The 60,948-nt window shown below is 42.1% G+C and overlaps 2 protein-coding genes across 4 annotated transcripts; one reads left to right on the forward strand and one right to left on the reverse strand.

Moving 5' to 3' along the window:
* Positions 1-13,341: 13,341 nt before the first annotated feature.
* On the reverse strand, positions 13,342-30,403 carry FAM133B (family with sequence similarity 133 member B). The gene is made up of 11 exons (XM_070729890.1): positions 30,293-30,403; positions 26,317-26,414; positions 25,417-25,495; positions 24,829-24,903; positions 24,630-24,662; positions 24,337-24,405; positions 22,528-22,623; positions 21,518-21,565; positions 18,053-18,148; positions 17,643-17,687; positions 13,342-15,180 (listed from the first exon to the last, which is right to left on the reverse strand). Exons 1-11 carry the CDS (start codon positions 30,314-30,316, stop codon positions 15,085-15,087), a joined length of 759 nt encoding a protein of 252 aa, XP_070585991.1. The 5' UTR covers positions 30,317-30,403; the 3' UTR covers positions 13,342-15,084.
* A 2,661-nt stretch (positions 30,404-33,064) lies between these two features.
* On the forward strand, positions 33,065-60,355 carry LOC139153051 (uncharacterized). 3 transcript variants are annotated; one of them, XM_070726575.1, is made up of 10 exons: positions 33,065-33,292; positions 42,120-42,359; positions 42,596-42,733; positions 43,474-43,611; positions 43,653-43,854; positions 43,896-44,340; positions 44,382-44,583; positions 47,920-49,737; positions 53,242-53,282; positions 60,018-60,355. In XM_070726575.1, exons 8-10 carry the CDS (start codon positions 48,724-48,726, stop codon positions 60,100-60,102), a joined length of 1,140 nt encoding a protein of 379 aa, XP_070582676.1. In that variant the 5' UTR covers positions 33,065-33,292; positions 42,120-42,359; positions 42,596-42,733; positions 43,474-43,611; positions 43,653-43,854; positions 43,896-44,340; positions 44,382-44,583; positions 47,920-48,723; the 3' UTR covers positions 60,103-60,355. The 3 variants fall into 3 exon arrangements, 2 of the variants coding, with proteins under 2 accessions (XP_070582676.1, XP_070582677.1); XR_011556752.1 differs by lacking the exon at positions 60,018-60,355; XM_070726576.1 differs by lacking the exon at positions 44,382-44,583.
* Positions 60,356-60,948: the final 593 nt, after the last annotated feature.

The raw sequence follows: 60,948 nt of genomic DNA on the forward strand, positions 1-60,948 counted from the left end.
CCCCTCCCTCCCATCATGTTCAGGAATGTCATATACTCAGATTTACAAGGATTTTTACATTTCTGAGAACATGTGTTTCCACGCAAAAATTGTCTCCATTATCGCCATAAATGAATGTTTATTTCTTTCAAATAAATGGTTATTGGAAAACCATAAAAACAATTGCAAATCATACAAAAAAATCTATTAGTAACCCAAAGACATTTGTATTTCCTTTCAGCAGTGCTACATTAATTGAGAATAACTTTTTGATGGAGGCTCAAGAATATAAAGAGGTTTACGACTTTAGGCTTCATTGTCTTTCAGGTAGGCATCCTGGGAATATATCTGAGCACAGAAAATTAAAAGAAATCACTACAATTATTTAATGGAAAACTATCACAAATTTGTAGCCTGTCACCTAGAGACAGCAAGAAATCTCTGCATTTGATCCACTAAAAGGCACCGCTTATGAATCTAAACATGACTAAATAATGGCAAGGTCTTTATTACCAGTCAATATCCGTTTTTCCCTCTACAGAAACTATCAACATACTTTTGCTGGTAAATATTTTCAAGCACTCTTTATGTGAAAACAGTCTGTCTTAAGATTTTTTTCTCCCTTACAAATAATCCTCGAGATCCGACTGATCATTTATGGATCACTCAAATTTTATTAATCAAATTATTATTTATTAATCAAATTTGTATGCCGCCCCTCTCCGTAGACTCGGGGTGGCTAACAACAGTAATAAAACAATATAAACAAATCTAATATTTAAGTTAATTTAAAAAGAAACCCCAATTTGAGAAACCAATCATACATACAGACATACCATGCATAATTTTTTTATAAGCCTAGGGGGAAGGGAATATCTCAATTCCCCCATGCCTGATGACAGAGGTGGGTTTTAAGGAGCTTACAAAAGGCAAGGAGGGTGGGGGCAACTCTGATATCAGGGGGGAGTTGGTTCCAGGTGGCCAGGGCCGCCACAGAGAAGGCTCTTCCCCTGGGTCCCACCAAATGGCATTGTTTAGTCAACGGGACCCGGAGAAGGCCAACTCTGTGGGACCTAACCGGTCACTGGGATTCGTGTTGCAGAAGGCGGTCCCGGAGGTATTCTGGTCCGATGCCATGGAGGGCTTTATAGGTCATAACCAACCAATTTGCAACAATCTATGTACAATCATGATTCAAAGATAGAATTTCACAAAAGTATCCATCATTCGCACTTACGGATGGCTTCATAACTTTCCAGAGATGCTAAAGCATGCCCACCTATCTCTCCCCCCAACCCCATCCTTCCACTGCTGGATCCCTGGGAGATTGGGACTGCTTTGCCCACTGTCCAGCCCTCACATGGTCTTGTTTACCTTCTGGAGATCTGCAGAATTCAGTTCTTACTAGGCAACTGGAAGCAGCCATTTGCAAACTGATCTCGGCAAAGCAGAGTTTCCCCTACCTTCCTTTTTTTATGGTCTCTTTAACTCAAAATAGGATAATGAGTCACAGTTCTCAGTTTCTATATTTCCCTGGTTTAAAAAAAAAGTTTTAAAAAGAAGAGGGAGAAGCAAGAGCAGTGAAATGGAGAACAGAAAACGAAGTGTTAAGTATTAAAAGGGCAATGTATCCACTTCATGCATGACCTGAGACAATATTTTGAGGACCCCCTAGTGCAGTGATGTCGAACCTATGTGTTCTGTCTGGGTCACTCCAGAAGCCAATACCAACCCAAAAAGAGAATCCAGACACACTGGTAAAAGGCAAAGGCAGTTTATATAATTCAAGGAAAACACAGGTAACAGAAAATGTCCTTACAAACAGGAAAAACGCTGGAACTTCAAATATATACACGAAGGGAATAGTCCATGAAGCAATACCAGATTCTTGCTGCCAAGACGAAGCTGTAGATAGCAAACAGACGCCTCCCACGAGTCTTCCAGACTGCGAGGCCACAAGCCAAGATCAGAGACGCTGGGAATCAAAACAGGTCACCGCAACTCCAATTGATAACACTCCACATGGCTTCAAGGCCTTGCCTGCCTTTTAAACCCTGCTGATGAGGACCACACCCAAACCCAGCTGTTTCTAATTCAATGGTGAAAATATTTCTTTAACTGCTCCTTTCGTTGCTCTGAACGTCTCTGTCTCATGTCAATGACAGCTTGTGCGTCATCACCTAATGACTCCAAGCTACTGGCTGGGGAGAGCCCCCCCCCGGGGGTCTCATGCTGTTCTCCTTCATCCCATTCCTGACTCTCCTCTCCCCATCTGACTGTTCAGCCCCCCTCCTCTGCGCTGTCATCCTCCTCTGGGCATGGAGCCAGCAGAGACACAGCTGGTCCCTGAGCAGCCTCAGGCTGAATCACAACACTATGGCATGGGTGCCACAGGTGGTACGTGGAGCCCTACCTGCTGGCACGCAGGCTGATGCTCTAGCTCGGCTCCAACATGCATGTATGTGCTGGCCAGCTGATTTTTGGCTCACACAGAGGCTCAGGGAGGATGTTTTTGGCTTCCAGAGAGCCTCCGGGAGGCGGAGGATGGCGTTTTTACCCTCCCCCAGCTCCAGGGAGGTCTTTGGAGCCTAGAGGGGGTAAAACACGAGAAACAGGCTGTTTCCGGCCTCCCCAGTCATTGAATTAAGGGTGTGGACACTCACTCATGTGCGATAGCGCGCACACACACTCTTTTGGCACTCAAGGAAAAAAAGGTTCACCATCACTGCCCTGGTGGATCAATGTACTACCACTCAAATTAAAGTCATCAGGCAAGGAAAGTGACCCATGATGGAGTAGGTTCAAAAATTTTGAAGTCAAGCTGATCGACTGGGGGACTAACCATAGTTGATTCCCAATTACTTCAAAGAAGGGCTGAGCTGAGAGCTGTACTACACCTGCCTGTCGTAAGGAGCACATAGAAACCTTCAGGAGTGGCATATCCTGGCCAGTGAGTTTGAGATCAATCTGACCATGTCCCACAAATATACATGAGGGGAACCTTTATACCCCAAAGAAAAGGGAAACCTCAAAAGCGAGAAAAAGAGGACCAAGTCCCTAATAGCACCCCAGCCTCAGATAAAGATCCACCGAATGCTACCATTGCAGCAAAGAGGACTACTAGGCTGCTGAGTGGCTTGTTCCTTGACCACCAGCAGTCCTGCACAAAATATCAAGGTAAAAGCCCCTCTAAACATCAAGAAAGGGCACAAAGGCTGGGAGGTCATAGAGTTCACCCCATCCTCCAGTGATCCCAAAGAAATTCTAACAAAGAGAACTGATACCATCCTCAAGAGTGATGGTAGGGGAGAAGAGGAGGCCATGCTATTATCCCAATGATGGTCAGTGTTGTGGTTGGCTCTGGCCCAGCTCCTGCCCCAAGGACTGTGGATGTGGGGGAGACATCCACATGCTGCAGGTCTGTTTTGCCCCCGGTGGAGTCTGCTGATGAAGGCTCCTCTGACCAAGAAGATATGAGTGACAGGGAGGAGGAGAGTGTGGCAGACAGCTCAGAAGGAGATCAATTATCTAACTCCTCCTTGGATTCGGAACTTGAGTTAATGATACAGCCACGCATGCGGAGAGTGATGCATAGGCAACAACTGAGAGATTATTATCAAAGAAAATGAGGCCACCTGTGGTTGTGTGGGGCAGTGGTAATTAGTGAGGCTGCTATAAATAGTGGCCTGTGGGTTTGGCCATTGTGGAGGATTATCTGATTGCTGTGTTTCATGTTTGCTTTGCTGACTTTGATCTTTGTGTGCTGATTTTTCCCCGCTTTGAAACTAAACCAGAGCAAAGTGTGTTTCACTTTGTGAAAGAAGAAGGACTGTGAATTACCTCACAGCTGCAAGCTAAGTATCACAGAACTGATAAGGGACTTGTACACATTACCAATTTGTTTGGAGACGAGTGCTCTTTGCTATACAAAAAGAGTGCTTCGTTTATTTGTATTTTTCATTATAAAGAACATTGTTTTGAATTTTCAAACGTGTGTGTGTCTGAAATTGTATCTGTGCATTTTTGGGAGGATTCTACCAGGGAGCTCGACAGAACAGTCAGGAGGGAAATAATAGTGGCATTTCCCAACACAAGGGTTTGCTGCCTGCCTTGTTGGACTTGTTGGATGCCTGGTCAGCCCTGATGTGGTGGAGAAACTGGGGATGAGGCTTAGGGAACTAAGATACCCATAGCATTCTCCCACCTGGATGGAACTTTGGTAGGGGGAAGTCCATGGAGCTAAAGATAGGGACTCACCTATCAAACCATAAACGTCTTCATAAGACCAGTGAATCCTTCACTTGATTGACAGTGAAACCACTTAAAAGTACAGTGGAACCTCGACATATGAGCAGCTCTACTTACGAGCTACTCGAGATAAGAGCTGGGAGGGGAGCGACATTTTTGTTCGCCTCCCGAGCTCACATTCGGGATACGAGCGCCAAGGAGCTGTCTCCTGAAGCCGAACACTAACTTCCGCTTTCGGCTTCAGGAGACAGCTCCTTGGCGCTCGTATCCCGCGTGTTTTAAAAGGTTGCAGCCGGCCTGGGGGGCTCGGGGGGGTGCTGGCAAGCCCCCCAGGCCGGCTGCAACCTTTTAAAACACGCGCGCCGCTTCGCAGCTCTCTGCTGAATCCGAACGCGGAAGTTAGCGTTCCGGCTTCAGAAGACAGCTGCGAAGTGGCGCGCGTGTTTTAAAACGTCAGAGCCGGCCTGGGGGGCTCGGGGGGAAGCCCCTGAGCCCCCCAGGCCGGCTCTGACGTTTTAAAACACGCACACCGCTTTGCAGCTGTCTCTGAACGCTAACTTCCGCGTTCGGCGGCAGCGGGTTTTTTTGTTGTTGCACGGATTAATTGACTTTACATTGTTTCCTATGGGAAACAATGTTTCGTCATACGAGCGTTCTGACTTACGAGCCTCCTTCCAGAACCAATTAGTCTCGTAAGTCGGGGTTCTACTGTATGCAGAACTCTCTCAAGAGAAACAGCAAAGAAAGTAAAGCCAAGTTGCCACACACCATCTAGTAAGAAAGTGAAAGTGGAAGACGTGGTAACAGCTAATGAGCATTGGGGGCTGGTTTCACTGATTTAAAAAGAATACTGTGGATTGAAAGAAGTTTTTATTGATAAGGAGTCTGATGTCTTCCCTTCTCATTGCCCCACAGTCTATGCCAGTGATGGCAAACCCTTTTTTTCCTTGGGTGCCAAAAGAGCATGCACATTCGCTATCGCGCTTGCGTGAGTGCCCATACTCATAATTCAATGCCTGGGAAGGATGAAACCACTTTCCACCACCACCCGGAGGCCCTCTGGAGGCCGGAAACGGCTTGTTTCCCAACTTCTGGTGGGCCCAGTAGACTTGTTTCACCCTCCCCAGGCCCCAAAGGCTTCCCTAGAACTGGGGGAGGGTAAAAACACCCTCCCTTGTCCCCCCCCGGAGGCTCTCTGGAAGTCAAAAACGCCCTCCCCCATCCCCTCCCGGAGCCTTTGTGAGAGCCAAAAATCAGCTGACCGGCACACATATCCACCCGTGCCAAAAGTTCGCCATCACTGGTTTATGCCATTAAAATAATATTGTGTTCCCTCCCCAAAACACAACCTACCCCCAAAATAAGCCCTTGCCTGATTTTTTTCATGCCACTTGCAATTTAAGTCCTACCCTCATAGTAGGTCCCAGTTAAAGACATCAGCCAGGAGTGGGGGTGGACATGACCAGCTGATGTTGCTCACATTGAGGGGCATTGGGGGGGGAGGAAGATTTCTTCACCCTCTTTACAATCTGTCACCGGCCTGCCTGAGCTAGGCTCTGACCACTGCCACCCTGCTGCTCTCCATATGTGCCGACTTAACCCGCAGCAGGCAGGAGCCACATGAGAAGTGTCCCAGCAGAAGCAGGGCCAGCAGGCAGGGCAGTCGGAGGTTGGGATATGCCGAGAGACTTGGCCCAAGCTGCAGGCAAGCAGATGTAGGCCCCCATGCTTGCAGCCTCCTGTACTGGAAATCAAAAGAAAATAAGACCGGGTCTTATTTTCAGGGAAACAAGGGATACCTGGGGCTAAGTTACCAAAACCCAAGCTTTACTCAATGACAACCTGGGAGTTAGAGAAACTTCAAGTTTTTATCGATACAAATTGGGCTAGCTATTCAACCAGTGAAGTCACGCATGGCAACCCTGTGCTCTTCAGAGAAAAGGAAATTAGCTCCAAGATAATGCATAGATTATCGCAGCTGAATGCAATTTGCATGGAGAATGTATATCCCCTGCTATGTATGAAAGGCATGTTGGACCACCTAGCTAAAAGAAAAATCTTCACAAAATTAGACCTGAGGGAAGCCCACTACCAGGTGCAAATTTAAAAAGGAAGTGAATGGAAGACTGCTTTCAATTTTTTACTTGGCTGCTTCCAGTTCCAGGTCCTCTCCTTTGGCTTGCAGGCATCCATCACAGTCTTCATGCAACTGATAAATGAGGTCTTATATAAAAATTATAATAAAGGGGTTTTGGTGTACTTGGATGAAACTTTAATTTGTACGAGACCATGGAAAAACACTTAAAGCTAGTGGGAGCAGTGCTTGGAAAGCTTCATGGAGCGCAACTGTATGAGAAGCTTTTTAGGTGCAAGTTCCACAAAACTAAAGTGGATTACCTGGGGTACCAAATCTCTCATGAAGGGATGGTAATAGATCCAGGAAAGTTGCAAGCTGTCCTCAAATGGGAGGTGCCTCATATATGGAAGCAGCTGCAAAGCTTCCTGAGATTCACAAACTTTTACAGGCAATTCAAGTCAGCCTTTGCCCCAATTGCTCTACCCATTTTTAAATCTCTTAAAAACAAAAGGGAAAGCCAAATCCAAGTCAAGCCAGTCATTGGAGAATGGAATGTCAAGCAACCTTTGCCGAATCCGTGCTCAAGCACCCTGACCAGACATTTCTCCTCTAGGTAGACACCAGTGATGAGAAGGACCAACAGGGAGCATTACAGCTTTATGCCTACATCTCCCAAAAACTCTCCGATGCAGAGCACCATTGAGTGGTATGAGAGAAGGTGTACACTGTGCAGTGGACACTTTACTTGGAGGCAATTTTTAGAGGGCAGCAAGAGCAAGACTCTATTTGATGTTTGGACTGATCACAAAAGTTTGGAAGCACTTAAGATCCTTGCAGAAATTATCCCCCATGAATGTGCAGAACTAACAAAAATGACCTATGAACTGCAAGACAGAGACACATCAGACTTCTACCCAGCCTGAGATCGTTGGTATAATTGGCTGAAACATTACAAATATTCCAAATAAAAATTAATTAAAACTGACAAGTTTTCTTTCATGTTTCTTAGAAATATTCCAAAAGAGACAAATCTGAAATATTATATACAAGAGAAACTGCGAACCTATCGATAGATGGCTATCCAAAAACTTTTAGGAACATTATAAACTAAAACGGCTAGAAATAATCTGAACTAAATCTTTAAAGTTGCAACTTAGCGGTCAACAATATAGTTGACAAATCAATAGTAAAGATCTTTGGATGGTATCATTACAATTCTATAGAGTTTAAATTTGACTATATAAGTTCCAAATATACGCAAAATAAGAACGAAAATGTAAATTATGTTAATCTCAACTTATATATGTTATCCCTACTTAGTGAAAAATTAATATATATCAACTCGATATATCCATGAAAATCACTTTTTATAGTCATAGCATTAAGTTTTTACTTTTGTGATGTGTACCACCTAGTTTACATTTTGGAAATGCTCATTTAAATGTTTTCTTATGTCTTATGTTATGTTTGTTTGTTTTCTTCTTTATCATCAATAAAATTTTCTATTAAAAAAAAAGAAATTATCCCCAAACAAGTGAGATAGGCACAATATTTTAACCACTTCAATTTTACTCTCTACTATTTCCCTGGGAGAATTTCATAGCCAATGCTTTATCCAGAATGCCCCAATGCAATAGCACTAGAGAAGTAATAAATTTTATCATCCCATCTACTGAATAGCAGCTCTTACCCTCAGAAGTGCAAAATGTCTGATGGATTAACCTAAACGCTGAAGAACGCTCAAGCAAGTGAAATGGTTCAACTTCCACGAAGGAAAGCTCTCCTTGAAAGATAACTTGGCATAGATGGGAACCAGATTTTATGTGCCTTCTAGTAAACAGACCTTGGACCTACAACAGAACCATTATTTGAAAATAGCTGATGGATGATCTCTGGCAGGCCCAGGACAGGGACTTGTCCTCTGTCCTGGTGCTTCTTGACCTCTCAGTGGCTTTCAATACCATCGACCATGGTATCCTTCTGTGCCAGCTGGAGGGGTTGGGGGTGGGAGGCACTGTTCTTCAGTGGTTCTCCTCCTACCTCTCCGGTTGGTCACAGTCGGTGTTAGTGGGGGGTCAGAGGTCGACCTCTAGGTCTCTACCTTGTGGGGTGCCTCAGGGGTTGGTCCTCTCCCCCCTGCTATTTAATATCTACATGAAACCACTGGGTGAGATCATCCAAGGGCATGGGGTGAGGTATCATCAATATGCCGATGATACCCAGTTATACATCTCCACCCCATGTCCAGTCAACGAGGCAGTGGAAGTGATGTGCTGGTGCCTGGAGGCTGTTGGGGCCTGGATGGGTGTCAATAAACTCAAACTCAACCCAGACAAGACGGAGTGTCTGTGGGTCTTGCCTCCCAAGGACAATTCCATCTGTCCGTCCATTACCCTGGGGGGAGAATCATTGACCCCCTCAGAGAGGGTTCGCAACTTGGGCGTCCTCCTCGATCCACAGCTCACATTAGAGAAACATCTTTCAGCTGTGGCGAGGGGGGCGTTCGCCCAGGTTCGCCTGGTGCACCAGTTGCGACCCTATTTGGACCAGGAGTCAGTGCTCACAGTCACTCATGCCCTCATCACCTCGAGTCTCGACTACTGTAACGCTCTCTACATGGGGCTACCTTTGAAAAGTGTTCAGAAACTTCAGATCGTGCAGAATGCAGCTGCAAGAGCAATCATGGGCTTCCCCAAATATGCCCATGTTACACCAACACTCCGCAGTCTGCATTGGTTGCCGATCACTTTCCGGTCACAATTCCAAGTGTTGGTTATGACCTATAAAGCCCTTCATGGCACCAGACCAGATTATCTCAGGGACCGCCTTCTGCTGCACGAATCCCAGCGACCAGTTAGGTCCCACAGAATGGGTCTTCTCTGGGTCCCGTCAACTAAACAATGTCGCTTGGCGGGACCCAGGGGAAGAGCCTTCTCTGTGGCAGCCCCGGCCCTCTGGAACCAACTCCCCCCAGAGATTAGAATTGCCCCCACCCTCCTTGCCTTTCGTAAGCTGCTTAAAACCCACCTCTGCCGCCAGGCATGGGGAATTAAAAGACTTTTTCCCCCTAGGCCTTTACAATTTTATGCATGGTATGTCTGTATGTATGTTTGGTTTTTATAATAATGGGTTTTTAACTGTTTTTAGCATTATTATTATATGCTGTTTTATTATTGCTGTTAGCCGCCCCGAGTCTCCGGAGAGGGGCGGCATACAAATCCAATAAATAAATAAATAAATAAATGGTGGTGATTACCCTGCCAGAGCAATGTTGTTGGGTCTGACCAAGTGGTCAGATACAGCCAGGATGAGTCACCTGTCCCTGGGTGAGGGAGTCCCCCTGCCAAGGAATGGGCCACTGACAACCTCTTCAAGTTGGCAAACCAACTTGTCTGGGCCAACAGAATTCCTCTACTCATTCCTTCAAGATCTTCTAAAGAACCCTGCTGAGAATGGGAAGAAGAGGGAGCCTTGGGCAAATAGTCCCTGGGAATGTGCCCCCTCCCCTCAAGTAGGCTGGCATCGGTAGTGACGATGTGATGTGGTTCTCAAAAGAGAGAAGGCAGGATATCTCCACCAATTAAGAGATCTGCAGACAGCCGGGGGGACCAGAATCCGGCAGGGGAGTTGCTGCATCCAGACTTCTGGAAGGCCAAAAGAAGCTATTGTAGCTCCCTAGAATGTAGGCATGCCCATGGGGTGATGGATATCACAGAGATCATCTTCCTAATAGGGTGGACAGTAGGGAAATCAGGACTCTATACTGGAGCTGAACAAAGTGGGCAAGCTCACCGAGGCTGTCCTGAGTTTCCTGGGACAAGGAGACCCTACATTCTAGGGAATCTATGACAGCACTCAGGTGGAGGAAGAAGATAGAAGCCTCAAGATGGCTCTTAGAAAGATTATCTGAGAAGCCATAGTGAAGCAGGGTAGACATAATGAGACTGAGCTGATTCATGGCCAATTGATGAGAACCCTAACAGTGAGGGTTCTTAAGTGAGCCGTCAGGACTTTCGTGAATATGAGGGGCTGAGGAAAGGCTGAAGGGGAGGGCTTAGTACTGAAGGTGTATAGCAGAACCGGGGGTATTGCCTGTGAACACAATAGATGGGAATATACAGGTAGGCTTCAGTGAGATCTATAGAAGCCATATAATCCCCTTAGCATATGCACCCCAGAATGGAGAGGAGGATATGCATCTTGAACTTCCAGAACTTCAAAATAGTAGTTCATATGTTTTAAGTTCAGGATTGCCCTCCATTCCCCTGAGGTTTGGGGGGGGGGGGGGCTACAAACAATATGGAGTAGAACACCAGCCCAATGTGGTCCTGGGGTACCTGCTAGAAGGCTCTAATATCCAACAGGTGTTTGAAAGCCTCATCCATAAGAGTTCTTTTAGCTGAATTTTGGGATACCGGGCAATTAAGAAAAAACCTTGGGGGAAATAGAAACTCCAGAAATGGTCCCTTGGACACTGTTTCCTTGACCAACCTGTCCTGGGTAAGGACTCCCACCAAGAGGCATAGAGAGACAGGCAGTCCCTGATGGAGGGATAAGATGGAGATTAATCTGGGGCGTCACAACCTCCTTTCTGGGAGAAGGAAGGAACAATCTTCTTTCAGTCCTGGATTCTACCAAGATGGGGTTCAGGATTTTGCCGAACAAGGATTGTCCCTTAAAGGGGATGGGCGTCAGTTGCCAGTTATGGTGTGCATCAATCTGCCACTGTCAGAGCCACTACGAAACTATCACCGCAATAGCTTTGACCTGCAGGGTGATGTCAGCTGAGAACTGAGTAGCCACTACCAGCTTGGTGATCTTGCTGGGGTCCCATGTCTGTTGAAGAAGTATGCTCTTGAAGCTGTCGGAGCCAGATGAGGGAGGACCTGTTGAAAAATGAGGCCAGTGATACTGCTCTGAAAGCTCAGGCAACCACCTGGTGCACCTTTTGTAGAGCCTGCACCGAATGCCTCTCCTCTGGTCGAAGAAGCTCCTCCAAGTCTCTCAGCATGGTGTTGGGGGAATAGAGGGCGGCCACTGGGAGATCTACGGAGGGTACGAGAGTACCTACGACAGGGGAGGAGTCACATTGAAAAACCGGTGGTCTGAAACGCAGGTGGAGAGGTCCAAGACCAGAGAGGACCACTGGCCTAGGACCATGTCTACAAACAATTGAGATGTGGGGACTGATTCATTTCCAGGGCCTATGTGATGAACAGAGGGTCCAAGGAGCCAGTGGAAGGGGCTGGTGCAATGTCTAACCTTGCCACAATCTTGGCTTTATACAAGAGAGAAATAATGCTGGGTTGAAAAAGGTAGAATAGCAGGGCTCCTGTGGGGTGAACCCTTCATCCTCCAACAAATTAATGTCAGTGAGACACCTTGTCTAACCAATCTGACAGCCCATCTCCTGACAAGCCCTGAGAATAGAAAATCGGGCTCTCTTTTGAAGGCCTGCTTGGGCACTCGACTTGCACGGAATGAGTGCGGGAGCTATTTTTAACAGTCTATAGATAAAACTCTCAGTGTCTATTCACCCCACATCCCTCATTCTGATGGGAGAGATGGAATAAGGGGAGTTGGGTTGTTTGTATATGATCAAGGGGACACAATCTGAAGTAAGTTGGGGGAAAGATCAAAAGCAATATGAGAAAATATTATTTTACTGAAAGAGTAGTAGATCCTTGGAACAAACTTCCAGCAGACGTGGTAGATAAATCCACAGTAACTGAATTTAAACATGCCTGGGATAAACATATATCCATCCTAAGATAAAATATAGAAAATAGTATAAGGGCAGACTAGATGGACCATGAGGTCTTTTTCTGCCGTCAGACTTCTATGTTTCTATGTCCCCTGTAGAAGCCGCCTGCCAATATATGGGATATAGGACCTCTTCTTACTTTGAAGATCTGTGGCAGTTATCAGAGCAGGAACAGGCCTCTTGTTGAAACATAGAAACATAGAAGTCTGACGGCAGAAAAAGACCTCCTGGTCCATCTAGTCTGCCCTTATACTATTTTCTGTATTTTATCTTAGGATGGATATGTGTTTATCCCAGGCATGTTTAAATTCAGTTACTGTGGATTTATCTACCACGTCTGCTGGAAGTTTGTTCCAGGGATCTACTACTCTTTCAGTAAAATAATATTTTCTCATGTTGCTTTTGATCTTTCCTCCAACTAACTTCAGATTGTGTCCCCTAGTTCTTGTGTTCACTTTCCTATTAAAAACACTTCCCTCCTGGACCTTATTTAACCCTTTAATATATTTAAATGTTTTGATCATGTCCCCCTTTTCCTTCTGTCCTCCAGACTATACAGATTGAGTTCATTAAGTCTTTCCTGATACATTTTATGCTTAAGACCTTCCACCATTCTTGTAGCCCGTCTTTGGACCCATTCAATTTTGTCAATATCTTTTTGTAGGTGAGGTTGCTCTTGTTGCCAAGGAGCACGGGTGGAGCTAAGGCTCTCTTTGATCCTCCTGGCAGCAAGATGACAGGTCCACAGGAATACAGTACATGGTTTGAAGATCAGAATTTTTACTAGAAAGGTGTTAGAAACTATCAGCCTAGGATGGAACAAGACCATGTCTGTCCAGACTCAGGACTGAGTCGTAACTGGGGGTCAGGATAAGGCAAGTCCTCAGAATTAAAATTAACAGACTCAGTCATCATCTAATTGGACAAGATCAATCCATAGTTCCACCCACTATGGAGAAATTCAGTTTTTCCTTCCTTTCTTAGGTATGCATAAAGACTGGAAGAAGTACCTTTCATCCACCCTGTACACTATTCATATAATATCTGTTGCCATAATTTGAACAAGTATTGACACAAACTTTTCAAGCAATAACAATACCATTTTACCAACCTATTATTTTCCCCTCCCTTTTTTTCTTAAACATGTACTTAGTAAGAGGCTGAAAAAGCAAATATTACCCAGTAATTTTAATGCCTCTTTACATAAAATGGTAAATGTGTATATTCACTGTGAATGTCACAGCTTATTTAGAATCTCACATGCAGAGAGGTATTTATTAAAGTACACACTTTATTGCTAAAGAAGCTAAAACAATACACATGTAATCCAGACCAAAGGAAATTTTAAAACATTGTATTTACAAAATGTCTGGCAGTTCGTGTATATCAGGACATAAATGTAAAATAAATCTACCACTGAACTTATATATAATAAAAACAGTTTCAATATGAAGCTGTCTGATAACATGGTTCAGCTTTTTACATGCTAAATATTTTCAGCAGCTGTACATTAATATAAGGATGATGTGATGTTGCATGTGAAACATAGTTAATAATTTAAAATTATTATTTCTGATAGTTAATAATTAAAAACACTGAGTATAATTGTATTCCTTAATTAGTTACAATGGTACAAAACCATGCAGAATAATTCTAAGTATGTTAAGAATAACAGTTTTTTTAAAATAACAAAAAACTATGATTAAAATCAATGTCACTAGATAATGGTTATGCATACTATCCCAATATTGTTTTAATTCAGTGGTAATAAAATCCTTAAAAACAGTGGTAATCAGCTGTGCTATATTAAATTGGTAGTTCTGTCTATTCCAGCAGCATATATAAAAACAGGAAAAAACTTAGATGGGAATATTAAGATATTTTTTTCTTTGTTATATATAAAGAATAGTGCCTTATATTTGAAGTTAAAATGAGGTAACTGAATTGTCAAATGGAGATCTTCACTTATTCCTATATGATACTTTTCTCTGTTACTAATACCAACATTAGAAGTGAACATGCCCAAAGGAAAAAGAATATCCATTTTTCATTTTTAAAACGTCAGCCCAGCATATATTTCATCATTAGAATTACATCATCCTGGATGAAAGATGAAAGTTTATTACACATGAAGTAAACAATAGCAGCCTATCATAATAAGCTCAGTTATAATTATTGGCCTAGCTAGTCTTCCACATTTCCATTGACTTTAATGGGGCATGCTCAGAAAATTTATAGTGAATTTTCCCTTAAATTCTTAAAAGAAAAAGATTGCAGTTTATATCATGGAGTATACTGAAACAATATTAGCAAAACTGTATTCATTTGTCAAATCAAACTATGTGCTCTAATCAACAACTTCAACCCCAAAACACAAGAACAAAATTATACATATCTAAAAAAAAGTAACATTTGTATATATTAATGCTACGTTTGCTATTCCAAAAATGGTATCAGTAAACATGAAATGTCACAGGAGTTGTTAAATGATATTCAATTCTGTAGAGGAATTTTGCAAATGTCTTTGTAATAGAAAATTAAGTTCATGACTAGTCTGTTAAAATAAAACACCCAAAGTCAACTTTGGTTTATAGATACAGGCCTCCTGATGTATCTTCAGGGAGTTGCCTTGTTCATTACAACAATGAAGCTGATTGACATCTGTTTTATCAGATCACATGCACATATCCCTGAATAAAGTAGGCAAAACCTTTTGGCATCCGTCCAGTTTTACTCTACTGCTCAATCATGTAAACCATGGAAAGGGTTTATTTCCAAATTTTCCTATTAGCTACTATAGTGCTAGAGAGGGGTACTATATATATATATACATATATAAATATATATATATAGCATCAGGCAACAACAATGGCTATTTCCAGCCCAAGGGCACTGGGCAAGCTGAATGTCTAGGTGTGCTCATGCAGTTGGCAGATGTTATCGTAATTTTCATAATTTGCAATTTTCTATAGTCTCTATAATTCTCATTGTACTTTTGATGAAAGAAAAACTTGACTTAAGTATTTTGGCTGAGAGCTTGGCTTGAGCCGGCTGTTTTCTTTTTCTTCTTTTTGCTGTGCTTCTTGTGTTTCTTTCGCTTTTTTGTTTTATCCTTTAAAAAGCAAAAGACAATTGTTATAATTTAATTAGTTAGTTATTAGATTTGTATGCCGCCCTTCTCCAAGGAGTCGGGGTGGCTAACAGCATATAATATAACAATACAGTACAACGGCAAACCTAATTAAATTTAAAATTACAATCTAAAAATCCAATATATATATATATATACTGTATTTTAATAAATATTTTTATTGAATATATACATTAAAAACAGGGTACAGAAAAGCAAAAGGGATATATATAATATACATTCTTACACATAGGTGGGGAGGGAGAAAAGAAGAAAGGTAGGGGCTTGGGGAAGAAGGGAAAGAGATATAAGGGGAGGAGGGATAGGAGATTGGAACAAAAGGGGAGTGGTAAGAAGAGAAGGCCAGCGTTAGAGCTGGGGCTTTCATGCTTTGCGGCCTGTGGTTTAAGCGTAGGTGGTGTAGATTTCCCTAAGGTTTTCTCCATATGCTTTTGATGTAATTGTTAGTGCCAATACATATCAGTGATTTAAGGGTTTGTTTTCTTTGTAATTTAAAGTTTGTGTCAATCGATGTTTACAGTTTGTCGTTTCAATTTAATGTTATGATTTGTGATGTGGGTTGCTAGTTTTTCAAGTTGTTTTTGTTGGATATTTTTCTTGATGGAGAAAAAAAGAAGAAATTATTTTAAAATCCAATATTTAAAAACAATCATGCCAGTTCAATCATACAACATACATCTCATTTCGTTGGCCAGGGGGCTGAGACCTAATTGCTCCAAGTCTGGCAACATAGGTGAGTCTTAAGACTCTTAACGGAACGCAAGGAGGATGGGGGCAGTGCGAATCTCCAGGGGGAGATGATTCCAGAGGGCTGCCCCCCCCCCAGAGAAGGCTCTTCCCCTAGGCCCCGCCAAGCGACATTGTCTGGGTGACGGGACCTGGAGAAGGCCAACTCTGTGGGACCTAATTGATCGCTGGGATTCATATGGCAGAAGGCGGTCCTGCAAGTAGTCTGGCCCGATGCCATGTAGGACTTTGTAGGCCATTACCAACACTCTGAATTGTGTCCGGAAACCAATCAGCAACCAATGCAGTCCGCGGAATGTTAGAGAAATATGGGCATGTGTAGGGAGGCCCATGACTGCTCGCGCGGCTGCATTTTGCACAATTTGAAGTTTCCAAACACTCTTCAGAGGTAGCCCCATGTAGAGACCATTGCAGTAGTCAAATCTCGAGGGGATAAAGGCATGAGCAAATGTGAGCTGAGACTCCCTATCCAAATAGGGCCACAACTGGTTCACCAGGCGAACCTTGAAAGATGCCCCCTCGCCACAGCCAAAAGGTGATGGTCTAAAGTTAGGTGTGGATCGAGGAGGACTCCCAAGTTGCGTACCCTCTTTGAGGGGGGGTCAGAATTCCCCCCCCCCCAGAGTAATGGATGGACAGATGGACATGTCCTCAGGAGGCAGAACCCACAGCCACTCCGTCTTGTCAGGGTTAAGTCTGAGTCTGTTAATACCTATGCAGCCTCCAGACACCGGCACATCACCTCCACTGCTTCACTGAGTGGACACGGGGTGGAAATGTATAGCTGAGTATCATCAGCATACTGATGGTAACTCATCCCATGCCCTAGGATGATCTCACCCAGCGGTTTCATATGGATATTAAACAGCAGGGGGGAGAGGACTGACCCTTGTGGAACCCCACAAGGGAGAGACCTAAGAGTCAACCTTGACCACCTGCTAACACCAACTGCAGCCGACCAGAAAGGTAGGAGGAGAACCACCGTAAATGGTGCCTCCCACTCCCAGCCCCTCCTGTCGGCGCAAAAGGATACCATGGTCGATGGTATCGAAAGCCTCTGAGAGGTCAAGGTGCACCAGGGTAGAGGATAAGTCTTCGGAGAGGGGCGGCATACAAATCTAATAAACTATAAACTAACTATAAACTATAAACCCCTATCCCGGGCCCGCCAGAGATCATCCATCAGCAGTTTCCGTGCTGTAGCAGGGTCTGAATCCTGACTATTGAGGGCCCAGATAATCGGCTTCATCCAAGGACCGTTGGAGCTGGAACGGTTGGGGAAGGTTGGAGAATGGACGATAGTTGTTAAATACAGCTGGGTCCAGGAAAGGCTTCTTGAGAGGGCACACAAGTGCCTCCTCGTAGGACCCCTCCCTCAGAGAAGCGTTGATAATCTCCTGGACCCAGCTCCGTGTCACCTCTCTGCTGGCCAAAACCAGCCAGGAGGGACAAAGGTCCAACAAACAGGTGACGGAGCTCACAGCTCCCATGTATACTGAAACTACCTGATTCCAATTCATGTTTTATCTTTAAATGCATTTTCAAGAAAAGAATTAATTATTCATATAATAAAGTCACAAGAAACTAGAGCAATTGAAATAGGTAGGTTTGCCCCAGCATATATACAGTACAGTATTGATATAACATTAGGAGTTTAAAGTTCTTAATAAGCTTACATTTTTTTCTTTTTCTTCACTGTTTTTCTTCTTTTTTACTTGTACCTAAGTGTGAAAAAGCAGAATGACAGAATAAACATTTTACAAAAAGGCTAAAAAACTGAACTAGCAACCTGATATAAATTTGGAAAAATAGGACTACTTCTCCAGTAGTTATTTTGTACTCCCCGACAATTTCCTGTTTTCTAATTCTGCTGCTATACCTAAACTTTTCAGGAACCCCACAACCTACATTTTGGAGTTCCGCATTGTAGAAAGAAGTACTGTATGTAAGAAAGATCTTAATTGGGTTTCTTAATTCATAGTCATCTAAAGCAGCAGATATGGGGAAAATGGACAGATATTTTTGCATATGCATATGAATGGAGAACTTGGTGAACATTTTTAAATTGTGTAAATACTTTGCTTACCTCTTCTGTTTCAAACGATTCCAATGAAGAATCTGATGGCAATAATTCTTCCATATGATCTGCTTTTATTCTTTTCCTAACAAGACTTTTGGAATCCTAGATAAGATGAAACATTTTGTTATGATCACCTTTGAAAACTTACATTTCCTCTGATAAAGAGTGGGATTAGCCCCTCTTTCTTCAACTTTCTTGTTTTTTGCCATTGCCAGGTATTGCTATTTGCTTTTCTAAAAATGTACTGACTATACAGTATAATACTTTGAAGACTAGAAAAGAGACACAGCAAGTATTACATGGCCAGCATACACAGAGAGAGAAAGAGAAAGAGAAAGAGAAACAAAGAATGCAGGCAAATTAGTTAACAACAAACCGGGGCAATAGCTAAGAGCAGGAAAATTTAAGAGATGGAACGATTCTGGATAGTAACAGACAGCAAAATGCTACCTCTGAAAAGAAGTTGAAAAAACAATAACCACCTAGTTAGCTGCTGCAAGAAGACTGTGCAGACTTATAACAAAAGCATGACAAAATAGCTTTTTGTAAACAATTGTTGATAAGAAAGACTAAAATGCCTGAATAATGGACATTGCAATATCTGGAGACAAAGTAGAAGAGAAACAATTGGGGAATACAGTGGTCCCTTAACTTTTGTGGGGGATAGGTTCCAAGACCGCCTGCGAAAATCAAATTTCCGCGAAGTAGAGACACTCCCTTCCTTCCTTTCTTCCTCCCCCTCCCTCCTCCATTCCTTACCCACAGAACCTGCAGGGGCAACGGGGTGGCAAGCTGGGAGCTTTGCTGCGCTCTAGGGCACAGGTGGTGGCGGCAGAGGCTGGAGCGGAGGCCGGAGGTGCAATCTGGGCAGCGGTGGCTGACAGGAGACATATGAGCCGACAGACAGCTGAGAGGCCGATCTGCGGCAGTGGCGGTGGCAGGGGTCACGTGGGCCACCAAACAGCTGAGGTCCCTGCGGCGGCAAGATTGGCTGTGGCGGTGGCAGGTGTCACGTGGGCCACTATACAGCTGAGGGCCCCGACGGTGGCGAGTTTGGCGGTGGTGGCAGGGGTCACGTGGGTCGCCAAACAGCTGAGGGCCCTGCGGCGGTGAGATCAGTGGCAGCAAAATTGGCAGTGGCAGCAGCAGTCCACAATGGGTTGGCACACAGGTATGCCGGCGTCTCCCATGGGTGGCTCCGGCAGCTCCGGTACTCAGGGTCAGGGAAGGGAAAGCTCAAGGCAAGAGGGATCCAGGTCAGGACTCGAAGCTAGGATTCCGGGCCGGTCAGCTGGAAGGTCGGACGCTACCACTAAGGAAGACGGCTTAGGTCGGTGGGAGAAGAATAGGCGGCTGCAGGCAGCAGTAAGGCTCAGCTTCAAGTGGAATGTACCAACGCTCCGAGAATTAAAGGGGAGGGATCGGGAGGCTGGGGCAGAAGCGGGACTTTTATTTAAAGATGGTTTCTTTAAATAAATTTTAAAAATCAAAAAAAATACCACGGGTTTTCAAAATTTTATTTATTTATTTATTTTTTTGAAAACCCGTGGTATAGGCTTTCCGCAAAAGTCAGACCCGCAAAAGTCAAGGGACCACTGTATTACAAAATACAACTTGCAAATAGAAGTAAAATGACTATGGCAAAAAAAAAGCCATCCCTATGCCTTTGCAACATACTTGAACACCTTCAGCACTGACAAAATAATCATTAGTTAATTGCAAAAGGCAATTTACTTGGAGTAGCTTGCATCCTGCAACAGTACCTTTAATACTGTCAAATAATGGCTTTGTGAGATACATGAGGACTTAAGTTGATGAAAATTCCAAATTTCAAATCTAAACATCTGTCTAACTATGCAATCTAACATAATAATAGTAATATTATAGAAACATAGAAGTCTGACGGCAGAAAAAGACCTCGTGGTCCATCTAGTCTGCCCTTATACAATTTTCTGTATTTTATCTTAGGATGGATATATGTTTATCCCAGGCATGTTTAAATTCAGTTACTGTGGATTTATCTACCACATCTGCTGGAAGTTTGTTCCAAGGATCTACTACTCTTTCAGTAAAATAATATTTTCTCATGTTGCTTTTGATCTTTTCCCCAACTAACTTCAGATTGTGTCCCCTTGTTCTTGTGTTCACTTTCCTATTAAAAACACTTCCCTCCTAGACCTTATTTAACCCTTTAATATATTTAAATGTTTCGATCATGTCCCCCCTTTTCCTTCTGTCCTCCAGACTATACAGATTGAGTTCATTAAGTCTTTCCTGATACGTTTTATGCTTAAGACCTTCCACCATTCTTGTAGCCCGTCTTTGGACCCGTTCAATTTTGTCAATATCTTTTTGTAGGTGAGGTCTCCAGAACTGAACACAGTATTCCAAATGTGGTCTCACCAGCATTCTATATAGCGGGATCATAATCTCCCTCTTCCTGCTTGTTATACCTCTAGCTATGCAGCCAAGCATCCTACTTGCTTTCCCTACCGCCTGACTGCACTGTTCACCCATTTTGAGACTGTCAGAAATCACTACCCCTAAATCCTTTTCTTCTGAAGTATTTGCTAACACAGAACTGCCAATGCAATACTCAGATTGAGGATTCCTTTCCCCCAAGTGCATTATTTTACATTTGGAAACATTAAACTGCAGTTTCCATTGCTTTGACCATTTATCTAGTAAAGCTAAATCATTTACCATATTACAGACGCCTCCAGGAATATCAACCCTATTGCACACATTAATTATGATTAATAATATAATAATGATTATTTCAAAATATAAACAAATAAATTTGTGCCATATAACTCACCAGATTTAACTATGGTTGAAAGACAAAAGTATGGGTAATTAATGTGACAATAGCAGGGACAATTAAACAGAATTGGAAAATATTACAAAGTATCAAGATTTGAAAATCAAAATTGGAACATTATGAAATAACCAGCAGTGGTGATCCCAGTAGTTACAGGGATATTGATTGCCATACCAAAAAGCCTTGGATGACACTTAGACAATCTGCACATTGTCAAAATTTGCATCTGCTAATTATGTGTATAAAACCTAACATTATATATGTGATGTTATGTATGTTTTTGATGTGGAGGAAAAAGAAAAGAAAACTTGATTCAAATGAAGGCCAACACCAACTAAAGAAGCAGCTATGATTTCACCTTGTTATTTATTTAAGAACAAAATCAAGTCCAATTGCTGATTGCCTGACCAACCATAATAATAAAAATATACTTTTCATTAAATTAATAAATACTTAGTGGTCAACTGATATAATGGATGTAAAGATCAGATTTTGGGATTACTTTTCCAAACAACTAGCAATTTTAATGCTAAACAGCCGTTACTTTCAGAGTCTTTTTACAATTAGGCAATTAGGAACTTTCATTTAGTTATTCTATAATTAGACATTTATTTTCAAAGATTTTTTAAAGTACTATGAAACTGTTTTACCTTATCTCGTTCATAATCTTCCTTTGTCCGTTTAGTTCTTAAACTATCCTAAATAATAATACAAACATTATTAAAAACAGTATTAATAAAAGTGTACACTTAAATTTGCTTCTGTATAAGCAAATAGTGCAGAAGTATTGGCAATTGGTACAGTGATACCTTGTCTTACAAACTTAATTGGTTCTGGGACGAGCTTCTTAAGGTGAAAAGTTTGTAAGATGAAACAATGTTTCCCAAAGGAATCAATGGAAAAGCGATTAATGCGTGCAAGCCCAAAATTCACCCCCTTTGCCAGCCGAAGCGCCTGTTTTTGCACTGCTGGGATTCCCCCGAGGCTTCCCTCCATGGGAAACCCCACCTCTGGACTTCCATGTTTTTTTGATGCTGCAGGGGAATCCCAGCATTGCAAAAATGAGCGCTTCGCTGGCAATGGAAGTCCAGAGGTGGGGTTTCCCAGTGAAGGAAGCATCAGTGAAATCGTAGCATCGCAAAAACACCAATGTCCTCGAAACGCCACCTCTGGACCTCAGTGTTTTTGCAATGCTGTGATTTCACTGAGGCTCCCCTCGCTGGAGGGGAGCCTCAGGGGAATCCGAGCAGCGCAAAAACGGGTGCTTCGCTGGCAACGGAAGTCCGGAGGCGGGGCATCCCAGCGGCCTCGGTGGGTTTGTAAGGTGAAAATAGTTTGTAAGAAGAGGCAAAACAATCTTAAACCCTGGGTTTGTATCTCAAAAAGTTTGAATGATGAGGCGTTTGTAAGACGAGGTATCACTTCTGGAAATGGAATAATCAAAACAGTTTCAATGAAAAATAAGACAACAATGATACAGTATGTATCATTGTTGCAATACAGCAAGTAGAGCAAACATTGCACCAGTTTAGAACAAAGCACAAAGAGAGGTTCAAATTTCATTCATATTCCACATGCATTTCTGCCACTGGGGCATGCTAATCAATGTGAAAGTTTCATTAATAAATTAGGTAAGGATAGTTTTTTTTTTTTACTTTACCTTGCTATCTGAATCAAAGTCTGAACTAGAGCTTTCAGATGACTTCTGTAGGGAGTGATATTTTTTTTTCTTTCTCTTTTTTCCTTGTTTCTTATCCTAACCATGAATATGATAAGAAAATTATTAGATTTTATTCAGATTAAATCATTTCAGATATAAACATAAACACATTTTCTTAACGAATAACTGGGTTTTATGTTGTCCTTCCCATTTCTATAATGATAGCATTTCTGTTTAATGTCTTTATTTAATAATTCTTCACCAATTGTCATTTTAATATTCTGACTTCATTGACTGAATTCAAAGATCAAAAAGGTATAAGAAAATTTTTCAGATAAAGTCTCTTACTCCCATATCCTTTTATACAACCTTTATGTTGTATAACAGTTTTTTTAGTAAATATCAAACAGGAATTTTCTTTATATTTCACTATTCTGTGTTGTGAAGTGTCAAAAGGGATTGGAACTAATATGGTTATCTTCTTCTGCTACTTCTTCTCTGCCAGGAAATATTAGAAGATGGATAACTGATAAGGAGAAAGGATGCTTATCTTTGTGACTAAGATGTTTCCATCCAGATTCCTCCAAAAATTTACTTCAAGAGATCTATACAGCATGCATGCTAAAATCATGACTAGGAAACCAGTAAAATCTACATTTTTCTCTAAAAAGAATATAATACATTATTCTAGTCTGAGAATTTATTTTTACAAAGGTTCAGGGCATCATGTCATTCTGCTAAAAATTGAGCATTCAGTAAGGATGCTTAAACACTTGTATACTGCAAAAGGAGGGTCCTCAACAATGATGCATGTTGTTTTAGAAATGTAATTGCCTGTTTAATACATGTATTAGGAGAGCTTCATTTCAACATTTTCTTTTTTTCTACAAAATTGTTCATTTTTGCTGGTACAGTATTCCCTCGATTTTCGCGGGTTTGAACTTTGTGAAACGTCTATACCACGCTTTTTCAAAAATATTAATTAAAAAATACTTCGCGGTTTCCCCCCCTATATCACGGTTTTTCCCGCCCGATGACGTCATATGTCATTGCCAAACCTTCGTCTGCCTTTAAAAAACATTTTTTAAAATAAACTTTAATAAATAAACATGGTGAGTAATAATCTAAATCGTTGCTAAGGGAATGGGAAATTGTAATTTAGGGGTTTAAAGTGTTAAGGGAAGGCTTGGGATACTATTCATAGCCAAAAATAGTGTATTTACTTCCGCATTTCTACTTCGCGGAAATTCAACTTTCGTGGGCGGTCTCGGAACGCATCCCCTGCGAAAATCGAGGGAACACTGTATTCACTTATTTTACAGTCCATTGAGAAATAGCACAAGTTGTTTCCGATGAAAAAAATATGTAAAATATTTCTACAAATTTCCCAAATTCAGTAGCTCACACTATTAGCACCAACAGGAGATAGTGGGATTTCATAAAGAGTACTCTTTCCTAAACTTCAGGGATGATTCTTTGCTTTTCGCAAGCAATTATGGGAGGTTAATACAAGATGAAAGGTGAAAATACGGTATGGTTTCATTTTCCTCTAATTCTCCTCTAACTCTCTGGAACAGATTTTTCAGAGAATAGCAGAGATTTACTTCAGACAGAGATTTACTTCAGACAGCAGAATACAATGACTCTAGTATCAGTTCAACAAACTTAGGGATGCCCTGTCCTTCAGATGGCTTTAAAAACCACTTTCTTAAATGATTTCTGACATTTCAATGAAAATGACATTGCTTCTCCTCCATTTAGACACTCATTTTGAATATGAAATTACAGAAAGTTACAATTCAGTCTTACCTCATCTTCAACATCAGATGAACTGCTGGAAGAATCAGAGCTTGATGAGGAAGAGGAAGATGGAGACAACTTGACCAAAGACAACAAAACGTAAATTTGTGAGATGCAGAATTTGTCAGCAGAAAAATTAATCCCCTGACCCTGAAATTTATGGATATTATCCGAAGCCACACCGCCTGCATTTAAAAACCAGTATTTAACATTCATAATAAAAATCCGAAGATCACCCTTTCCCTTCTAAACAAGTTATCTTGGGTCTTAGAGGTTGAAAAATAAATGAAATCTTTGCTCACCCTACTGGATTTCTTCTTCTCTTTTTTCTTCTTCTAAAAAAAGGAATTTTTTTTTCATTAATATGTTTGAATGAGGTTAACATTTTTGAAGTGTATTCTATTATAACAGCTACAATAATGCACTTAAAGCAAAGACTATTGTAACCGGAAAATTTCAAAGCCCTAGTTCTGCATAGAATACGTATACAAGGGCATTTACCTCTTTCTTTCTTGAAGTGCTCTCATTTCCACTTAACAATTTCTCTCTATGCTTTTCCAGTTCTTTTTTCCAGTTCTGAAAAAAATTGAAAAAAAATTATGAGTATTTCTCAAGTATCCTTTGGATTACCTTTATTGTCCCTAACTCAAAAGAGCGATGTCTAAGATGGGAAATTTGAAATAATTAGATTGGAATTCTATATCCATTCTCCTGGAAAATCCCACTGAACCCATTCATTCATTTATACAATTTATACTCGGGAAAATTCCTGTTCCCTTTTTAATAGGATTGTACTACTAGGCTTCATTACAGAGGTAGTCACTACTGCAACCGAGTCCCTTATAATTTGTTGGATGTCACAGAAAGAATTAGGATAAAACGTGCATAATTGTTTCCGTATCTTATATACAACAGTAATGTGACTTTTCTCAACTATCTTTCTTAATCTGGTAGATTAAAATACTTAACATTTATAGCCAATATTAAGTACTTGAGGTACTTAATATTCAATCAGTATTAAGAGATGAATATTTGTAATAACATAGGTATAAAATCTAGGGTTGCCTCTATATTAATCAAATAACAAACCTCATTCATTCTTTCTTCAAATTCTGCTAAGGCCTTTGAACCTTTCTTCTTCTTTTCTAGTTGTTCTTTTACTTCTTCCCTTTAATGAAAAAATATATAACATGTAACTGATGCCAGTACATAAGTTTAGATCTGAAAATAATTCTGGACGCTCTCTGAACTTGATGGGGGTTTTCTAGACCTTTCATTACCAAATCATGAAGCATCATCAGTGCAGATATTGATTTAAAGAAACTGAAAGAAAACTTGCTCTCTTTCTCTATTTATCCACCTCAAGTGAAACTGTGGTTTTATGTAATTGTGGTGTTCATTCATGAAGAATGCAACTTCTATCAAATGGAAATCTGAAAAAACTTCGTGAAACGTATCTAGATCTACATTCAAAAATTGGGCAGGAACAGTAATCTTAAAAGGTAGAATAATAAATTTAAGGGATGAAATTTTATTTATTGAATTTATATAGCTGCCATCTCACATACACAACTCTGGCAACTAACCATCAATTATGCAGTTGAATTTCCCACATTTGGGGAAATTGTAGAGGACAGTTCATTTGGAATGAAATTGTGAGCCTCACCCTTTAAAACTTCACCATCTAGGATTCTATCCTGCTGATAAAAGCCTTAATGTATTTGTAAATCTTAAATAATTTTATTTTGCCCCAAAAGTAAAAACATAAAACATGACTCAAATTTGGGGTCTATCCACATTTGGATGAATCCCAGAAATCAGCAGAGGGGTTGTACCCCATATGGAGACCTCAAACTCCATTTTCCATGTTCTGATTTAATATCATATATGAACTAGTCACAGCTGTTATATATTAAGACAAACTTTACTACTTCTCTTTCTTTACAACGTAATCTTATAAAAGGAACAAAGTGATCATTTGTAGCATACCATGTTGGTCTTGGTCTGTTCAAGTAATCTTGTATCGTAGGTCCTGAAGACGGAGCAGGACCTCGTGATCTAGCCATTGCTATAGGATTCATATATGCCTTAAATATGACAAAGAAAGAATGAGACAATATTAAATTATTCCAATCTGAAACCCTTAAAAACAGCTTCTTTTAATTTCCAAAAATGATATATTTAGCCCATCTACATAAATTACCAACTTAATAGAATTTTTAATCTTGGAAAACAACATTATTGAGACAATATATTTGGACGGCTTCACTTTTTGGTGATGTATCTCCTTTCTCTCCACCTGTTATAAAAAGTTAGTATTAAAATGTATATATTTACTGTCAAATTTTTATATATTAATAAAATGAAATATATTTATATACATTAAAAAATTCGCAGTCAATAATGAAATATACTAAATACATTTAAAGCAGTGTACAAGTCTACAGAGAGGGGCGGTATACAAATCTAATAAAATAAATAAATAAATAAGGCACCTGGGGATGGAGAGGCAGTATGCTAGGACATTTCTTACTCTTAATTTGCCTCAGCAAAAGCTGTGTACAATTGGACTCTGGAAAATCATTCTGCTCAAAAAAAATTGAATGAAACTAACACAGAGAATTATCTAATGCTGTAATAGTATCTTACGAGAGGATAGCAACAAAATAAATATCCTTATAGTACCATTAAGACTAATAAATGTATTTATTTATTTATTTTATTTATTATTTAGATTTGTATGCCGCCCCTCTCCGTGAACTCGGGGCGGCTCACAACAGGCATAAACAAATCGTACAAATCCAAATAGATTCAAATAAATTTAAATATTTTAAAAAGTTTTAAAAAGAACTAACAAGCACACACACAAACATACCATACATAAATTGTACGGGCCCGGGGGAGAAGGCTCTTCCCCTGGGGCCCGCCAACCGACATTGTTTAGTTGACGGGACCCGGAGAAGGCCCACTCTGTGGGACCTAATCGGTCGCTGGGATTCGTGCGGCAGGAGGCGGTCTCGTAGGTATTCTGGTCCAATGCCATGAAGGGCTTTAAAGGTCATAACCAACACTTTGAATTGTGACCGGAAATTGATCGGCAACCAATGCAGACTGCGGAGTGATGCGAAACATGGGCATACCTAGGTAAGCCCATGACTGCTGTCGCAGCTGCATTCTGCACGATCTGAAGTTTCCGAACACTTTTCAAAGGTAGCCCCATGTAGAGAGCGTTACAGTAGTCGAATCTCGAGGTGATGATCACTAAACTTGCTAAAAGAATAAGGTATGAGAGAGAATGAATGAGGTGCCTACATTTCCTTTCACTAATTACTACATCAGTTTTTGATGACCTTTTAAAAACTAGCTACACATTCAAAACATAGTTAAACATAGTATCTTATATATAAAATGAAAGCTGGGGTGGAGATGACTAATTATAGCATAAAATGAGAAGGGTGTAGACAACTACTCCTGTATCATTACCTCCTTTTCAAATTTCTGACATATTTCCTACCTCCCTATGCAATCCCAAACATATATTTTCATTGTTAGAAATCTTCAGCGAAGAACAGTTTGTAATAAATAGAACACAGAAATATTCAATATTGCCATTTCATAATCTATTTTTTAATTAAAATACATAAAATAACTATTAGAATATTATTTTTAATGAAGCTATTGTATGTAAATGCAATCTTGAAAACATACATTTATGTTATATATCTGACCTAGACATGCATATCTAGGGCAGAATGCAGCCGCGCAAGTAGTCATGGGCCTCCCAAGGCATGCCCATGTTTCTCCAGCACTTCATGGATTGCATTGGCTGCCGATTGGTTTCCGGACGCAATTCAAAGTATTGGTTATGACCTATAAAGCCCTATATGGCATCAGACCAGATTACTTCCAGGACCACCTCTTATTTATTTTATTTATTATTTAGATTTGTATGCCGCCCCTCTCCAAAGACTCGGAGTCCCAGCGACCAGTCAGGTCCCATAGAGTCGGTCTTCTCCAGGTCCCGTCAACTAGACAATGACATTTGACGGGGCCTAGGGGAAGAGCCTTCTCTGTGGGGGCCCTAGCTCTCTGGAATCAGCATCCCCAGAGATTCATATTGCCCCCACCCTTCTCACTTTCCATAAGAACTTGAAAACCCATCGATGTCGCTAGGCTTGGAGTCATTAGACCCTAGCTTCTAGCCGGCGAGTGTGATGTATGTTTGTTGTTCGAATGTGAATGAATGATTTTTAATGTTCCAGGGGTTTTAGAATAGTTAGTTATATTAATTGAATTTTAAATGTTTATATTGTATACTTTAAAAAAATAATGTTGTGAGCTGCCCCGAGTTCAGGGAGGGGGCAGCATACAAATCCAATAAATAAAATACTAAATACTATTAGTTACAGATTTAATCTGTAGGTTATCATGAAACTTATAAGAAATTACTCTTTTCTGTATCAATGTTTTTTCTTTCCCCATAAGGCATTCATTATTTAATATAGACATTATTGTTTCCTACGTACATTGTCAACATCCATTATGTTTGACCTACTGGTCATTTAATATGAGTAGTTTCTGGATTCTACACAACAAGCAATTGAAACATCAAGCTCATCCCAGCTATCTTTGGGAAGTTTCTTTGCTTTCTATTTTTTTTCACAATTTTTCTGGTTTAAATAAAATAGCCTCAAAGTGACCCTTGAAACCTGATAAATAAACAAACAATTGAAGTTTTATTTTAGGCAGAATTTTACTTATACAAAGTGAGTAATCAAGCTGCCTATAAAATATCTCATTTATAATATTAGCATACAAATCTTTGTTTTAAAGTGGCCTGTTTTATAATAGATTTATTACTGTCTGTATTCTTTTTTAAAGGTTATTTACAGAGAGAAATAAGAAACTTCCCCCCATTTTTAACATTTCACTGACAGTGTACTATGTTTGCTAAATGCTTTTCTGGTCTTAAGAGCAAATAATTATCATTGAATGCAATGCAGTTTTTACTTAAAACTAATATAATTAGTCATATCTATGTTTTCAGTGTAAGCAGTTTTTAGTTAGGACAAATATAATTAGCCATATCTATGTTTTCAGTGTATTCTTAGGAATTTAACAAAAACAGTCTCTTCAAACTGGCAAATAAAGATAGCACATTCCCTAAAAAGCACAGCTCAACAGATAGAAGCTTTTAGCACGTTTAGCTTTTGACTACACTTTTGGATAGATCTTACTGCTCTCTATATAAGTGTGCCTCTCAAGTCTACCTAAACAATCTATACATTTTCATGTGATTATTAATTTCTCTTAAAGCACAAAACTCCAAGACAAAAAACAGTGGGCTTAAGTTTTGAAATACAAAAACCGGAACTCCGATTAATTTATAATGAAGGACCTAAGAAACAAAAACACACAAACAAACAAACACACACACACACTCCATATAAGATCAGACATGTCCTTTAAAAAAAAATCCAGGTTACTTTTCAATCTCATCACATAATTGAGATGAAAAATGCACATGTACAGAGGGGCCCAACTTATTACTTTGCTTTCATGACAGTCGGAGAAATGTTTCTGATTGTCATGGGCTTGGTAGTCCTTTGAATAGGAAAGGTGGGGGTCTGAAAGAGGGTTTTTTGGGGGGGGGCAAAAAACCCTCTCTCAGACCCCCACCTTTCCTATTCAAAGGACTACCAACCCCATGACAATCAGAACTATTTTTAGTAGCTCACCCCTTTTGTCAACGCCAAAAAGGAAAGGTCTGCAGAATGTCTCTGACAGACAGTGGCTCGGCGCCCCCCCAACCCAACCCACCCACTCAATTTCAAAGGTGGTCGCATAACCACCGCCTGCCTCCCGAGTCCTTCATCCCAACCCAGGCCAGTAGGGAAGGTACCCTTTCTTCGAAACCTCTGCCGTTTCGATCGCGCTTCTAAAGAGAGAGACTTAGCTTACGCACCACCCGGTTATCCCTCTTCCCCATGGCTGCCAGGAATCCTGGAACCCCAGCGACGAAAACCAAACCGGCCTAGCTGGAGCCCCTTTCTCTGCTATACCGTCAAGTTTTTAACATCAGATATTACGGAGCATGCTCAGTGACGCCGAACATGCTCAGTGACAGCCATTGAAGCCACTTGCCCTTCTTTGTTTGCCCTCACGAGAAGAGCGAAAGGGTTGTAAGAAAGAAGTCGGGCGTTTAGTTTGTGTGTGGCTGTAGTATGATTTTATTCCTTTTTTAAAAAAAATACTTACTTCGAAGCTGATCTTTAAATAGTTAAAATATTGCAGGGGTAAATATAGGAGAGTGAATGCGACCGCAATAAGGTGAGAGCCCCCCCTCCCCCGTTGCTAAAACTGTGGGCGTAGGGACGAAGTGTTCATTTGTTCTCGGTTTGTTTTTTTATTCGCGGGAGATTTAAAAGAGCTGAGATCTGTAAAGGGAACACTTCCTATGACGTTGGATGTAAAATACTAAAAATGTTTACGAAAAAAGCACGGATCGTATCAAGTCATCTTTGTAATGAGGATATGGGTAAAAAAAATTCAATAGAGTACTGGGAATAAGTAAAAAACTTGAGCAGTGAGAAAAACTTACAGCAGTGTTTCCCAATTTAAATTTTTTAAGATGTCCATTCTCCAGAATTTCCCAGACAGTTTATTCACTGGAGAATTCTGGGAACTGAAGTCCACACATCTTAAAAAGTACCACATTTTTATATTATTAAACTCTTGAACTGGATAGCCATGAGGAAATCTTGGATTTAGTCCTAGATCTGGTCAGTCCAGATAGATCAATGTATCCTATTGTACAATCTCACAGAAATATTTCAATTTGTTTTTTATGTTACCTATAGTCAATAGTGACTAGTGGAGTAATACACAGGAATTTCTTTTTTAAAAAAAAAAACCCTTTGTAACCTTTATAGATTTTATAAATAAAGGATTCAATATTCTATGAAATATTCTAGAAGAAATTAACTACTGCTTTGATTGATCAATGTCTCCTCAAATTAAATATACTACTGTCCCATGGCACTATTGTTAAATTGAGAAATTACTATTTAAGCAACTTTCTCGCTGGCTAGATAAAGTTTGGTTCTATAAAGAAGACAACAGTGATTTAACATACACTATGTGCACAATTATTAACTGCCATATTTTATAGCAATCGCACATAGACTTTATGAATATTTTCTGCCTCCAAGCTTTATAAACTTGAATGCTTAGTGGATATAAGCATATCAGGTAATGTGTAATGACTGGTGGCGTGGTCTAAGGAGATCAACACCCTATATCAGTGTGCATAATTATTAGCCAGCTTCTTTTCCTCAGGTAAAATAGGCCAAACGAGATTTAACTGACACTGAAAAGTCAAAAATTGTATAAAGTCTTTCAGAGGGATGCAGCACTCTTGAAATTGCTAAGATATTGAGCCATGATCACAGAACCATGAAACGTTTCATTATAAATAGTCAACAGGGTCTCAAGAAACTTGAGGAAATATTTGAGAAGAATCAAATGTGAAGCTACCAGGAACTCATTACCCTCCAGTGTTGTCCTATTCCAGGACTGCAGCCTACAGTACCTAGTATGGTGTTCAGTTCTCAGAGACCCAGCCAAGATAAGGAAGGCTACACCGCACTAATATGCCTTCTATGGATATTACACGGTATTTTTTCCAAATGATATAAAAGTAGCCTTTAGCAGTGTTTCCTACAATAAAAAAACCAATAGCCTTATTGGAGGAAAACATAAAAAATATTCTATATCAGATTTAAAACTACTGTTTCTTTAATAGTTGTAGAAAGTTGAAATAAATTTCAGATTATTCTCACTACTGCGATGTTTGGAAAAATACATGTACAGTACTGTATAACAAAACCAGCTTCTTTTTATGACATTTGGTCATATGCAAGTAATCACCAGTAGGTGGCAGCACCTACTATTGGCAGATTTTTTTTAAACAAAATGCTCAGGAAGGTGAGTGCTTAAGTGCGAATGCATCAAGAATCCTGTCAGATGATACTGAACATCCTCAGAAAAAAGGCAAAAACATGTCATTTCTGCTCTATGTCAAGAAATCTCTAAACGCAGCTGCAAATCTCCTTTTCGGCTCCAGTGATTAAACTGATTTTAATTAGCATAGCTAATGAAGATGATAAAGGTCATCCTGCTTGAGTAAGGGAGCTGGAAGAGAAGACTTCCAATGTCCTTTCCAACTCTGATAAATTAGTTTTTTTGTACTATCTGCAGGCAGACAAGAGTCCTCTTCCGTGGCTCTAAGGTTCTAACAACCCCATTTTTGAATGTAGAAAGACTTTGCCAAAAACAGCATGCTATAAATGTGAATGAAACATAGATCGAGCACTGGGCGCCGTGGAAAAGATTGTGATCCCAGAATGGAGATCTGTAGCCACCTTCCTGAATTCGTCTACCTGCTGCAGTCGAAGGTAGGAAACCAGCCCAGGTGACAAATAAAGAAAGCAGTTCTGGACGCCCCGAAGGAGATGCTCGCCGCGGATATTTGAATCGCCCCCCCCCCTCCCAGCTCCCCGCTCTCCAACCATTCACGACCATGTACCAGAACCAGCCACCTAAAGAAACAATAACAGAAAGTCGCGACTTTTGACTGTCATCAGACTAGCGGAACTATTGTTCCGGCTTTCGCTTCTCTATCGGACACTTTTTTTAACGAGTGGGGGGGAGGGGGGAAGCTTAATATCATTGGGCGTCCTGCCGTTTTCCGCTGTTGTGATCGGATAAAGTGCCACGGCTCAGCTTCGCTCTCTCGCCGGGTTCCTCATCTATTTGCTCCCACCTTTTCTTTAAGGGGCCACCGGTGCTCGCGGAGGAGCTGAGGGGGGGGGGGTTACTTTGATGACGGTTTGAAGTGGCGGCAGACCTTTGGGAAGCAAAGATGGCGGTGGCTGATACTGGTGAAGGCGATCGCAGGGACGAGGTTGGTGGCGTCTGTCGGCATCACACAGCAGATGAGACGTGCATCGCACGTTCAATATCGTGAAGTTAAAAGAGAAATCTAGAATAAAATGACTTCATTGTCACTTTGAATGTACACTAATCGGCATTTTATTTTATTTTCATTTGTTTTTTTTGTTAAGTACATATTGGGGGTATGTAAAGATATAATAAAACATGACACAATACATAATTTGGCATAAATCCACGTATATTGTATGTCATACAATGTTAATTGTTATTTTAGACTTTAATATTAGATTTGTTATTGTATATTGTTTTATCACTGCTGTGAGCCGCCCTGAGTGCTGAGAGGGGCGGCATACAAATCTAATAAATAAATAAATAAATAAATAAATGTATGAGACAGAGAAATAACACAATCTAGTCCGGATGTGTACATGTACATGGTGAGAGAAAACAAATCTTGTAAGTTTACCAGACAGATGGCATAGGGAACAAAGCTGTTACAGTATACAGTAGTCCCTCACCTATCGCTGGTGTTACGTTCCAGACCTGGCCGCAATAGGTGAAATCCGCGATGGGGAATTTATCGACTGATAGTACTTATTTAAGTATTTATATTGTAATTGTTTGGTAAGTTTTCATTGTTTTAAGTGTTTATAAACCCTTCCCACACAGTATTTATTTTAGATACAGTATTTAAATACAGTATTTACAATTTTAGATATAGATATTTTTTTTAAAAAATTGCCGATCGAGTTCAGCAGGCTATTTAAATCTGCGGATCGACTTCCTCAGAAACCCGCGATGAAGTGAAGCCGCAGTAGGTGAAGCGCAGTATAGCGAGGGACTACTGTATAGAAATCCTACTAGAAATACTTTAAAACCTCCTTCCAGAGGAGAGCACAGAAACAGACCGTGAAGTGGGTATGTGGGGTCTCTAATAATGCTTTGAGCTCTAAGCACATACTGCTTATAACCAATATCCTGAATGACAGGAAGCAAGTTTCCCATAATCTCCTTGGCTGTGCTCATCACACCTGAATGGACTTTCTATGTGAGACACTGCTGCCACCAAACCAAACAACAGTTTATTAAAATACTGTACTCTCAATTGTGCCTCTGTAAAAAGTGTCCAGGAACAGAAGGAGAAAAATGTGTTCTCCTCATCTGATGCAGGAAGTGCTGACACTGATGTGCACATTTCATTGAGGATGATACGTGGAGAGACCAATTCAGGTTGTTAGTTATTTGCACTCCCAGATATTTAATAGTGTTGAGCATCTCTACAATTGCATCTTTGATACTAAGTGTAGTATGACTATGTCGGCTCTTTTTATGCTCATGCTTTCTAAAATCTACAATGATTTCCTTTGTTTTATTAACATTTGGGACAAGGTTACTTTTATTTCATCAATCTAGACCTGAAGCTGATCTTCCAGTTTTCTGTGGATGCATGCGTGCCGTCTTTTGGTCTTCCAGTTTCTGGCGTGCACATGCTAGCTGGTCTTCACATGTGCACGCATGCCAGAAACCAGAGGTCCAGGTGATCAGTGCACATGAGCCTGCCAGAAACAGGAAGGTCAACGTCCAAGCGTGCACATGCGCGCTGGGGAATTGCTTTTCCAGCATTCCCATGTGTGTGCACCAGGAAGCTGCTCTTTCAGTTCCTGGTGCTCCCCTGTGGGTGGTCCCATTTCAGCACTCGGTGCCAAAAAGGTTCACCAACGCTGCCCTACCCCATTTCAGACAATTTAAAATGCCCAATCTTAAATATCTCTAATGAAGGAGCACCCATAACTTCTGAAGGCAAACTGGTCTACTGATTAATGTTCCCTCTGTCAGGAAATTTCTCCTTATTTCTAGGTTAGATCTCTGCTTGATAGGTTTCCATTAATTACTTTTTGTCCTGCCCTCAGATGGTTTGGAGAACAAATTGATCCCCTTTTCTTTGTGGAAGTCTTTTGGATATTGGATGAACATTATCATGTCACCTCAAGTTCTCTTCATTAGACTAGATATATCCAGTTCCTGTAACATTTCATCTTACATTTTATATGTCCTCTGCACTCTTTCTAGTATGTCAATATCTTTCTTGTATTGTGGAGACCACAACTGGATGCAGTATTCAAATGTGGTCTTATCACTGTAGTAATACTGATTCTATCCCTCTATTAATGCAGCCCAGGACTGCATTGGCTTTTTTGGCAACTTCAGCATACTGCTGGTTTACATTTAAATGGTTATCCATTAGGATTCCTAGATCCCTCTAGATCTGATAGAATTAACGGGGAACAAGAATATCTTCTACTGGGTAAAATTTGGCTCTCTCGTAAAAAAAATTATCCTTATCAATTATAGGATATTGAAAAGTAGCTTAGATCTCCTGGCATCCTATCAGAAAACAAATATCAAACAACAACTGTATTTTTTGGATTATAAAATGCACCTTTTCCCCTCTAAAAGAGGATGGAAGTGTCATTGTGTCTTATAGACCAAATACAGCCATTTTTGGCCTCCTGTCCTGCCCCTGCATCCCATTTTTGTGAAAAATTGGCCCATTTTGTACAAAAATGGGGTGTGCAGAGGGTTTGGGAGGCCTGCACAGTGTTCCTGAGGGTTGGGGGCAGGTAAAAATACCCCAATTTATGCAAAAAAGGGTGTGTGTGAAAATGGGCAGTTTTCCACAAAAATGGCGTTTTTGCCTTCCTCCAGCCCCCAGGAGCACTCTGCAGGCTTCCCAAACCTTCTGCGCACCCACTTTTGCAAAAAAAAAAAAGGGGTGTGTGTGAAAAACAGCCTGGTTTTTACAAAAATTGTGTTTCTGCCTTCTCCCATCCCCCCAAGACCATTCTACAGGCCTCCCAAATCCTCTGAGCATCCCATTTTTTTAAAAAAAGGGGAAAAAAGGTGAAAAATTGGCGTTTTTTTGCAAAAATGGGTGTATGTTTTTTTCCCTTTCCCCACCCTGCAGACTTTCCAAACCCTCTGTGTGCCCTGTTTTTCACGAAAATGGGTGAAAAACAAGTCCATTTTTGCAAAAAATTGGGTGCACAGAGGGTTTGGGAGGCCTGCAGAGGAAAGGCAAAAATGCCCCAATTTTTGTGAAAAATGGCTAATTTGTCTCCCTTTCACCCCCCCCCCCCCAAAATGAGAAGTCTTGGTTCAATACTTTCTATGAATGCTTGTTGGGTTTTGATGGCTTCTTTTAAGGTGTTAATTTCCTCAGACAAACTGCTGAGTATATTTAGCTTGGGGGTGCAGGATGAGCACATATAAGGAAATGAGTTTGCTTGAAGAAAGGTGGCTACTGGATTAGTTATGTTTAGGCAAGATTGCTGTGTAGGAATTTTGCAGGATTGACATTTGATGTATTTATCAGGATCCTATATAGTGTCTTTGCATATGTTGCAACATAAAATGTTTTAATCTTTTGAAAGAAGATTTTCTGTTTTCTTCTTCACTGGCATAGTTGGCCTCAGGGGTTTGTAGTTTTATTGTTTTATTGTTTTATGGTATACTGAGTGGAGGGGCTTTAGTTACTGGATGCTTTAGAGTTTGGCTAGCCCTTGAGATGCTTGTAGATCTGAGGAAAGATGATGGGGGATCACGTGGGTTGGTGCTTTGTGTTCTCAGTAATGGCAGCAGTGAAAAAGAATGTAAAAAAGTATGTGATGGAGGTTCAAAGTTGTGGCTATAGGGAGGAATTAGCTGTACAACAAACTCTCCTAGGGATCACACCTTCCTTATTGTTTCTTTCAGGCTGGATGCCAAGGAGGAAATTCTCCTTCCTTGTAATGTTAATTTCTTTCTTTCAGGCTGGCTGCCAGGGGAGAGTCAGGGGGGCTTCAGAGGATTCAAAGCAATGAGGCTGGGGAAAACAGCTTTTTTAGTCTATTCCCTCCGATTTTGAGAGTTCTCAGGTTGGAGTCCTTTCACTAGCAGCTATATGGGCTTTTGCAGAATCTTCCACTGCTAAGCTGAGACTCCAAGGTCAGGCAATTTCTTCCTAGTTCCGAGCTTCAAATGGACAGAACGCTCAGCAGGGGATATTTCCAGGCAGGCAGGGGATTCGGGATGGCTCCGCTGCTGTTTACAAACCTCAGATGGCACCAAGGATGAGAACAGGCAGACTACGTTGCAGTTCCAAACCTCATATAGCAGCTTGGATGGGGACCGGGTAAGTTAGTCTCTGCAGGGGATTCGGCTGCTGGCGTTTGCTGAGTTTGCTGAGGATGGTCTTGGAGTGTGCTGGGGTGGGTTTGCTGGGGCTGGAAGTCCTGGGGAACGCTGGGGTTGATTAGGTGGGGATTGTGATCCAGGAGTGCGCTGGGGCGGATTGAGGCTTCGTGGGTTTAATGGGCAGCAGGGTTCAGTCACTTACGGTCAGTTGTCCTGAGTTGTCCTGTCTTTGTCCAGTAGGTTTGGATTCCTCATGGCTGGATAGTTTCTGCTTGTTTAGTTGGTTCTGGATATTATTAGGTCAGTTTATAGGTAGTTCTAGTCTGTCTAACAACATGTTCTAACTCTAACACCGGAATAACAACTCTAACACTAAGATTTCAAAGTTTTTTTACAACTTGGATTCCCCACTATCTTCTAGGCAGCTGTCCCTATCGCCATCTTGCAATAATTAGTTAATGGGTATACAACTTTATTGAACTGACTAAAATACCTCAAAAGAGTGAGCAAGCTGTTCAATACTCCATCCCAGCAGGCTATAAAAAGTAGAGCTGAAGGCAAACTGCCCTCCCCCAGTGGGTCGACCTCTTGGGAGGCACAGCATGCCATGATTACCACATTAGAATGAAGCGACAGAGAGAAAGTTTTCTCGATGAGGCGACCTCTGTTAAATCAGGATCGCTCCTTTTATTGTGTTTCACTTCTCTGACATGTGGTACAGAATAACCAATTCGCGAATGCCACATACATTAAGCCATCCCCCTTACTACCATTCACTCCTACACCATATAAGGCTTCTTCTCATGACTTCCCTATAGATAATTGACAGAAGCCTTTTCCTGGATTGTGTGTTTACTGGTGATTAGCAAAGGAATGAGAGTAAGGCATATATTTCCTTATATGGAAGTTAGCTATAGATTTTCTTCATGTTGCATACCAAGTTAAATGCTTTCCCCGTGGTCATAGATTCTGCAGGATGCTTACTCAGCCTGGACTTTGCTGCCTTTCCATAGAGGAAGAATTAAGGTTTTATACAGCACACAATTGGGCTAAAATATCACCCTCCAGTAATATTCCATTCCAAATTTCAGTGCTTAAAAACCTATGATTACAACATCTCCTCTGTTTTTGTTTTTTAAAGAAGCATGATTATTGAGGGGAAAGGATCCAAAATACTTTGGCTTCTGCCAAAAAGGCAGATTGTCCCAATTAATTTTGCAGTACCCATGATCACGAAATTGATAAACAAATGAAGAATTTAAAAAGCAGAGTCATCTTCCCCTGGCAATTGTGGTGGTACTTTCATTTTTTGGTGGATCATCATAATATGGCTCAGGGGGAAATAAAAGGGGTTGTCTTATGCTTTGTACCACATTAATTTTTATACTATCTCTATACATAGTCATCAATGAAGAAATGCATTGAATACAACAACACAAACAAATAAGACAGATAACAATCAAAACAATAGCTACTATCAATTTTCGCCATGGTAATATTAAACATGGCAAGTGTCCAATTATTTAATAAATGTAAATCTCTATAATTCATTGCTGCTCCTAATGAAGGAATAAGGGCTCCGGCAATTTGCGTCCATATGCTGCCACCTTCTGTAAGGGATGGCTGTTCTCTTTTGTTACGCAATCGACCATGAGGAATAGTGGTATAAACAGAAATGGCTGGTGTCACTATGCCAAAAGTACAAGTACTAGTATGATTAAGTATAAACTCTCTATAGGCATAGTTACCACAAAGTAGCCAAAGTGAATCCGGTAAAGCAACAGAGGCTTGTGTTTGCTGAGAAAAATTAAAATACGTAACTTAAGGGCACAAGAAATATTGTTTCAATGAGGTATTAAACTGACTAGGAAATGAGTAAACGTCATCAACCCTTGAGGATAAATTTTTATATTGCACTGTATGGTAAAATGTAAACTCACATAACGACCAAATGTCCACCTCAGTCTGATTCGGTAGAGTGGTATTTCGGTGAAAGCATGCCGAATCTAAGTATTGTATAGAAATATAGACTTTGCCGGTTGCTTTACATGACCGGCTTCTAATGCTTTCATTGGGTTGGTCGTCATTAAACAGGAAACCCATTAAGGGAATTCCTATACACCCTTGAGCAGGCATATGAGAACAAATACAGAGGGAATAACATGACGACGAACCTAGCGGTGGAACGATAGGGATTTAAATTCCTCTGGGTAGGCAGTAACAGGGGCAGTGGTGATTACTGCATTAACCTGAGCATATTTGCTGGCTGGGTGTTCATTACAAAAGGCAAAAGACATAGCTAAACCTATACATAGTATCATTAGTACAAAAAATATAAAATGGTAACAAAAATTTTTCCAAGTCATTGGAGCCCTGAGTTCATTCCATATTAAAAGCTGATATCCTGGCATCTGTCTGCGCAAAATTTGACATCCTTTTGGTGGAAGGTATCCTGATGGGTCCTCAGAACAGCAATCATCATAGGTAGGAGGGTGCTCTTGCCTGGTTTCCGGGTCAGGCATAGAGACAGCCTCTGTAGAATCAATCATCGTTGTCATGGACATCTGAAACAGGATCAGGGACTTCCCCTTTTTTATTAGTTTTTTGGGAGATATTGTCTTACGTGTCTTCCAGGGACCCAAAGCACACGATTGTCCAATTGTATGACAGCGTAACCTCGCCCCCAAGTAATGAGGTCAGCTGGACCACACCAAGCCAGATCAGGCAGTTCTCAATAGTAGACTGGTGGTCGAACTAGGGAGGACAAGGGAGCTGAAAAATGACGTTCAACTGCAGACAATGAAATTGTTCCGGAAAGATTAAAAAATTTAAAAGTGAACAAAGAAATGTTAATAATGTCTTGCACCGCCGGGAGGGTGGGGGGACCTTTACCCCTTAATCCAGATTGGTTTGTCAGTTTTGAGTTCTTTTGGGCGTCCCAACGATGCAAAAGTCCGAATGCAATGATTAATAACATGCTTAGTGGCCTTACCCCTTTGGGGGGTGGCCATAATAAACCCTGAAAAAGTATCAACAGTAACATGAATATATTTCCAGGGGCAAATGAAGGATATTGCGTTACATCCATTTGCCAAATTTGCGCAGCCTTAAGGCCCTGGGGATTAACCCCCATAGGGATAGAAACCCCTTGTTTACTACACTCAGGGCATTGTTGTATAATGGCTGTCGTTTTATTTAATGAAATACCAAATTGTTTAATGAGCGCTTTTTTATTTTGATGAAAAAATGCATGACTCTCCCATGGAGTGGGAGCCACAAGGAAATAAGAAGCAGAGCCAGCTTCTGCTGCCTGAGTAGTGGCAGCATCCACACGATCATTTCCTTCCTGTAATATACCAGGAAATGGCTGGTGGCTGCAAATGTGGGCAACAAAGAAAAAATGTTGTCATTGATGAACTAATAGCTGTAGTGTACGAAACAATGTTAACCAAGAAGACTCCACAGAAGGAGAAAGATAGGCTTCAAAAATATTTTGAACTATCTGAGTAACATACAAACTATCTAGTATCAAATTAAAAGGATTGATCTTTAAACTGAGTAAAGGCTAAAATAAATGCAGCAAGCTCAGCACGTTAAGCTGAGGTTTGGGGGGTGGTAGTCAAAACCTTCCATTCTCCCTGAAATTGCCAAGTACAAGCACAATTTTTTTTTCTTCTGCCATCGGCAAATACTGTGAGTGCATCTGGCAGAGGTTGAGGGGAACAGGGAAGTTGCCATTTTACAGGAACCATTTTTATCAAAGACAATCTAGGGTCTGATGGTAGGTGATACAATACTTGACTTGGCCAATCTGCCAAGGCAAATTGGAGACCTTCTGAGAATTCAAATAATTTTTCCCATGTACTCAAGGGACAAGGAATAAAAAGTTGAAAAGTTTCCATGCTAATCAAAAGTCTACAGCGCTTGCATCCCTTAGTAATCAAAGTGGCAAAAAGCAATGGTTTTTGAGAAATGGTTTTTGAACCAATTCAACAAGAGCAGCCAATTTTTGTTAAAGGCCACTGATCCACCCACACAGGCAAAGGCTATATTGTTAACTGCCCTTGATTAGTTATAACAACCGGAGCACAAAAAGAGGATTCATCCCCTAGAATATATCCTATTCTTCTAGCTTGATCTATAGCACCTTTTATTTCCAATTCTGGTGCTATTGGAGCAGAAGAAATTGCAGGATAAATTTTGGAAGTCTCTGTTTGCACTTTTTGTGCTGATTCATATGGCAGGGGAGGATCCATACCCCCTCCATTACATTGTAATGAATTTGAAGACATTCCATAATCCTCCATGTGGAGAGTATTTTCAGGGGTGCTCTTGGCACCTCATGAAAATAAGCTTCCAATTTTATCCAAATTGAACATTTTAGCATGCCCTTTTCCAGATACGTGAGACAATTTTGATAAATAAACTTTAGTAAATGAACCAAATCCTTTTTTGAAGGCAAAGGCAAATTTTCCCATTATTTTTCAAAATTAAATTGGATGACCTGGTTATTTCCCTGAATTCCTTAAAATGCTCTATCTGCAAACTTAGAAAATCCAGATCCTATACTCACGGAAGAGGGTGCTGCGTACGCTCACAGCTGTCCCTCAGTGCGCTGATGCTTTATCTCCTTTTTTTCCCTTTCTTCTCTGTCGATGAGTCAGGACGAACCAGGAAACGTGTCTTTTATCTGGATCACGTCGCGGTCACCAGATGACGGCAAACTGCCCTCCCCCAGTGGGTCGACCTCTAGGGAGGCACAGCATGCCATGATCGCCACATCAGAATGAAGCGACAGAGAGAAAGTTTTCTCGATGAAGCGACTTCTGTTAAATCAGGATCGCTCCTTTTATTGTGTTTCACTTCTCTGACATGTGGTACAGAATAACCAATTCGCTGAACAGGTGAGCCATTTTTAAATAGCAACCCCGACTTTCTCTTCCAGAATTTCATATTAAATTTTCCTAAGTTCCATAATGTGCAGTTAGTTGTTTGGAAAGCAAAACAGGAATCAGCTAGCTGAGGCAATTAAACTTCACTAATATTAGCAGGAATATAATTATTATTTTTAATTATTTTTGATTTTAAACAAATTTGATGGTGCAAGAAATTTCACTCTGGTCTTGATGTTTTACATTAGGAATTTATCAGATGAAGCATTGCAAGAATACAAGCTAAAAAGAGAGAATTTGTCTCTCAGGTGCAAGGTTGAAAAACTAGGTGGAGAGAAGGAGGAAATCTTGAAAGACAATAAATTTCTTAAAGAAGAACTTAACAGGTGAGAAATTCCTAGAGAGCAATCCTTACTTATTCTCCAAGAATGTATAATAAATTCTTTTTAGATCTTTCCCCTGGACATATATTATACAATATTCTGTGTTTTGACTACAACGCCCAAATGAACATTAGAGAAAAATCAGAGGTTTTGAAATCAGAGGTTTTTGAAAAAAGTCTGGCTCTTCAAACATGTCGACCTGCCTTCATCTCATTTCAGAAAGTCCTTGTTCCATAAAAGGCTTTCTGTCAGAAAGCAACTAGTTGAGATATCCTGATACTTTGGCATTTGGAAACCAAGAGTGGACTTTTCCCAAACCTTACATCCATAATTTTTTATTGCTTCTGGAAAACATTTTGAATTGGTTTGCACCTTTTGTGAAATGTAAAAGAAAAAATAATATAAAGAACCATTGCCTGTATTTATAGATTAAGTAATGCTAAATATTGAAATAAAGATAATTGTGTAGATAAATAATCCAACTCTTATAATGATGAATGCTGAGGTAGTTAATGCAATCCATTAAAAGAATATAATGGAGAAAAAGCTATGATCTGGGGAGATTTACTGATTTGTCACTTTTACTGAGTATTTCTGGTGTATCCAATAAATCAATAGCATAGGATAGGCTACCAGCTGTTATAATAGAAATAACAAAACTGAATTAATTAAAATATATAAATCTAAACTTATCAATTCAAGTAAAAATGAATTGGATTGTTTTCCCTATCAACATTTTACAGAAAGAAAGTTATAATTTCTCAACTATTGATGGACATAGAAGAGCTCTATGGTGATAAAAAGAACCTTACCGATATTATTCGCTGCTTAGGTTTGAACAAACAACAGTTGTGTGAATACTATGAGGAAAAACTCAACAGGTGAGTCATTTTTAAATAGCAACCCCGACGTTCTCTTCCAGAATTTCATATTAAATTTTCCTAAGTTCCATAATGTGCAGTTAGTTGTTTGGAAAGCAAAACAGGAAAGTAAGTTATAATTTCTCAACTATTGGTGGACATAGAAGAGCTCTACGGTGATAAAAAGAAACTTACCGATATTATTCGCTGCTTACGTTTGAACAAACAACAGTTGTGTGAATACTATGAGGAAAAACTCAACAGGTGAGTCATTTTTAAATAGCAACCCCGACGTTCTCTTCCAGAATTTCATATTAAATTTTCCTAAGTTCCATAATGTGCAGTTAGTTGTTTGGAAAGCAAAACAGGAAAGTAAGTTATAATTTCTCAACTATTGGTGGACATAGAAGAGCTCTACGGTGATAAAAAGAAACTTACCGATATTATTCGCTGCTTACGTTTGAACAAACAACAGTTGTGTGATTACTATGAGGAAAAACTCAACAGGTGAGTCATTTTTAAATAGCAACCCCGACGTTCTCTTCCAGAATTTCATATTAAATTTTCCTAAGTTCCATAATGTGCAGTTAGTTGTTTGGAAAGCAAAACAGGAAAGTAAGTTATAATTTCTCAACTATTGGTGGACATAGAAGAGCTCTACGGTGATAAAAAGAAACTTACCGATATTATTCGCTGCTTACGTTTGAACAAACAACAGTTGTGTGAATACTATGAGGAAAAACTCAACAGGTGAGTCATTTTTAAATAGCAACCCCGACTTTCTCTTCCAGAATTTCATATTAAATTTTCCTAAGTTCCATAATGTGCAGTTAGTTGTTTGGAAAGCAAAACAGGAAAGAAAGTTATAATTTCTCAACTATTGATGGACATAGAAGAGCTCTATGGTGATAAAAAGAACCTTACCGATATTATTCGCTGCTTAGGTTTGAACAAACAACAGTTGTGTGAATACTATGAGGAAAAACTCAACAGGTGAGTCATTTTTAAATAGCAACCCCGACTTTCTCTTCCAGAATTTCATATTAAATTTTCCTAAGTTCCATAATGTGCAGTTAGTTGTTTGGAAAACAAAACAGGAATCAGCTAGCTGAGGCAATTAAACTTCACTAATATTAGCAGGAATATAATTAAAAGTTTCTTGACCACATATAAAATACCATCCTAGCACATGGGCAAAATTAAAGGAAATCTTCTCAAGTGTGGTGCAGTTTAAATTAGGTGCGTTAATTCGAAGACAATGAGTTTTTTTACTTAAAGGATGTACAATTAACTACTTTTGCACAGGTTATATTTTCAGGCATTGCTACCACTGGAGTACACAAAGCAATTACATCAGGGGCTAAATAATAAGCAATGAATTCCCAATTAGATATACTGTAGTCCCATAATTAAAATTCCATTTAATAAAAATCCACCCAAGCCATTAAAATTTTGAATTAAATGAAAACTAAACAAACAATCTAAAATCCCTAGTTGTGTTAAAAATAAGTCATTCCCATTCAAACAATGGCCTTACAAACATTCATCGGCCAGGGAGCTGAGATCAAATCACCCCAGCCCAGTAGCCTTCTGTCTGATATTCAAGAAGGTTTGATGAGGCTTGCAAGAAACAGGCACCTTTCCAAATGCCCGATAAGTGCATTCAAAAGAAACCTATAAAGTGGCAGCTGGTAAAACATCCTGGGCATCAACTGAAGCAAAGAGTCTAGACCCATACAATTGATCAGGAATGACACACACACACACACCACCCCCGAATGAAGGGCTCACACAGCACACTGCTGTTTAAATTTGCTGTCCCAAACTACATATTGTTTTCCAATCTCCGGGTACTAAGATGTGATTTCTTATAGTGGCTCCCAGCATTTCCTGCACATAGGTACTTCCCAAATCACATGTCTCTAATTCCTTTTCTAAGTTCCACTAAAATTGCATATGACAAAGGGCGATATTCCACTATTTGAGCTCCATTCTGATCTACTTGTCCCGTGGCATGCACTGAACAAACAGCATATCGGTAATTTCTTCTATATTCTCTCCCCTACCCCCATCCCCATCTAATTGTTTCTCTAATACAGGGGTCTCAAACTCAATTTACCTGGGGGCCGCTGGAGGTAGAGTCTGGGTGAGGCTGGGCCGCATCAGGTTTTCCACAAGGAAAGCTCTTACAAAAACATTCCAATGTTATCAAATGTCTTTACTTTTTCATCTTATTTTGTGTTTAAAAATAAAAATAAATCAACAAATTCATAAGAAAAAAAGAAATCAGTAATAAATAAATAAAATGATAATAATAATACGGCAGACACCTCTCTTTCTCTCTCCCTCCCTCCCCCCTCCCTTCCTTCCTCTCTTCCTTTCTCTCTCTCTCTCTGTCCCTCTTTCCTTCTTTTTCTGTTTTCCTTCCTCTCTCTTTTTTTCTATAAACCAGAGGTCTCCAATCTTGGCCACTTTAAGACTTGTGGACTTCAACTTCCAGAATTCCTGAGCCAGCATAGCTGAGGAATATCCATAGCATAGCTGACTGGAGAATTCTGGGAGTTGAAGTCCATAAGTCTTAAAGCAGCCAAGGTTGAGAGACACCCCACCCTCCCCGATCTAAACACCCCACCCCATCTTTCCGTTCACCAGTCGGACCCACCCCCCTCGCTTGGAAAAGCTGAAGAAGCGGGTGAGCGGGCGGGGAGGAGAGCCCAAGCCTCAGGCCTCACCTGCTGCATCAGCGCTGGCCACAATGAGGCATGTCAGGGCGCTGGCAGTGGCAGCAACCTACAGGGGAAAAAGAGAAGTAGGCTTCGCGACTGAGGAGGAGGAACCACGACACTCTTTCTTCCCAAAAAGCCTGCCTTGCGCAAGCGCCCTCGAGTCAGCCACCCTCTAATGGCAAAGAGAGGAGCAGGGCGGGTGGCTTTCCCGAGGTTGCTTGCTTTGCTGATCTGCACTAACATTACACTTTGATGTTGAGGTGGGGGCCGCAAACTATTGTCCTGCCGGCCGCAGTTGTCCCAGGGTCTGCGAGTTTGAGACCCCTGCTCTAATATTTGCCTTAGGAGGATATAGAATGACTGTGGAGAAGCAAAAGAATTAGCCTCTCCAGGATGATCTGAAGGTCCAATTGGAGATGATTTCGGGGTTACAATTTTTATCTGATCATAATCGGGTGGGAGGCTTGTAGTTAATTGTTGCCCTGCCAAAGCATCAGAGTCAAATTTTTCCACTGCTTGACAGCATTGATACCATCAATGTAATATCTGTACTGGAGCCTAGGGTTCAAGATGTAACATATGTCCTATCTTTATCAAATCCCGTAAATGGAGCATCCTACACTCCAGATACCAGTGACAGTGTTTCCCTACCTCCTCAATCAGGTTTTTTATATTTACCTCAGGTGCTGCCACACCTGACTTATGTAACAGGAATTGGGGTTCCTATGCATGCTTATGCTGGTGTTGAGATAGATTGCAACCAGTCATGAGCCCCTCCCCCCACTAGCGGTGACTCCATCCAGGTAGCGGAAATGGCCCAGGAGCAGCACGACTGAGATTTCCAGCAAAAATTGCTGGTTTTTTGCTTCTGCTCATGCACAGAAACAAAAATATAACGGAAATAGCCGAAATCTCATGAGATTTGGCTCGCTGCACATGTGCAGAAGACAAACCTCGCACAGGACACATGTGTGCATGTGTCAGGAGCATGCACGTTCATGCTGACCACCAAGGATCATCTGGTAACAGGGTAAGTGACTGCCCGCTGCTGATTGCAACCCATACTTACCAATGAGGGGGTCTAAAGCTGAAAGATGAAGGTGCACCTATAGGTCTGTTCCATATGATGATAAGTATGTTAGCTATTTGCTCCCCATGCTGGGGGGGGGGGATAAGAGGGCCCTATGTTGGACACCATATGGTGGAGTTAAAGAGCAGTCATTGCAGGATGCTAAAATTTCTGACTGTCTTAGCAGTGCTTATTGCTTTTATATCATTTTCCAAGCAGCAAAAAGTAACAAAGAGCAACAGCATTTTATTGGTGAATACAGTAAACAAAAAATGGAGAACATCTGGTTTCCTTTTGCTAGCCTAGACTGTAGTTGGATTTTTAAGACTTAATACGTTATCATTTTAAAAGGAGTTTTATGAAATTTGAAATATGACAGTTCACCTTACATTTCTTTTACACTGGAAAAAAATAGGATATAATTGAAGATATAATGAATAAATAAAACTAAATTTGAAATAATAAACAGTTGTCTAATAGACAGATTAGATGTTTGTTAGTCACGATTAATATGTAATCTTCTGATTTTTCTAGAGAGAGAATGCTAAGAAAGGACTGTTGTAGGTCATTGATGTATAGAGACAAGTTACTATCACTTGTGAGCAAAGAATACAAAAACTGCTTGGTGACTATTTTGCAAAAAAGCACAGATGTTGAAAAAGCAAAAGAAAGTCTTGAAAAGATGAAACTGCAAATGCTGGAAAAGGAACTAAAAAAGGAATGGCTTCAAGCTTCCACAGGCAATTTAAAATGCAAACATTCCAAAGAATCTAGGCAAAATGTACATAAATGGCTTCAGGAATCTCTTAAAAACCTGAAAGAGGATTCCAATAATTTATCAAGACACACCCTGCCAGAATGGCTTAAAGCTTCAGTGATAAATCTTGAAAAGGAACGTCCAGAAGCATCCAGGGAAGATGTAAAGGAATGGTTGAATACATCCATAAATTATCTTCAAGAAAAAGGGCCCAAAACATCCCCAATTAATGTGGAAGGATGGCTTGAAGCCTCTATTAAAAGTATTCAAGATCTTTAGAAATATGAGGCAGAATCTCGAAGTAGCTTAAGAAAAGGAGAGGGGCGGCATACAAATCTAAGCAATAAATAAATAAATAATAAATAAAAGGATGGCTTGAAAAATCAATAGAAAACTTGAAGAAACAAGGTTCTGTTGTACCTTTGGAAAATACATCACAGTGGCTTGAAGGATCCTTAAAAAGCCTCTCATCCTCAAAAGCATCGAAACCAGTTCTGGAATTATGGCTTCGAGATTCCTTGAAAAATCTAGAAGAGGAAAGTCCTAAAACATCTAATCAAGATGTCAAAGAATGGCTTAAAATGTCTGTAAATAACCTTGAGGAGGAAGGACCTGAAGCACCCCATTTAACTCCTCAGGAATGGCTTAAAGAATCTATTAAAAGCATTCAGGATTTACAGAAGTCTATGATATCTGTTCAAAATAGCCTAAGAGATAGATGGATTGAAAAATCAATACAGGATCTGAAGAAGCAATATTCTGAAGAACCAATGGAGAATATATTACAGTGGCTTCAAACATCTCTAGAAAATCTCTCCGTTTCTGAAGAACATACAGAGGACCTCCAGAATCAATATTCTGAAGGACCTTTGGAAAATATATTACAGAGGCTTCAAAGCTCTGTAGAAAGCCAGTCATTTTATAAAGAACCCGATCCAGTTCTGGAAAACCTGGAACAGGAAAGTCCTGATAAAAGTAAATATATCAAAAAATGGCTTGAAATGTCTATAAATAACCTTGAACCGGAAGGTCCTGAAGTACCACATCTAGATTCCCAGGAATGGCTTAAAACGTCAATAAAAGGCATTCAGGATTTCAAAAAACAATCCTCTAAAACACCAAAACTCAGCCTGGGATATAGCAAGGAGAGCGTGGTTCAGGTAGCAGAGTCTGGTTTCTCCAAAAGAGGTTTGAGGAATGGATGGCTGCAAGAAACTTTGGCAAGTTCCAGAGAGCATGGTTCTATTGCATCCAGAACCAGTGTTCAAGCATGGCTGCAAACATCTTTGGAAAGACTCAAACAAGACTCATCAGAAGGAGCCAAAAACAACCTGAAGGAATGGCTCCAAGACTCCATTGAAAATATCCAGATGGAATGTCCTAAAGAATCCATTCCATATGCGAAGGAATGGCTTGATACTGTCATAAATCAATTCCAAGAGGGAGGATCTGAAACATCATATCTAAGTGTTGAAGAGTGGCTCAAGACATCTATTCAAGGACTGAAGGAGGAAATATTAGAAGAGATGACAGGAGGGAAAGATCCTAAAATATGGACAACAAAAGTTTCCAAACGAATTCCTTCTCAAGAAAAGGTATAAAAAACAGCCAACATAAGTAGATATATTAAGGGTGGACTAATTTTTCCAGGAATTTTTTTTCTTTTCTTTATATATTGAACCAAAAGGAAAAATATTTTATTTTTATTTCTGAATAGTTATGATGGTGGCAATGTCCCAGGGTTATGTGAACATCTTTTAGGATCTTCTGACAAGTAGCTGTGACAAAAAAGGTGGTTAAGTGAGGCAGAACTCACTTAATAACCGTCTTACTCAGGAGATAGAACCATTAGCCTCCATTGGGGTCAGAACAGAAGTCGAGGATTATCTGTCTGACCAGTGCACTCTTTTAGAAGAAGATCAGCAGATCAGGAGTCCCATTTTGAAGCTCCACAGAAAACATCTAGGGGGGAAGGCAGGTTGTCCTCGACTTACAACAGTTCATTTACTGACCGTTCAAAGTCGCAACGGCTCTGAAAAAAGTGACTTATGCACCCTTTTCACACTTAGGACCTTCGCCAGTAGCCCGATGATCGCAGGATCAAAACTTTGCTGCCACTTCATATTTATGACCGTGGCTGTGTGTCCTGAGGTCACGTGACTCCCTTTTGTTTCTAACTGATCCAGGCATGAAAATGTGCCGCTCAGGTGTTATACTTTTCCGCCCGCACTGAAAAAAAATTAGAGGGAGCATTGACTGGTAGTGGGGCCACCAGTGGTTCAGAGAACCAGTAGCAGCGCGAGGCTGTCCACCCACCCGGAAGTCATTATATATATTTTTTAACCCTCTGTATACAGTGATCCCCCGCTCGTTGCGAGGGTTCCGTTCCAGGACCCCCCGCAACGAGCGGGTTTTCGCGAAGTAGCGCTGCGGAAGTAAAAACACCATCTGCGCATGTGCAGATGGTGTTTTTCAATTCCGCAGCGCTAGCGAGGAGCCGAAGATTGGGGGCGGCACGGCTGTTTTAAAACGTCGCCGCCGGCATGGGGGGCTTCCTAGCAGCCCCCCAAACCCGGGTTGGGGGTCCGGGGGGGTGCTGGCAAGCCCCCCATGCCGGTGGCGACGTTTTAAAACAGCCGCGCCGCCCCCAATCTTCGGCTCGTCGCTAGCGGGCAGGCAGGCGGCTCGTCGCTAGCGGGCAGGCAGGCGAGAGCTAGCGCCAGCGAACGGCTTGTCCGCGCTCGCTCTCGCCGCTTTGGAGCTGAGTCCTGAAGCGAATTCGCTTCAGGACTCAGCTCCAAAGCGGCGAGAGCTAGCGCCAGCGAACGGCTTGTCCGCGCTCGCTCTCGCCGCTTTGGAGCTGAGTCCTGAAGCGAATTCGCTTCAGGACTCAGCTCCAAAGCGGCGAGAATGAACGGTGTGGGCGGGCGAAGGGCGGGCGGCAGCGAGGAGTTTGCGTGGGCGGTGGGGAAACTCCTTGCTGATGCCCGCTGCTCGCCCTCCCGCCAGCAAGAGGGGGAAGACCCAGGGAAGCCGCCCAGCAGCTGATCTGCTGGGTGCCATCTACGCATGCGTGCCCATAGAAAAAAGGGCACCCATGCGCAGATGGTGTTTTGACTTCCGGGTTGAAAAATCGCAATTTACCCTGTTCGCAATGGTCGGGGACGCAATAACCGGGGGATCACTGTATACGCAAAGCATTCTGCACATGTGCAGAGGGTGAAAAGGCATGTGTAAGAGCAGAGTATGAACGAAAATGCATGTGTGAAGCGTGCACTTCCGAACTAGTAGGTAAATTTCACCACTGGTCATAAGATGAAAACAGTATGATGTAGAAATTGAGGGATACAAAAGCAATTTCTGAGGAATTAGAAGTAAAAATCTGTGAAGATTATCAGAGGGCCTAGCAAATAGGTGAAATCTAGGATTTTTTGTTTTAAAACTTACATTTAGGAAAATAGTGTCATATGTTATAATCTGCATATGACTTTTACTTAGTAAGAATCAGAAGAGTATGCAACATTAAAGAAGAGCCATGATAGAATTCTGGAAGATACTATATCACATTTAATAAAAGTTCCCTTTTAATAGCCTTTTTAGTCAGAAAGGGAAATAATAATAATAATAATAATAATAATAATAATAATAATAATAATAATAATAATAATATTTGTATGTCGCCCCTCTCCGAGGACTCGGAGCGGCTCACAACAAATCTAATATTTAAATCCAATGCACAGTATACAAATCCAATGTTTAAAAAACAATTTAAAAACCCTTATTAAAAAAAATCACACAACCCTAACAAACCATACATAAAACCATAGTAGCTATGGGGTATATCAGTTTCCCCGTGCCTGGTGACATAGGTGGGTTTTCAGGAGCTTGCGAAAGGCAAGGAGGGTGGGGGCAGACATAAACTCTGTGTGGAGTTGATTCCAGAGAGCTGAGGCCGCCACAGAGAAGGCTCTTCCCCTGGGTCCCACCAGACGGCATTGTTTAGTCGATGGGACCCGGAGAAGGCCAACTCTGTGGGACCTAGTTGGTCGCTAGGATTCGTGCGGCAGAAGGCGGCCCCGAGGATATCCTGGTCCGATGTCATGTAGAGCTTTATAAGTCATAACCAACACTTCGAATTGTGACCAGAAACTGATTGGCAGCCAGTGCAAGCTGCGGAGTGTTGACAAGACATGGGCATATCAAGGAAAGCCCATGATTGCTCTCGCGGCTGCAATCTGCACGATCTGAAGTTTCCGAACACTTTTCAAAGGTAGCCCCATGTAGAGAGCGTTGCAGTAGTAGAATGTCGAGGTGATGAGGGCATGAGTGACTATGAGCAGAGACTGCCTATCCAAATAGGGCCGCAACTGGTGCATCAGGCGAACCTGGGCAAACACCCTCCACACCACAGCCGAAAGATGTTGCCCTAATGTTAGCTGTGAATCGAAGACACCCAAGTTGCCGATCCTCTCTGAGGGGGTCAATAATTCCCCCCCCCCAGGATAATGGATGGACAGATGGAGTTGTCCTTGGGAGACAAAACCCACAGTACCAAATTGCTTCTAAAAAAAAAAGAATTGATCTATATGAGATGAAGTTGGATGAATGCAGTGGTAGGCTACGAGCCGGAATGCTAGATTGTGCTCGCCACTGCGGCTCATAAGTTCTTGCGAGACCAGCGTGATTTTGCTGCTGCACCTGTGGAGGTAGCAAAATTGCACCTGTTTCGGCGATGTTTTACCTGCGGCTCTGTGTGCGATTTTGTTTCCTCCACAGGTGCAGCAGCAAAATCGCGTTGGTCCCGCAAGAACTTACAAACCACGGCAGTGAGCGCAATTTAGTGTTCCGGCTCGTAGCCCACCACTGAATGGTACCTATGTGACTCAAAGTGTGTTTAGTAATCAGAATCTAAACCATCAAATTATTTGCTAAGATCATGTAACTTAGGCAATGACTGTATGATCAATGTAGTTATTAATGTAATAAATGTGCCTCGAAATAGGCAATGACTGTATGATCAATGTAGTTATTAATGTAATAAATGTGCCTGGAAATGTATTCATTTGTTTTCTTTTTTATTTGCCCCTTATGGCTTCCAGACTTTAAGAAATGAACTAAACAAGCTGTGGATGTGTTCCAGGTATGTCTTATTCTAACTAATATGGACTATAATCATAAATATTACATTCTCCATTGCATCTGGAAGGAGAGTCCAAGATGGGTAAAACTCCAATTCTATTGGTAGAGACTGAGTTAAAAATTTACATATTATTTGAGCACCGCCCCCTCTGCTCTTCCCATGAGCCAGTTTTAAAAACTCAGTCTAAGTGTAGAGACATACTGAGTTGTAGCTTAGAGAGTTTAAGTATTTAAAATAAGAAAAATAGTGAATAAAATGTTTTAGCATGTTGTTACCGTTTTAATCCTCATCTTTGTGTTTCAGATGCAGAAGACTGAAGAGGATCAGACGGTCAGGGGTCTCTGTCCTCAGCGGACAAACACCCCCAACGAACCTTCTCAGGGGTTGTTTGCCTTCCCCCAGTGGGAGCACCCCGTAGAGAAGCACCCAGCCTGGGGGTCCCTGGTCTCCGAGACCATACCGGGGCTGTCAGCCGAAGGTGGGGGGGTCCGCCCCCCCCACTGGGAGGCTTGAAATCCGAGCGCACGAAGCGGACGGAGCTGAGCGCCTCACAGCTGACTGGGAAGTCAGCGGAGCGGCCGTTAGAGCCGCCGCGGTGGCCGCAGCAGCCGAAACCGCCAAGCGCCCCGAAAGGACCCACAACGGGTGCGGGCACCCTCCAGAGGACGGGACGGGGCAAGAAGACGCCCCCGGTCAGCGGAGGGGCCCGAGAGCGGCCGGAGAAGCCGCGCGAACTGGGCGCCGCCATCTTGAAGGCGGCTGGAGCAGCAAGACGCGTTTTGGCGCGCAAAAGCTTTTTTCGGGCGGCAAACAAGCGCGAACGGGCGAATCGGCCCTAGTGCGCAGGCGCGGGCCCAAGGAGGCTAAAGACGCCATTTTTGGAGCACTTCTGACGAAGATAGAGAGAGCCAAGCTACCGGTGGTCAGAAAGCCATAATCCTGGGCTATTATTGGAAGGGAAGTTTCCATATTACACAGCAGCCGTGAGTACTGTGGAGGAACATCAAGGGAAGGAGGTCCCCAGCTCCCCTGCCTCATCTAAGGACAAGGCAAAGGGGAAGGCCAAAGAGAAAGCAAAGTCACACTCTTCTGCCTCCTCCTCCTCCATTAAAGAGGCTGAAAAACGTATTAAAGCATTGGAAAAGAAGCTGGAAGCAGCATTACAGGCATCCCCAGTGGGTCTCCCTCTAACTCAGAGGCAACCTTCAGACCCTATGTCACCCCCATCTACCTTTGGGCCTACAGGGGTTACACCAGAAGGGGACTGGTCACCAGATAGGCAGTTTCTGCCCCTACCCCAGGCCATGCCTTCGCCCAGCACATCTTGGGCCAGGCCAGGTTCGGCAGCCCAGACAACAAGAGGCCTCCAGGGGCCAACAGCCACCTTTACGCCCACAGCGGCGGGCTTGCGCTCCCAGCCCGGGGCGTGGCAGAATTTGCCCCCAGACCTGCAGGACCTTATCGCAAATGCGTACTCGCAGGGCATGGCGCCAGGGGTGCAACAGTATGGTGGGCCTCCTCAACAAGCAGCAGGTTCGTGGTCGGCACCGCCCCCCTCGGGTTTTGGTTCCTTATTGGAAGAGCAAGAACAATTTGAGGACAGTGAACCAGAATATGGTTTTTCCGAGGATGAGACTACCCCTGAACAAGTTCCCTCGGTTGGCCTGTTCAAACCAGCGCTCTTCAGAACCTTACTGTCTAAGGCCAAACAAGTAATGAATCTGCCGGGCTCAGAAAAGGCTACAGAAACCGCTGAGTCGGGTCAGACTTCGGCCTCTCTCCTAGATGAGCCTCAACCCGAGTCCGACCATTTTCCTGCATCAGGTATTTTCGTAAAAGGGGTAAAACGACCTTGGCAACAGCCAGCGGCAGCTCAGGGGCCATCCAACCTTGAGAGGAAATTTTATACCTTCGACGAGGAGGTGGAAAAGCTGCTCGAATTCCCCCCTATAGACCAGCCGGTCGTCACGCTTGTCTCCAGCGCATTGGTCCCCTCGGAGACCGGAGAATGCTTACGGCCAGAGGAGAGAAAAGCGGAGACACTGCTGCGTAAGGCACACCAGATGTCTGGCTGGGGATTCCGGGCAGCGTCGGCAGCGTCGTTCATCAACCGCGCATCGCTCATGTGGATCAAGGAAATGCAATCCCGCCTGGGGCCCGAGGACGGGCGTCTCCGCCAGGACTTGAGTAAGCTATTGGCGGCGACGGAATTTTCGGCGGACGCCACTCTTCACGCGGTCAAGTTCTCCGCCAGAAGCATGGCAACCACTTTGTCATCACGCCGCCTGCTGTGGCTACGGAACTGGCAGGCGGATCTTAAATCTAAATGGCGCCTAGCCTCCGGCCCCTTTCAAGGCTCCACACTCTTCGGAGACCTGTTGGAGAAAGTCTTAGTGGAGGACAAGGATAAGAGGAAAGTACTGCCTAGGGCTAACAGGCGGCCGGACAGGAGGTTCACTCCTTATTCAAGGCGTCAGTCCTTTCGTTGGGATTCCTCCACCGGGGCCCCTCAAAACCAACGGTCCTTTTCCCAGGGACAATATGGCCAGCAGTCCTATAGGAGTGACCGCGGCTCCTTCCAGGATAGGACAAGGAGCTATCACCAGTCTAGGAGACCCTTTCGAGGAAACACCCAAAGAGGGTTCAAACGCACCAAATGATGCGACCGGCCCTCGGCCAATCGGAGGGAAACTACAGGAGTTCTGCACGGCTTGGCAGGCAACATCCTCCGACAAATGGGCCATAGCAACAGTCACATATGGGCTTCGACTAGAATTCATCCAACCACCTCCCAGCCGGTTTCTGCGCTGTCCCATACTAAAGGACATGGCAAAGAAACTACAATTACGCCAAGAGATCTCACACCTGTTGGAAATCCAAGCCATAGAGTTGGTTCCGCCACAGGACGAGGGCAGGGGATTTTATTCCATGATTTTCATCGTTCCCAAACCCTCAGGAGGCTGCAGGTTGATCCTCAACCTGAAGCAACTGAACCTATTCATAAAATACCGAAGGTTCAGGATGCACTCCTTGCAAACCATTCTGGCTTCCATACGACACCGAGACATTTTAACATCCATCGACCTCAAGGAGGCATATCTGCATGTCCCTATCCATCCGGACCATCGCAGATTTCTCAGATTCTTCACCGAAGGCAGACACTACCAATACAGGGCCATGCCATTCGGCTTGTCATCGGCCCCAAGGACATTTACCAAGCTCTTGGACGTACTGACCGCCAGCTTAAGAGCAAGATCCATCAGACTGATGGCGTACCTGGACGACATAGTCATATTGTCCAGGTCCCAGGTAGTGGCGGAGAAAGATCTCAGCGAGACAGTTCGCACGTTAGAACTTCACGGTTTCACGATCAACGTGGCGAAAAGCCAGTTAGTACCTACCACCAAGCTTTTACACTTAGGAGCCATTATAGACACGCTGGAGGGCACAGTGTCGTTGTCTCCAGAAAGACAGGACAACATCCGACGGTTGATTTCAGGCCTCCATACGGGGCCAATACCATTGTCGCTGCTGTCAAAGATATTGGGAACTCTGGTGTCCGCCATTGGCATAGTTCCCTGGGCCAGGTTGCATATCAGGCAACTGCAGTGGTTCCTACTTCCTGCTCAGAGGATCAAGGTGAGCCATTCCCACAGGCGAGTCTGCTTGCCACGAAAGGTCAAGGAGTCCCTAAGATGGTGGGGATCGGCAGCCATAAGCAGGGGATCTCCCTTCCGGGTAACGGATCAGGTCATTTTGACCACCGACGCCAGCCTTACCGGATGGGGAGCTCACATTGGGGTCCACATGGCTCAAGGTCTGTGGACAGCGGAGGATCTTTCATCGGTCAACATCAACTTTCTGGAATTAAAAGCTGTGTTCCTAGCACTAAAGGCATTTGCTCCCCTGGTCCAACAACAGCACGTGTTAGTGCTCACGGACAATGTGGCGACCAGAGCTCACTTAAACCATCAAGGGGGCACACGGTCGCAGCGTCTCATGGAGGAGACGGAGGCACTATTCCGCTGGGCCGAACAACATCTGCGGTCCCTGGCAGCGGAGCACATTGCGGGAGTATCCAATACGCAGGCGGATTGGCTGAGCCGCTCCACCTTGGATCCATCGGAGTGGAGGCTGGATCCGGTCCTGTTTCAACAGGTGGTGAGGCGGTTTGGACTTCCATTAGTGGACCTGTTCGCCAGTCCCCTGAATGCTCAACTTCCGAGATTCTACACAAGGTTTCCGGCACCGGGCGCAGAGGAGGTCAACGCTCTCCTAACACCCTGGCCGCCAGGACTGCTCTATGCGTTCCCACCAACGCCTCTTCTCCCAAGAGTGGTGGAGAAGATCCTGAGGGAAGGAGCGGAGGTATTGCTGGTGGCCCCACACTGGCCTCGCCGTCCGTGGTTCTCCGACCTAGTGGCATTGTCGGTGTCAACCCCTTGGAGGATTCCGGACCAGATGGTCTCCCTCAGCCAGGGGAACCTACAACATCCAGATCCACAGTGGCTTCAACTGACCGTTTGGCACTTGAACGGGTCAGGCTACGAGGATTGAAGCTACCGGAGAAGGTCATTGACACCATGCAGGCTGCAAGGCGTCCATCTACATCCCGAATTTATCAGACGACGTGGGCGGCCTTTTGCGGTTTCTGCGACAAACAGCAAACTGACACGGGACAGGCCTCAGTGATTACGGTTCTGGAGTTCCTGCAGGCGGGCCTCGATCGTGGCCTAGCCCCGAATACACTAAAACGCCATGTGGCAGCCCTCGCAACTATGATACAAGTCGAGGGAGTCCGTTCCTTGGCTTACCATCCTTGGGTTAAGGATTTTTTACGGGGTGCTACAAACCAACATTCACCACCGATCCGGAGGTTTCCCTCATGGGACCTTCAATTGGTCCTCAAGGCCTTGACAAAACCACCATTTGAGCCTTTGAGATCAGTATCGTTACGACTGCTGTCAATCAAAACAGCCTTCTTAGTGGCTATTACGTCGGCACGGAGAGTGTCAGAGTTGGCTGCGTTATCAGTACGCCCTGACCTTTGTATCTTTTACCCAGACCGAGTGGTGCTGAGGTTGGACCCTTCCTTTATACCAAAAGTAAATTTTGAGTTCCACAGGAAGCAGGAGCTCATCCTGCCGGACCTTTGTACCCATGGCCATCACCCATCGGAATTGCGATGGCATAAGATCGATGTACGCCGGGCGGTCAAGATTTATATTAGACGCACAGAGACCTTTCGGAAGACGGAAAGACTGTGTCGTTCTCGTCAGATAAAAAGGGACTTGGACTTTCATCTGTTTCCATTAGTCATTGGATCAGGGACTGTATTGCGGAGGCATACAGAGCTCGTGAGCAACCGGTTCCATCGGGAGTGACTGCTCATTCGACGAGGAGTGCAGCGACCTCAGCAGCCTGGGCCACCCAGGCGTCCATAGACGACATCTGTAGGGCTGCAACGTGGTCAGCTCCGTCAACTTTCATCCGGCATTATAAGTTGGACTCCTTCGCCTCTGCAGAGGCGGCATTTGGGAGACGTGTGTTACAACGAGTTTGTTTATCTCCAACGTCCCTGACAAGACCTTCTCCCTCCCATGGGCAGTAAATCTCTGGTATATCCCATGTTGGACTCTCCTTCCAGATGCAATGGAGAAGAACCGTTATACCTACCTGAATGGTCTTCTCAGTGCACTGGAAGGAGAGTCCAAACCCACCCGGTTTAGTTGGGGTGCAGGGACGCCGGAGTATGCAGTTAATCAGTTATTAGTGTTATCAATAAAAATTGGTTATCCTCTTTCTATAGTTCTTTCGTTTTTAAAACTGGCTCATGGGAAGAGCAGAGGGGGCGGTGCTCAAATAATATGTAAATTTTTAACTCAGTCTCTACCAATAGAATTGGAGTATTACCCATGTTGGACTCTCCTTCCAGTGCACTGAGAAGACCGTTCAGGTAGGTACAACGGTTCTTCTCTCTTAACTCACTCTTTCCTGTGAGTGATGGCTCTCCATATTTAAAGCCATTTGAGCTAACTGTTCTTTCACAAGGTGATTTGATTATTGCTTCTTGAGACCACTATAGTCCTTCTTTCAGCCTGAGGCTTAACTTCCCATCACAATAGTACCCCAAATACTGTATATCAGAAATGAGCCCTTTCCCTTTGGTGCCATTAGAATCATCTGATCAGACTAAATTTGATGCCCTCAAGATTGGGCTACTATTCCTAAAATGGTTCATTTGAGTATAGGTCAGAGGTGGATTCTTCCCGGTTCTTACCAGTGATAGGTGGTGGTAAATAGGTGGTGACATCACAGAGCCGGTTCTGTCAATGCTGGTCTGTGGACACCACCATCTTTTGGGGGGGGGGGGTTGCTATTTTTTGCTCTTGTTCATATGCAAAAACTGAGTTTGGGGCACTGCGCATGCACCGGCATCTTGTTTTTGACTCCCCCCATTTTTTCTGGTTTTTGCTTCTGAACATGCATAGAAGCTAAGTTTTTAGCACTGTACATGTGTGCATGCGGGCAAAGCATGCACGTGGCTACATGATGTGCAATGCATGCGCAGCCTTGTGGTGCAGGAGGAAGCGAACTGGAAGCAAGGTAAGTTAGAATCCACCTCTGGTATAGATGACATAATCTGGAAAATATCCTGCCAATAAAAGGCTAGTGGGCAGAGTGAATTAGTAAAGGTTTCCTAATGAGCTATTGTGTTTTCTTTGTTCTTTTCAGAAAAAAAACAGGAACACATATTGAAGACTTGCGGATTCATCCTCCTGGCAATGTTCTTTATTTTTTTCATTTATGTACATGTTAGGCTGTATTGCATAGAGAGTAAGCAGGGCTTCAGAACTTATTAACCAGTACCAGGATGAAAAAGCTTGGCATTATAGTGAAATTGTAAATAATATATGATGTAAAATAGTTAAAATCTTTCATTTAAGAGAGAAAGAGAGCCTCTCTGCAAGCAAAATATCAGCTGGTTGCATGTTGGAGCTCAGCCAGGGCAAAGATTGCCTGTGCCATAGGTTCACCATTACTATTCTAGGTTGTTGTTGTAGATTAAGTTATCTACAGTTCCTCTTATAGAAATTTGGATTATTATTTTTATTAAAGAAATTAGCGTAGGCTGTTTTTTTTAACAGCCCTGCGTTTCCAATGGGCTATCACTTCCCCTGCTGATAAAGATATCCAGGCAAACTAATGTAATGTAATTTGTTAGAATAGCAGTTATAAAGAACAAAAGTGAAACGTAGAAAAAAAGGAGATATACAAAAATAGTATATCCTTGCACTGAACTTCAAATTGCATTTCACTATTTTACCTTGTATGTACACAGATGATTTCCATCTGTCACATAGGCACAGTCTCTTAGCTTTTCTAACATCACTTGCTGTTATGCACCTTTTCCTGCCTTTACCAGTATGGTTTTGTAGTGACTGAGTCCTCTTATACCTCTTCAAAAACTTAGAAATGCCACTTTGTTTAAGTTTCCACTAATTTTTCTTCTAATTTCTTTATAACTAACCATGTTCACTTAATAATACCAGTGCTTTCTGGGCAATCACTCAATTCTTTGCATCATTACTTTAATTTTATTACATTTTAGAAGCTCACTAAATGAAATAACACAAAAAACCCACAACCAACTGGATAGTGATCA

The sequence above is a fragment of the Erythrolamprus reginae genome, chromosome Z, assembly GCF_031021105.1.
Source record: "Erythrolamprus reginae isolate rEryReg1 chromosome Z, rEryReg1.hap1, whole genome shotgun sequence".
NCBI classification, from domain to species: Eukaryota; Metazoa; Chordata; class Lepidosauria; order Squamata; family Dipsadidae; genus Erythrolamprus; species Erythrolamprus reginae.

Bases quoted from the DNA above. Each gene is read 5' to 3' on its own strand.
- FAM133B (XM_070729890.1), bottom strand. From the start codon at position 30,316: ATGGGGAAGAGGGATAACCGGGTG. The intron at 24,663-24,828 runs GTAAATGCCCTT...TCCTTTTTTTAG, and splicing joins GCACTTCAAGAAAGAAAGAG to AAGAAGAAAAAAGAGAAGAA. The intron at 15,181-17,642 runs GTAAGCTTATTA...TGCTTTTTAAAG, and splicing joins GTGAAGAAAAAGAAAAAAAT to GATAAAACAAAAAAGCGAAA.
- LOC139153051 (XM_070726575.1), top strand. From the start codon at position 48,724: ATGTCTGTAAATAACCTTGAGGAGGAAGGACCTGAAGCACCCCATTTA. The intron at 49,738-53,241 runs GTATAAAAAACA...TATGGCTTCCAG, and splicing joins GAATTCCTTCTCAAGAAAAG to ACTTTAAGAAATGAACTAAA. The intron at 53,283-60,017 runs GTATGTCTTATT...TGTTCTTTTCAG, and splicing joins AAGCTGTGGATGTGTTCCAG to AAAAAAAACAGGAACACATA.